The sequence below is a fragment of the Phoenix dactylifera genome, chromosome 15 (assembly GCF_009389715.1).
Source record: "Phoenix dactylifera cultivar Barhee BC4 chromosome 15, palm_55x_up_171113_PBpolish2nd_filt_p, whole genome shotgun sequence".
Classification (NCBI taxonomy): Eukaryota; Viridiplantae; Streptophyta; class Magnoliopsida; order Arecales; family Arecaceae; genus Phoenix; species Phoenix dactylifera.
The window spans coordinates 1,597,276-1,663,223 of record NC_052406.1 but is presented as its reverse complement, the minus strand read 5'-3'; the positions used below and the strand labels follow the sequence as shown (position 1 = coordinate 1,663,223).

Sequence of the window (65,948 nt, the reverse complement as noted above, 5' to 3'; positions counted from 1 at the left end):
ACAAGAAAGGATGAAATGCCAACCAAGTTCAGAAGATCATGGGTGCAGCGAGCTATATAAGGTGCAAGAATTCATGGATGAAGACACTAGCCTGTAGTTGATGATCATGGCTCTTCAGTTATGGAGAGGGTTGGGCCCGGTGGGGACGAGCCGCTTCTCATCACCGTACCTTGGATCGGTTTCCTTGAGTGGCGGTGGTTGTGGTGGTGGTTCGAACCGACTTCTTGCGTTATGAAGGCACCAGGAAGGCAGGCGGTGCGAAGAGGAGAGAGAATTCCCTTCATGATGTTGGTGGTGGTGGTAGTGGAAGAAGTGATAGTGCTTGCAGAGGTGGACCAAGGGAGCTTCATGTGGTGATGATGCCATGAAGAGAGGAATCCTAGATGTCAATAAGAAGAGGATGGCAGCATAGACGAGAAGTCGAGAAGTAGAGATCATGGTAGTAATGGTGGAGGGAGAATTCTCCATGCCTTCACTTGGAGTGGGCAAGAAGAGAACTCCAAGCGATGAAAGGGAGGGAGGGGGGAGGGGGAGGATGAAAGAAGTTGGTGGCGGCTTTTAAAGTCCAAGGCAAGAGACCCATGATAGCAACTGGTCCTTCTAGGCCTCAATGTACAAAAATTCTAAACTCTTTCACCTAGTGTACAATTGTGTTTCTTGCACCCAGTGGGATGGTGAAAACAGGTAGGTAGGTGTGGACCCAATGGACCAGTACTGATCACTGATCGTATGGCTGGGAGATGGGAACTTCTGCCTTATGGAAAAACAGGACTAGGAATGGGAAAAGTCCTTTTAGACTGGCCTTCTAAAAAGCTGGGCGCAAGGCCAAGTGCAGCAGTCAACAGATGATACTTGTGAAAGAGAGCCTGTCCAATAATATAGAAGGGGATACTAATTATACTGGGGTCTGAGGGGACCATTGAGAAGGTGCGGGTGCAGGTTACCAGTTCCAGAAGGAAGAACTCGGGGTTTTGTTTGGATTTAGAGGACGAGGGAGTGGTAAAGTTATTCATTACCTAGTTACTAGTATTTATCAGGAAACCGAAGCATGAAAGGGTGGCAAAAATGGAGGACCAAGAACGCACTCTATATTCCTTGTATTTTGCTGAGATCATGTAGTGTTGAGATATTCTGGGATGTTGGCCTTTCCCCGTTCATATTTTTGGTGACATGGTGCAAACTGTTGAAGGCATGTCGATCTGGACCCATAAGCGTGCACTCTTTGCTGTCATCCACTCCACTCAGATATGGATTTTTGATGACACCATTGAAGGTTTATAAATGGTATAAAAGCCCATGGAAGAGAAGAAATAGGGCCAGAGACAAGAAACTAGGAGAGCCAATGCAATCAAGTTGTCAGCCAGGCATGGCTTTGTTGCACCGTGGGGGTGTCTATGTACGTGCCTGTGCATGCATGGTTGCATGTGTACGTGAGAGAGACTGAATTTTAAACTCAAAAAAAACTATTTCTTCTTCATCACCCATGGTATAAGGCCCCCTCTCAAGTCGAGCATCAGGTTAATTTGGAAGCCTAACAATACTGGATGGTTCAATAACTACATGAAAATAGAGACATGCATCTTTAGGCGTCGGAATACAAAATATTTCTAGGAGTTAGTGGGAAATAAGCAGTGGAGTTCCACAAAGTGCTGCCTGTATGGTTGGCTATGCATGATGCAGCCACATGGCTAACTTGAAAGGCATATATATATATATATATATATACTGTATAAGAAGGAAGCTAGTAGAGCTTTTGCCTTTTTCCCGACTTGAGAGAAGTTGAATGCCTCCATTTTCTGCTCGCTTGAAAAAGGGACTGCCGGAAAGGAGACGGCGGGGTTACCGTCGAAGGTAAGGACAGAGACTTCTCCTTTTTGGAATGGCACTACTATATATATATAAGGTATGGTCCGGATGTCTGCTAGGAGACTCTCATTTTTTTCTCTCTCTCTCTCTCTTTTTTTCCCGCTACAATGGACTCATCCAAGCCTAATATTAATACATAAAAGTCAAAAAATAACGAGTCTCAAAGCTCTCTAAGCAACTCCCTCTCACCAATCCTTAGAACTTTTTCAAAATAATTTGCCACAAATGAGGCCATCCAATCTGCAGCTCCATTAGCATCTCTATAGACATGCTTGACCTAGAAGACGATGTCTCCAAATATCTCAGAGAAGTGGATGAAGGCCACCCATGGCACCTATACGTGCACCCATGGATCCAACTGATCACTATAGTTGAGCAGGATTACAATGGCCAGTACGTGCCGAACTTGACACAGACCAGCCCAAGCTGCTCTCAGCTCTATCCTAGAGATAGAAATATAAAAAATCTGACACCCACCAACTGCCACCACCTTAGAATCCGGGCCTCTGATCACAAAGTCTGCACCACTTTTTCTGCCACCATCCAACACACATCTGTCAAAGTTAGGGGATTGTTTACTTCAAAATAATATAATTGCACTAAACTAATTTAGAAGCGTATCTATGTTACAATGATCTTCCTCTCATACATGCATCGTATGTGTCATGCACTAAAAAAAAAGGTCTACACGAGATCCCTTCACAGACATCCCTTCCTTTCTTAGATAGTAAGAGAAAAGTCTACAAAGTGTAGCATCTAGTTTCATCATTTGCTAATTGAGAAGAGAACAGAAGACAATAGATATATAAACATATGCGATTTATGGTGAAAAGATATTTCAAATGTGTGCTCTACGTCCACATTTGTACATGTATCTCTCATTTGCCGAGCTTATAAAATTCTTCTCCTATTTAGACCCATAAAAGAGGATGCAAGTTTAGCACTTCTCAAAATCAAAAACCATGATCTCAAAATCATTCATTCTACTACACAATCATGTTCTATACCATTCACTTCTCTGCCTCTTTCCCAAGTGCAATGGTGGTTGTCCATGTTTTCCCTGGGTGGCACTCTACCTTTTCCATCCACAATTCTGAGTTTTCCGCTACTGTGTGTTTCCCAAGTGCTAGGTTGTACATGCATGGGGTGCATCGAATGCTTTTCTAGACTCTAGTTCTAATATAAAGTAGCCGTTCAGGAGACATCTAATACTGTCCTTGACTCTTCTCCGTTCTCTTTTCCATGTATAATATGGGATCTATGCGTGGAAGACGAAACTCTAATGAAGCACCATGGTTACCTCCTTTTTCTTTTTTTTCTTTGTTTTTTCCCATCTTGATCCAAGATTCTCAGCGTTTGGAATTGGAATTGATCTTATTCTTTTAGTAAAAATGCATACGGATGCTTTAGCCTAGATTCCATCAACGATTACAAGACAACATCTCCAAGATAAATGTTATAGCATCATACCCTGGCTAAAGAATCTTCAAGGCACAAGCAAAGTTGTTGACTTGCTATCTTTATACAGCATGAGGGGGCATCCATGTGGCTCCTAAGGTTCAAGCTAGCAATAAAATTCGCATTCCACGCCAAAAGGCTCCACCATGATGGCTACATAGTGAAAAATAATTTTGTTAGTGCACAATTAAGAATAAATAAACGGTCATAAAATAGAAAAAAAATTAAAAATGCTCTAAAATTTTTGTTTCTCTTTTTTGATACAAAAAGTGGGGAACACCTATCTTTATAAATGATAAAAATGATTTTCAGTGTATTAATCTGATGTTATGAACTTGCAGCCCAAAAGTTTAAGTTTTTGAATGGAGAACCACCCGTGCCTTAAAACCGATGGGGCACCCTCTATTTTGTTGATATGGGATTATGATATTCTTCTCTACCTAATCTCTTGACACCATGATACCTTTGTCATGAATTGGCTCCATTTGCTCCTTCGAGAGAAAGGATCGACTCACGCCCAGGTCCTCGTTGACCTTAATTTTTCTCAATAAGGGGTTCACTTGACTGCTAAGGCTCTGAAGCCCTAAGTTTGACTTTGATACCACTTATCATAGATTTGCAGTCCAAAAACTTAAGCCTATGTGGCATCCTCTATCCAGTTGATGCCTGACTATGACACAAAGCCCCTAAGTCTCAAGGGGTGGCAACATAGCGATGCCCGCGAGCATACTTGTTATTTAATTACCTTCATAGCAAGTAATGGAACAGAAACATATCAAGCATGATAGCCAAATCCTATATGTTTTTACTAATGAACTTCTAGTTTAGATGGTACGATCATTTGCAACTTTAGGGTAAAGGACCGGTGTTCAATTTCATAGGGTGATAACCCCTATTTTGGCCCATGCTAACCCACTTCTAATATCGTGAGTGCCAGGAGTTGGACTTTGGCTTAAGCAAGGGGTGGGAATAAGATGGTGGTGAGGTTTGAGCCCCTTCGCGTTCTCAAAAAGAAATCCCTTATGTTCCTCAAGCAACAATGATTAGCTGACTGTGTCCAATTGGTAACGATTTAAAGAATTTGTTAAATAAATTTTGCTCTTTGAAATATTTCTCAAAGTTTTCATTGCTTAACTACAAATATTTTCCAAAAATAATTAAGTGGAAAAAAGTTTAAATAAAATTTTAATATAAAACATTAGCTTGAATCAAAAAATAATTAATTTATTAAGCTTAGGTATAAATTTCAATCCAATTCGAACCAATTCAGCATAACTCAAGACTGTTAAATAATTGAGTTTTTTTTTTTGCATGAATACCCTCCTAAATATCAAATTTTATATGAATACCCTTCAAAAATTGATATTTGCATATATACCCTCGTAAAATACTTGTTTTGCTATTTTATTTTTTTTATTCTTATTTTTGCATATGTACCTATGGCATCTAACACCATTAAAAAATTAATGGTTTTAAATTAAAATAGCTAAAATATTTTTAATAGATAGATGTGCAAAAAAAATATATTTATAAGACGATCGCGATAGTAAAAAAAAATAATTTTAAATTTCTATTTTATTTTTAATTAAAATAAATATGATTTTTATGAATGGGTTAGAAGAACTGTTATATTAGGGATATTTGTACAAAAACAGTATTGTATGATGGTATAAAAATAAATATATATTTTTAAAAAATAGAGAATATTTACATAAATTTAATTTTTTAGGAGGATATTTATAAAAAAAAAAGCCTAAATAATTAAACACATTTTGCGTCAAAAACCCAATCTGTGGTCGGGGGAGCTCCCCTCTTTGTGGGACCCACATTACAATCCCAAAAATGAAACCAGCGGCACCGCCCCACGGAACGCATCAGACGGTCCATATTTCATCTGAGTCAACCGATAGGATGATCACAGCCAGGTCGTTCTCGTGTAGTAGACTAATACGGTACCCTCTTTCGCTTCGGAGGGAGAGAAGAAGATAGCGAGAAAAGAAGGAACTTCTGCGCTCCTCCTCCATCGAAAATCGCTTGGTCACTCTTGAATATCTCTCGATTTCATCGAATCCGTCTCGGTTTTTGATTCGATTTGTGAGCTTCTTGAATCCGAGGTAGGTTTGAAATCCCTAAAAGTTCGAAAAATTCTCAAATATTGGGTAAATCTCATAAATTCCAGAACATTTGTTTGGTGGTTTTATTATGTTTTAGGTGAGAGGGGAATCGGAGAAAGATGTTATATTTATCGCTTAGTGATCCGATTCTGTTATTCTTTTTTAAGTCTCTTTTCGCGGTCGATTTGATTCTTTATTTTTAGTGAATATAACATCTGGATTTAGGGGAGATTAGGGAGGATATTTGAGTGGAGTTCTTCTGGAGTTTGTGTGATTTTTTGTTTTTGGTTTTTGGTTCGATTTAGGTCTATTGATCGGTTAGGGTTGCTAAATTTTTGGGGAAATGGGTGTAGGTGAAAGGTGAAAGGGCGAGACTTGATTTGGATTTTGTTGGCGTGCTGTTGAAGGCATGGAATTTTATTTCAGGCTTCCATTTAATCAGGAATAAGTATCAATCTTTGTTACTTGATTGGGTTGTTATTATTGCCAAAAATACACCAGGTTGTATGTATGTCTTGTTGATAATGTCATGGCACGGAAATGCTAGATAACTTCGTCTTCATCATCTTTTGTTTTTTCTTTTTCTTTTCCTTTTTTTTAAGGGTAAAGATGGAGTGCTTATTGGAAATGTTAGACTGGTTTTTGATTGTGGATGTGGAATTGTACGGTACCTGGGTGTAGGTTGATTTATTCTGCAAAACTGCAGTGTTGTCTTTTGGGGATTTGAAAATGCGAAATTTGTTTTCTTTCCATAGATGGAATTTTATCATAAATATGATGTTATATAATATATTAAGTGGCTTGTAGGATATTTACTAAAAATATATTAGATGGTAGAATCATATTATGCCAGTAGCGATGATTTATGGGGTCGAGATTAAGGAAATCAATGGTTTTTGAGTACTGGGTAGTTCACAGGCTACTATTTGCAGCTTGAAAACCTTAACAGAGACTACAGATGAGTAATTCAGGTTCTTGGTTGCTCGTACCATGCCATAACCAACAAACCTTTAAAGGAAGTATTGGAAATATAAATACGTATATAGACACACGCACACACACATTAATTGCAGCATGAAATCCTTAACAGAGACTACAAATGAATAATTTAGATTCTCGGTTGCTCATGTTATGTCATAACAATCAAACCTTGTGTGGAAGCATTGGAATGTGTCTCCGTGTTTGTATATAGAGTTGGAGTTGGCTACATATGAGTAGATCTCCACTCAGGTCAGGTTAGATCTGCATTGGACAATAAAAAATTCACATTGATGATCTGAGCCATTGGATGTGATCTACTATCACTAAACTGCTTAAAAATTAAAAATCATATAATTTAGAAACGCCTAGTCTATGAATCAAGTAATAAAATATATAATTTAATATTATTTAGACTGCTTATTTTTTTGACTACTCGATGCATAGGCTAGAGGGCTCCAAATCATATGATTTTTTTAGTATGTAAGCAATTTAGAAGTAGTAGATCACATCCAACAGCTCGGGATTGATTGATGTGGGATTTCTATCATCCAATCTAGATATATCTAAATCCGAGTGGAGATTCACTTGATTGCAGCCAAATCTAGCTAATACACACACATATATTGTTGGGAGACACACTTTATGTTAATTCCTTGTAAAAAGAAATAATGATTTTAAAATCAATGATAGGGCATCCAAATTGAAGATCCAAACCACTAAATATGATATATACTATACATTTTTTTAGAAACCAAAATTTTTATATCATGGTGGTCTCTAATCTATGCATCAAGACGGTACAAAAATGAATTGCATCAATTGCATTGTTGTGGTAAAATATATGATACGGTGCATAAATTGAAAATCCACTTTATGGATTGATCTACATATCTTAAAACATTGGTAAATTTAAATTCAGTATATTTTAATTATTAGATCATAGTAAAATATAGCATCATGCTACTAAAACCATCCATCTAAATAACTACTGATGATTAGCCTAGAGACCATCGGAACACATGAAGTTTGATTTTTAGATATTTTTGTATATTAGATCATGTTCAATGATCTGGATCTTGAATTCGGATACTCCATCAATGATTTTGAACTGTTAACTTCTTTTTTAAGGAATTAATGGAAAGTGTGGACTCTATATATGGTAGCTGGCTTTTACTAGTTCTCTTGTTGGAAGCCATTGTATCATGATGATCGTGCTAGTGTCAAGGTGGTTTTCATTTGCATCATCTTTGATGTATGCTCCATGCACCTTTTGTATTATGACTTATCCACTCCTCACAAAGGAAGGCTCCCCATATCTTACTAATGTTCTTCATTCGACCAACCTCCTTTAGAGGGCTGTTATGACAGAAATTGCAATGGTTTCTTAACTAGTTTTCACATGCCAAAACTCTTGTTGGTGTTGGAAATGATATTGATATATCCAGTCGAGTTGGTCTGTTTCACCTCATCACCAACATTATATCTTGAGTGTTCATGAAATACATGAGACTTCTCCTCCTTTCCTCATTACTTTTCCATCTTCTGTTGAGTAATGTACTTACCTTCCATTGTTAAGATATCAAACCTAATGATTGATATTCCTCACTCAAGGTGAGGATGGTGCCTAGAGTAGTTTTTCTTTTTGGGGGGTCTTTTTCCTTTTAGTTTTTTCGCCATCACTTTCTCCTGCAGATTGATCTAGTGATTTCAAATTCTTGGATCTGTTCTCTTACAAATATGTGCCCTTATTTACTTTCTGAATTTATCTAGCATCTTTCTTTTCAACTACTTGTTGAAAATTCTGGCTAGTGGTTTGTGGTGTATTCTCCAAAATGATTTAGAACTCTACATGTTTTCTCCTGTTTTGATTTTCAAGAATTCCTTAGCTCTGAATTCATTGGTGACACATATGCATACCTAAGTTCTGCATGAGTTCTTCATTGTAACCATTTGTGTCACAACTTAGTCCATAACTTACTAGAAGTACCTTTCTATTTTCCTTTCTTTTGCAATGAATTTCCATGCAAAATCATGTCTTTTCTTATCATCATTTTTCCTTATGTTAAGATTCATTTTTGCAAATTTGATATATCCAATGCTTGTATATCTCAAACCTTGACTCTTCCGGGATATTGGTATTTGGCGTACATTTTTCATTTTTTATCAGTCTACCTGTTTTATAGAAATTGTTATGCACCTACCTTCAGTCACTCATTGCCCAGTACTGTTTGTTTTCTGAGTTCTCTTATGATTCTTTGAATTAGGGTCATTCTCACATCGTATTTTAGATCTCAATATTTTACCTCAAGAAGTATCAATTTGCTTCCTTCCTGGATTACAAGGCATTGGTTTCACTTTGTATGCAATGCACATTTGTTGTTTACTCACCTTAGTGCAGTTTTCTGTATCCATTTTCCCTTCATTTATCAACTCTGGTATATTGCAATGCTTCCCTTACAAGGACATTTTGCATCATTTTCTTTCTCTAGATCTTAGTATAAAAAATCGTTGCCACTTACCTCTTTTTCATTGCCAAACCTGTTACTATCATATTTATCTTCATCATTCACCTAAGCAATCTACTAATGAAAGCTGGTACATTCTGTCAAAACTCTAATGTTAATTCTAAATTTCCTTGGCTGCTGCCCTATTTTCAGGCCCAATTATTACATCGTCCTCATGTTCCATGTGCAATCCAAAGCTTCCTTTTATGTATTCCTCCAATTCTTCTTGTGGTATGTGCAGTAACTTCTGTAGTACTAAGCTCAAGTGCAACACTACTCAATGTCCTTGCTAGTGTCTTGCAAAACTATCTTTTACTTGTAACTGTGGTTATCAGTTGATGATGGAGAATATATAGAACTCAGGATATGCAATACCCTCACACTTAGATGGATTTCAGGTAAGTCCTTGTTCATGTGATATATGAAATTGGAGCCGTTTCATCCCAATGTTCCAGTTCAGTAGTTCCTTAAAAGGTAGTGATTTCTAGAATTAGCCTTTCATCTCATGGTATGAGAAATAATGGAACTGCAGTAGACTGGTAGAGTGATTGCTAACCTAAATGAGAAATGGAAAAAAGGAAATGTTGCATTTTCTGCTTGTTTGCTGTGTTAGGTTCAATTAATGCCGAGGCCTGATCTATCTTTAATTAATATTTTCTGGGAATCAATATTATATAATTCTTCTTTTTGTTGGATTTTTTTGGCTTTGTCATTCTTGAAGGTTAATGATGGTCTTGATGGGTAAATAGAAGGTCACAGTTTGTGAAAAATTTCATAGTGTTTATATTTTATCCTTCAATGTCTATTGCTATGTTTGTGTTCATTGTTTAGCAGCTACTATTTCATAATGTCAAGTTGTCCACCTTACTACATCTGAATTTATATTAGTAAGTGCAACTCTCCATTTAAATTAGTCTTATGGTCATGGTTATTACTTAAGTGGCATATCCTGTATTATGATACAGAGTACAGGTTTTTCTGTTTCTAATTTTGCATGGCTTGTGTTCAAACTAGTCCAATATATCATACAACCAGCATGTATTAACACTGATTATGCATTGCTGCCATACTTCAATGGATTTCCAGGATGAACATAGGTGTGATGGCATTCATATATACAATTAGGATTGTCTCCACGTTTAGTCAGCAGTTCTTTGCTGGGACTCCAAAACATTTTTTAGACATGCATGAGAACTTGAGGAGTTCAACATATCACCCTTAGAAGACCAATTTTGATAATATTTTTTCTATGTTACATAATATGGTGTTCATGGAGCTCTGAAACATCTATTGGATATGCATGAAAAATTAAATGTAACACATGTAGACCAACCGCGAAAAAAGTATCTTCCCATGCTAAATGGCTGCAGAGCCATAGTCATAGTTCTTTTACATCAGATCTGTAATTCTCAGATTTGCTGATATAGTTGAAACTTCCTTGCTTAATTGCTTATTAAGATGTCCTCCATTATTTGCAAAATCAGATTAGTTATAATAGCTGCTCTTTTGCTATCTTATGAACTTTATGAGTCATGCTGCATGTATGATCAGCAAGATTTTCCAGCTTTTCATTTCTGTATTTTTTGTATATTTCTTACCTGATGGCATGCCGTGCTTCTCTTTTTTTGCCTAAAGTTACTCCTCTCAGATTCTTATACATCTGTATGTGTAGGAAGCTTAAATGTCTCACGAATAGAAGGCAATGGCCAGTCCAAGTCCATCACCAAAGATTGCAAACCCAGAATCATCAAAATCTAATGGGGCAATATCCACTTCAAACATGGAGCAACCTCAAGCACCTAACCAGCAAAGTGGGGCATCGCATGGTCCTGTGGCTATCCTCTGGGACATCGAGAACTGTCCAGTTCCAGGTGGTGTTCGCCCTGAAGATGTTGCAGGCAACATCCGAATGGCATTACGGGTGCATCCAGTCATCAAAGGAGCTGTAACAATGTTCTCTGCTTATGGGGATTTCAATGCCTTTCCTCGAAGGCTGAGAGAGGGCTGTCAGAGAACTGGTGTTAAGCTCGTAGATGTTCCAAATGGTAGAAAAGATGCTGCTGACAAGGCTATCTTGGTCGACATGTTTCTGTTTGCTCTAGATAACCGACCACCCTCATCAATTATGTTGATATCAGGTGATGTGGACTTTGCTCCAGCCTTGCATATACTTGGTCAACGTGGGTACACTATCATCCTTGTCATCCCTTCTGGAGTGGGTGTTTCGTCCGCTTTGAGCAATGCAGGGCGGTTTGTATGGGACTGGCCCAGCGTAGCCCATGGTGAAGGTTTTGTTCCTCCAAAAAGTTTTATGCGCGGTGGGCCTGATCTTGCTGGCTATCTCATGAACTGTAGTATGGGGGACAACACTGACTGTCAGAATGAAGAAGAAGCCATTGTTTATAGAGGAATTTCTCAAAGTGAATATGCTGCCCGAGCTAACATCAACCAGCTATATGGCTACAACTCTCCCCATGTCTCGAGGGAACTTTCTAGAGTCCCCCATTCTTTCTCAGACTACAGCAGTAATAACCTAATAGCTGGGCCTTATTTAACTTCTTCAAAGTGTCAAAGTCTACCATCTGGTTTAAGTGAAGGTCCAGTAGGGGATCAGAATAGTTTGCAAGAAACGACATGGTGGGTTCGGCCAGGAGATGTTCAGGGTTTGAAGGGTCAGCTAGTGAGGCTGCTTGAAATGTCTGGTGGAAGTTTGCCTCTTGTACGTGTTCCTTCAGAGTATCTTAAAATCTTTGGACGGCCGCTGTACATGGCAGAGTATGGAGTGTATAAGCTGGTGCACCTCTTTAAGAAGATGACTGATGCTTTGGTCGTGGTAGGGAAGGGGCACAAGAAACTGCTCTGCCTCCGTAACTCGGCTGACAGGCATATGAAAAAGTGCCCGAGTACCCCAGTCATTTTGAAGAGGGATAAAAAGGGAAAAGGAGTTATGGAAGAAAATGTGGATGTTGGTGTATGTCCTCATATAGGTAGCTCCTCCGATGAATTCTCAGATGATGAGAGGAATGTTGACACTGTTTTCGGTGCCGCATATGACTTCAATTACCATCTTGAAAGTTTCAGACAGGAAGTGCAAGAGCTTCTTGTTTGTTACTCCTGTCCAGTTCCCCTTAGTAATTTTGAGGCTCTGTACGACCAGCGGTACAAGAAAGCTCTTGACTACCAGAGTTTTGGAGTGGATGGGCTGGAGGAACTGATTGAGAAGGTGAGAGATGTTGTACAATTGCGTGAAGATCAGGGTAGCAAAAGGAAGTTCCTTGTACTCAGCTGCATAACTGGATAAGGTCAGTTCTAGCAATGCTAACATCCGATATTCCCAAAGTTTTCATGAAGCATGCTTTTTTTTCTGAAGAGTCTTTATAGGTTAGGAAGCATTTATTTTCTCTTGACGTTAAATGTTTAGGCATGTTACTCATTAAGCATCCAACGCTGAGAAGGCACTTTTTTTTTTCTTTGAAGCGTCTGTATATTACTTATGACAGTGCAGGAACATGTATCCGTGCATTCATGCCTGTGCTCCATGTAAAAGTCAATCTGACCAATAGGTAATCATCGTTGGTAGATTGCAAAGCTGATGTAACACGCAAGCTTTTCTTCCTGTTCTTTGTTGCCCATTTTTCCTGCATTAGTACTGCTGATCTTTTGGTGTATGGCGTATGTAGGCATGCTGACATGAATCATTATAACTTATATTGGTTTACAAGAGAGGCGCCACTATGAGATTTGGATTGTATTTACTGTCAGTAATTGCTGCTCAATTAGATTGTCCAAAGTTGCAGACAACCAAACTTTAAAGATCAAAACTATGCTGGTGACATCACATGGTTTTTATTGTGTATTGGAACTGCAGATAATCATGAAGCACCAAATGTGTCCTCAAACTATGAAAATGTTTTGATGTTTTTGGGTTTACTCGCTTTTATTTAAAATTTTCAAAAATAAAAGAGGCTCCTTCGCCCCTGTTTCGAATGAAATAAAAGATCGGAGGCGGAACACCCCCCCTCCCCCTCATCCCCGGCCTCCGCCATCTCCATGCGGTACTAGTGCTCCATCGGTTCTCCGTCGGCCTTTTTCGGCCTCTCCTTTCTCTCTCTCGTTCTTCCTTTTTCCTGCCTCTATTGTGTCGGTATAGGGCTAGCATGGCACAACGTGAGGTTGTACCGATCCGTGCCACTGGGTAACCGATTCGGAGCTCAGTACTGGATGCTAAAATATCAGCATTGGATTCTGTGGCTTGTTCATTATGGGATATGATGTGCTGGATTACAAAATTGAATGCAAAGAAGTTGAAACTATTTTGCATCTTGGACAATATCATGATGTTATCACCATCCTTAGCACATATCAATGTGTTTATGGAAGCAAATACATATGACTCCTAGTTTTTGTCACCAAAAATGTAAATTAATATTAGATCCACAACAGTTTTTCAGGTTATGGTGTTGGAAGGAATTCATATGAAGGTATCTTCTTTTTGCTTGCAACAGAGTTTCAAGACTTATCAAGGTGATTCATTGCAATCACATTTCAAAATGTTGGGCAAGTGAGTTCTTAAATAGGTAATGCTTTCTTGGGGGAATGTTTCTTATAAGAGTTATAAGACAGTAAGGATGTTTGAGCTGCTTCTTTGCAATTATAAATCCTTTTTTTAAATACATTTTAATGCACTATATGAGACAGAATAGATGTTAGAGCTTCTTTCTTGCAATCTTGATCTTTTCTTATCAGAAAAATTGGTTGAATTCTCTGAACTAAATATTTGCTTATCAAAATCTTTTTCTCGCGAATCCATTGGCACATGTGAAGGCATGGTCGACCTAGGTATAAGATCTGCTGGCTACAGTCTGTGTCGCATCATTCCCCCTATATTTAAGAACTGGGTACTACATTCGAGGTTGAATAAACTTGGAAATCCAAGAAGGTAGATTTCCCTTTGGTTTAATTCGTCATCCAACTAATATTGACAGATCTTCTCTTGCCTTGTATTGATGAAACTAATTCACAAAGGATTGATGTCAGGTTGAACTAGATATAAAAGACTGTCGTCTCTGTCAGATCATTCTTAGATTTAATGATTTGGATCATATTTTTATTTTCAATAACCATGCACATATGCAGAACAAAGCCTGCTTCTAAATTACCTCGATATGCAAATGGCTATCTGGTAACCTACTCAATGATATCTTCAAAACAGATGAAGTTAGTCCAAGCAAATCCAGATCAAGGAGATGAATATATCAAAATTTGAAGATATGAAATCATTCAGCTAGTCCAAAGGACGAGGTTGGTAACAAGTGACAACAGAAAGTGGAAATCTCCAAAAGTATGCAGTTTATAACCTCACTCTTCCAGGAGCAGATAGGAACAAATTCCCATTCTGATTCTGGGAATTGCCACCCATTTCACATCCAATCCAATTCTCTAGATCATTCCTATTAGGGATCTCCTCATCATCGCTGACTTGATGTAATCCCCATAGATTTGATTCTACTTCAACTTCAAAAACCCTAGAGAAACCTCAATCCTGCAACTCCTCTAGCTTCCTCTTGGACAGGGCTCATTGGCATTAGCAAAACCCTAGATTTCATCTCATCCTCTCCAAAAACACATTCTTATCCAGCTTGGAATAAGGTACACGCCTTTTATTCCCACCCAAATCCACCTCCTCTTCCTCATCCTAAAAAACCTCCAACAAGAATCAACAATACCATGAAAGTAGACCTGATCATGGTTTTGGAACCGCCGGTTCCGGTTCCACAAAAACCTAAAACCTTAACCGTAACCGAAAATAGTCGGTTCGGTTCTGGTTCTAGAATTACCGGTTCCAGTTCTAGATGGTTCCGGTTCCGGTTCTAAACGGTTTCGATTCCGATTTTTCAACATAAATTATAAAATTTTGAAAAAAAATAGATTGTGTAATTAATTTGGAAAAAAATTATAAATACAAATAGATTGTGTAATTAATACAAAATAATAATTTGTACCTCAGTTTATTATTTACTATCAAAATAAATTTTAATAATACAACTAGATAACATTATTAAAAAAATAATAAGTTACATTAAATAAATCTGAAACTAATTTATTTTATTATAAATGAAAAAAAAGAAAAAAATTGGGCTTGAACTTAATTAAAATTAAGCTGTCGACGTATCCTCTTGAGGTTTAGAGGAATCAAAGCCCTCGTAGTTCCCTTACCTTCATGGTTGAGCAATTAACCCCCTTACCTTAATGATCAATCACTACCATTGCTGTCGGTTGTAGACGATTTGCTAGTTCCAATGTCAAATAAGTCTTCACTGTCCTCAAATGTGTTATCTTGTAATCTACGTTCTGTCTTTCTCCAATCGTCAACACATGCTTAGGCTTCCAAGTTATTCGGCCTTAAACAAGATCGTCGCTCATCAAAGATTTGATCTCCATCACTGAATGTTTGCTCAACAGCAACGGTTGAGCACGGACAAGCTAAAATCTCCTTAGCAATTGCTGAGAGGACTGGAAATTGGTTTAAATGCTCCTTCCACCACTTTAATATTGAAAATTGCTGATCTGAAATGCTATCCCAAAACTCAAAAGAAGTTGTTAGATAATAATCAAGTTTCACACTGAAACCTGATGAACTCCTCAGGCGCCTTTGGCGTTGCAAAATCATTTGCTGTGTAGCACTAATATTTGCAACATCTCCAATGCCTCCAATATTACTAAATTGTTGAGGGGTGACATTCTTACCATATTTTGCATTGTACTCATTATATAAATTAATAATATTATTTTTAACAGTAAAAATAATATTTAAAACATCAATATCTTCTTCAAAAGGACCTAAACAACTATAATATGCACGCAAATAATCTGTCAAACCATCTAATTTACTACGTGGATCAAAAATAGATGCAACAAGATTAAGAGGTAGAATATTTTTATAATAATTAAGCCATTTTACTTTCATCGTAGAAATAGAAGCTTGCAAATCAATATCTTTTTCAAAAGTTTTAATAGCATCAGCAATATTAACACATTCTAAAACAAGTAAATGAGCAGTAGGATAATAAATATCAGATAAATTATTAGTAGCATCATTAAAAACTTTTAAAACGGTCATAATTTTTTTGCAAACATCCCACTGCTGGAAAAATAAAACTACACTAGAAACATTATTTGCAATAAAAGTACATAATAATTTTTTGTAAGGAAAAATTTCATTTAAAAATTCATACGTGAAATTCCAACGATTTGGAACATTTTTAGAAAATTATTTTGGCCTCATATTATGAAGCCGACAAAAAGAAAACCACTCCTTCATAATTTGTGAATGAAACCATATGTACTCTAACGTATTTTTAATTGGCTGAAGATACTGACCAAGAAATTTTAAAGCATCTTGAACACATAAATTTAAAATATGACATGCACATCGTATATAAAAATATTTACCGCCAAATGAGGGTTTACAAAGTTTTTCAAGATGAGGAATTGAAGCAGTATTTGATGATGCATTATCATAAGAAATTGAAAAAACTTTATAAACTAAAATATACTCGTCCAAAACATACTTTATTAATTTTCAAATATTTTCAGCAGTTTGTCTTTCATCAAAACCTTTAAAAGCAATAAGTCTTTTTTGCATTTGCCATTCATCATCGATCCAATGACATGTGATACCCATGTATGAATGGACTTGTCAATGATCACTCCATTTATCAGAATACAAAGAAACATTTCCATTAAAAGATAAAAAAAAATCAGATAAATCATGCTTGCCTTTTTTATATAATTTAACTATGGCATGTACGAATGTAGTCCTAGGAATTCGTTTAGCAGCAGGTTGTAAAGCTTCTTGAGTCATAGCAACGTATTCAGGATGTTCAGAAAATACAAATGACAAATGCATTGCTGAAACCATTTTTGTTAATGAATCCCTATATTTTGCATCATTATATTGAAATAATTGAGGAGAAGGACTAGATGCAGTGTACCTGGTCATTTGTATTTGTGAGCGATCGATGCCTACTTCTACTGCATGTTTACTGTTAAGGTGATTGGTGAACGATCTATATCCACCACCGAGTTTAAATTTGAATGTGTGACTGCAGTAGTTGCAAATTACTTGCCATGAACCATCTGCAGTTGCACTTTCTTGAAATGCTTGACAAATATGTCGGATTTTGGAGCCATTCCTTTTGATTGTGGATTTGATGGCGAAACTGTAGAATGACTTTCTTGAGTAGCTGCATTTGGATGCAATTCTTGTGAATTTGCCTCAAAATTTGGATCAATATCTTCGGAAGATTGAGTTAAATCGAACTCATCAATAGAGGAGGGTCAGTAATTTGGATCGAAAGTATTGGGCATATTATAGCACTCAACGTTAAAGGAAAGATCTGATTCGGAAATTGATGGAGGAATATAATTTGGATCCTAAGAATTTGGGTTTGGAACATATTTTTTCTTGCCTTTATTTGAGCGAGAGGAAGACATTTTTTATAATTGGATTGAAAAAAATGAAAATATGGGAATAAATTTTATATGACAAAATTATGTGAAAGGTAATTATTTTTTTCTCAAAATTTGATTGAATTTTGAGAGAAAAACAATTAAGTTATGGAATGTGTAGGGAATTGGAATATATTGAATAATTGAGAGAGTGAAAAATTGAGAGAGAGAGATTGGAAGATTGAGTGGTATGGTGAAAAAATTGATTTGGAGAGGTATATATAGTATTGGGGGTAATTTTCGTTTCCTAAAATGCCCCTCAAACTAGCTGTTTTTTAGTTGTTAGGAAGGATAAAATTGTCTTTCGGATGAAAAAGTTAAAAAAAAAAATTTAGGAGCCATATGGAAATTTTTTCATATGGCCGTTGGCCATTTGGAAATTCAAATGGTCATGTGACCGTTTGAATTTTAAGGGAGATGGCGCCATTCTATTATTTTCTTTTCTTTTTTTTTCCCGCCGATTCCGGTTCCGGTTCGGTTCCATCAATTCTGGAACCTTAACCGAACCGTATTCCTCAAGATTCCGGTTCGGTTAAGAACCGTGAGACACCGTCCCAGTTCCGGTCTGATTCTTCCCGGTTCGGTTCCGGTCTGGTTCCCCGATTAGAATCTGACCGTGGTTAGGTCTGCATGGAAGCATGAGGGATTTACCCCCAACAAGAACATGTCAAGATTATGAATAGGGAATCAACATTGCTGTGGCAGCATGACAAAATATACACTTCAGGAGAAACAAGAGTAGCAATTGGAGCGTGTACAACTTATTGCCGATCATTGACAGGGAAATCAATGAGACCATTGTAATACAGGAAGAACTAACAGATTTGTGGTCCGTAGAAGTTGTTGAAAGCCATTGTCGCCTATCTTATATCTTTGCTATAAAGTTTGCAATGAGACCTACTTTCCGAGCAACTTCCGAGTTCGTTGGTTGGCTCCTTTAATTCTGTGATTCAGCTCTTCCACATCATCATGCAATCCATCAAGAGCCTTGTTTTGTCTACAAAACAACAAAGGGATGTGATTAAGCTGGAGGAATAAAGAAATTGTAAAATATAAATTAAAAAAAAATCTTGTACACAAGATATACTGAATAGCCGATTGGATGATCATTTTACTAACAATGATCATTTCATCCTTTAGGTAGCAAGATTTATAAAGATCAGTGTGAAAGGGAGGAATAGGAGCAGAGAAAAATTCTGGCAAAATGCGAAAAGCAACACAGATGTTGTGCTAAATTCAAATCAAAAGCAACAAAACACTTTCTCCACATAGACCAACTTTTGGTTGGAAGATTCGTAGCAACAAATACAATTACAACTGTGGCAGAACATTCACAAGAAATGCCACAATACCATTAATTACTTATCCTGATCAACATTGTGAATGTTAGACTACATACAATAAAATAGGAAAAGAAGATTACTGAATATGTAATCTATGGTCTATTAGATTCAGATTGCAAGGAAAAGGAAAAATAAAGATAACTGATCTGATAAAGAAAAGATATTGTTCAAAAATATCCTCTACCAATCATTTTTCTGGAAATTTATTCAATACTTCGACAATATAAGGATTTAGTATGTTGGGTATCTGTGACAAATAATTCCTCCACCAGTGTAAAGAACTCATGGATCTTGGAAGCCCCGGATGAAAGACAAATGAAGATTTTGCAACCTTTCATTTTTGTCACAAACAAGTTCATCCTAATCAAAAATTTTCTTAAGATCATAATGATTAATACATTACATGCTGGGATTTATTCAGATTAAACAGCCATCTTTCCTCTCTCTCTCTCTCTCTCTCTCTCTCTCTCTCTCTCACTCTGTGTGTGTGTGTGTGTGTGTGTTTGTGTGTTTGTGTGTGTCTGTCTCTGATGAATGTTGATATTTCAATGATATATGATTAAAATTTGGGATATCAATATTAGTTAAGGAAGTGTGGACCATGTAATTACTATAACAAGTCATATTCTATGGATGGTTTTTTTCACATACATGTAGAAAAATATATTCACTTGTTATCTTATCCAGCCGTACCTATCCTATTTTTCAAATTTACAATATCAGCAATCTGTCTATGTCTTATCAATATGTATTTGTTGATGCTCAAGATTTATCTGTTCATATAAAAAGAGTCATCTAACTCAAGGCCAGCATTTACCTAATCCTCCATAAAAAAAACAAGACTGCTTCAACATCCACTTCTATATTTATAGATAAGGGAACAAACATGTCTTAAGCCCATCAAAATCAACTCATGAAATAGCTCCAGGAGCAAATTATGTAACACAACTAGCTGAGATCTAATGCCAACCCTCCCACTCATTAATATTCCTGGCTTAACTGTTGACCAGCTTGGGGAAATCCTCCACTCCCCCTCCCCCCCTCCTCCACCCCAAAGTTTAAAAATAAAAATAAATGAACTTACCTATCAAGCTCTGTACTCATATCAAGAGCCATATCCTTTAACTGGCCCAGCACATCACTTAAATCTGAAAGGGAGTCATCTTGCTTTTGCTTCTCAACCTACAAGATAATTGTATATGTTAAATGATGATAAGAGAAATAATTTATTCACATTCATCCTCTGACTAACAATGCAAACCTGGACTTTCTCCATTGCAGTTGTGGATTCAGTATAAATTCGTGACCGTGCCTGAGGACTTGAAGATAATCCTAACTTTTCTCTTTGTTCCTTGTTTCCCTTTCTCTTGAATGAATCATCTGAGACCAGGTAGACAGAATCAACTGAAAAAATCAAGCCAATATAAGCCGACTTTTGTGAATTCTCTATATACCTCTTGTAACAACAGGAACAGGCCCTTTAATCTGGCGAGTTTTCTTTGGCTTCCAAGGCTTAGAAAAAAAACCTCCAAGACTGCTCAAAAGTGTCTCACTCTGAAAGGGACATTTATGAATCTAAATATCTCCACCATCATACAAATAACTTGCTTCCAACATACAGAAGATGAATGAATCAGGAAGATTTTGAACATCATGACCGATAATATACTGTGGGAGTTTAAGCTAAAAAAATGCAAGGAGTAGGGGAATGTTCTACTCCATAGGTGTGCTTTTTGTTCCTTTTCTAGTGTCATACTCCTTAGGTATCTTTAAAATTCAATGGCAAGAATTTATAGTTGGGGTAATCATGGGAATTCTGAAAAAAGAAGGTAGTTTTACTCCTATATGCACTCTTAAAAATGTGATTTTTTGATTTTAAGTAATCTGTTTATAAAAACTGACTAATATTTGAAATCCTTTCAGAACATTTAATGAAACGTAGTAGAAAAAGAGGAAATCCGGAAACCAAAGCATTTTGGGATTTTGATTTGTGAAAAAGAATGCGAACAATTGTACTGAATTTCGCCTATACAACCAATCATGGGATGATGGGACAGTCAGATTAAGACTTACAATCAAGGTTCACCATCTCGGTACTGGATCTCGTACCGGTGCCACACTAACACAATATTGGTACGCCATCCGTATCGAATATTGGTACCGAACTGGTACAGTATGGTATGCCCCGTATCGCTCAGTTGGGGCCAGTACAGCGTACCATACTTACAATTGTACTAAATTTCAAGGGCTGATTACTGAAAAGTCAAATTACTTCTTACAACATTTTTTGCCTCATCACAATATATGCAGCCTTACATGCTTTTGGTGCTACATAGTGTTCTTAGGCATCTGGTATTGATATTTCGTTATCCTGGACCAAAGGAAGAGGGGGCTCCCATATGAGGCCTTATTCTATGTGTGATTCTCTCTCTCTCTTTTCTCTCTTTTTGGAGAAATTGTTGACACTGCTACTTTTTGGAAAAAATTAGATATCTCATCATTAAATTTTACTGTTAGGCAATTTTGGTGAAAATTCTAGCATTCCTGAGTTATACTTTCTTGAAGGTCGTTTGACCCATTTTTTAATAGAATCAGACTCCCTTTTCTCTTTACGCCCATAAAAATATATAGTACATGCAAATGCATGTGGAAGTAAACAAAAAATAATAAGAAATTGAAGATACAGCATTGTTTGGAAATAAAGAAACTAATTGAAATATTCATCAGAAATTAATTAAAAATAGATTTCAAAATATTAAGAGATGTTGTACAAACAAACTTTTTGCACTACATAAAAGGTAGGATTAATCTTGCAATAACATAAATCACTTGAAACCATGATCCAAACTTCCTTGCTTCATCTTGGTACATTCATTTTATGTTGGAGAACTGGGGAATGCATCCAATTGGGAAACTCAATCTCAAATGGAATACTGGATTAGAAGTAGCATCTGTGCTTATGAAAATTATAGCAAAATGATGAGTTTGCATGCAATTGCAAGAAAAATATGAATAGGATTTGGTTGCTCCAAGAGGGCTGAGCTATTGTTACAAGAAAAGGAGTTGTGAAACCAGACCAAGCAGCATCCACTGTCTCTCAGTAATATTATTTGGAATGAGGTATACGAGGGGTTCTGAATACTAGTTAAATCAGGAACATGGCTGGTGGTTAAGATTAAATGACTAAGCTTGACAAAAGAAGATAAAAGTTTAAGATTGATTTAAGGAGATCAAAGGGCTGTAAATGCTTCTGGACAGAAACTCATTCATACTTTTGTATGTAATATAGATATATATGTACATGCATATGTACATAGATACGTATGTATGCACGTATATGAGTGCACATGTGTATACATGAAGAACTTCCATTTCTTAAAAAACCATCATCTTTAAGTAATATCATTTTGTTTGGTCATTAAACAATATCATTGTCAATGCCAGAGAGCAATCAAGATAAGGAAAAAAAAGGGAGCATACCTTGCTAAGGTCTTGATCAATATTAACAGCAGTTTGATGAGTCCGTGCAATCTGCTCCCCCTGCTGATGCAAGGTTTCAAGAGTTCTGGAAGCATCTTCTCTAATTACTTCGGCAATCTTCAGGCAGTCATTTACTTTCTGTGTAGTCTCCTTAGCCGTATGTACAGCATAGTTCTCTAGTTCTTGCACAGATTGGTTCTCTAACCCTCCTGAGTCACGGAAGTCATTCTTGTTCCTATTTTTTGCAGCAGAAGAATCATAACCAGGGGAACTTTTGAGGTTTGTCCTAACTGGGACTGAGGAAGTTCTTGCTGGTTTCGTATTCGTTTCAGAATCAGAATCAGAGTCAAAAAAATTGGACTTTGCAAAACCAGGGTCAGCTGAATGTTTCTTAGAAATCTTTGCTATGGGCATCTTTGCTGTTTCTGCTTCAGACAAGGCAGTGGCAACAACAGAATAAAGGAAATTAACAAAAAAAAAAAAAAAGTGAGATAGTAAAGCTGCAGTCAAAACAGAATTCCAATATTTGTACCTAAAAACAAATAGAAAAGCATTTCATGTCATGGGATTAGCAATTTACAGTGTCAATACTGGAGGAAAAAGATGTGAATGCCAGAGAAGAAAAGTAACAATAACCTATATTATCTGGGATTAGCATTTTATATTGTCAACATTGGGAGGGGGAACAGATATGAAGGCCCAAAAGAAATGCAGCAATGACTAATATTAATCTGGCATTAGCAATTTACAGTGTCAACACAGGGGGAAGAAACAGATATAAAGACAAATAAGAAAAATGTAACAATGACTGATATTATCGACATTGAAAATGTGACATGAACTACAGAAACGAAAATGAACTTCTATAGGGTAAAATGTATGAATGAGCCAAATATGACAAAAATGAAGATCTAAATAAAATATACAAGCAATCCAGTTACCTAAATAGGTAGATATGTCAAGAAACAGATAATGGAATTTACAAAATTAAATGCAGGAGAAAACAGAAAAGAGATTGGTGATAAAAAGGGAAAAACCTGAACACATGATTCCAGACTAAAATTTTTCCCATATATTTTCTTTAAAAGGTAACAGAAGCTTTATAGAATGATTATTAACAGATGGATACTTAAGAAAAATTGAAAGGAAAAGAAAACTAGTGACTTGAAGCATAATAGGTTGAAATAGATTGAAGAGATTAAAAAAATGGAAAAGATAGTCGCTATAGAAAAATCATAGAGATAATAGTTTGTACACCAGGTAACTGTGATTTAGTTCCTTTTTCTTGAAAAAAAAAAGAACAGAGATTTTAGAATTTTTATTTACATTTCTTCAATAATTGAGAGTCAAAAGAATGAATGTTAAAGATATTTCAGAAAGCTCGATGTTGCTGGTCAGTTTAGAACTTATTCAATAATTTAGATCACAACCTATAAAGAAGGGCATGATGAACAAAGAAAAATGCACAAAAATGTAGACTGAAAGGAAGGATATAATTAGAAAAGGATACTGATGTTCTCCGGTAACTACACTGAGAAATAACAGTAGATATGATAGGATTAAAGACCAAAATTTATTATTTTTTCCCCAAATGATAAAAAGTACATAAACAATGACAGTGAAAATCTAAAAATAGGAATAATAGACTTCTTTCTTTTTTTTTGAAGGTAGATAATGGCCTTCTTTCAGTCTGCATATGATGATCAATAACCCAAGGCTAACAAATCATTTGCAGCAAGCATGCAAAATTATTTCCTATAGAAATTTGGGTATTGTAAGAGAGTATGATAAAACAAAAGATACTAAGAGGATTGGATTATGGCATGAAGCCAGACAGACCCTATCCAAATAGCAAAATTACCAACAAAGACAGTTTCCTATAAGATTAAACATACACAACTAGAAGGCTTTGTTCTCAGAAAACAAAAGTTTAAATCAAGTGAATAAATATGTGCAACAAAAATAAGCTGCTATGCTAAACTACTATAAGAAATTAATCGCAACCAAATCAATGATCAAAAGACAGAACCATATAAATTTAGAAATACCAGATGTGCAATGATCCCAACAAAAGAATTAAGTTGTGGGATGATATAAACTGGAGGAAAAAACTTCTTTTCTTTGTGGTAAATATACTAATTATGAACACAATGAAGAGAGAACATCAAGAAAGAAAGGGTAAAGAATATAAAACCTATATATAAAAAAGATTACAACTGGCAAAGAAACTACTTTTTCCTTTAACTCATGAACGAAAAGATCAAATTTTCAAGGACATAACAAATTGACGTCGACAAATACCAAATTTATGTCACTCCAATGACCCCAAAACTCGAACGCAATGTTCGAACAATAACTTCCCTTTCTTTCTTCACCTCTTCCTCCCCACTAATCCCAAGAAGAGGAAAAGAGGACACTTATAATGATGATATACCTGGGAACCGAATTACGCGGGCTTTCAAGCACCAAATGTATCGAAGAAACGGTTGAAGAAGGTCGAGAAGAAGACTCTCCTCCCACGAAAGATCCCGTCAAAAGGAACTGCGATTAAAAGATGATAAGAAAACCAAAATGCGACCTTTATAGATAAATTTGAACAGATTTCTGCTATCAAAACTCCATCTTTGAACATATCAAAGGAGTGGGAGAGGAGAGGAGACTCACATGCGACGAGTCGGGGGGACGAGAGCCTCCTCCTCCTCCTCCTCCTCTTCTTGGCGTTCTCCGCGCTGAGAGAGAGAGGAGAGTAATGGGACCGTTTGGCTCTCCTTTGTCCTGTTCGATTCCTTCCATTCCGGAGGAGATACAGAGGCCTGGTTAACTATTTATAGGGGTTCGGCTTCCATTTGAGGTTTATCTTTCTTGGGTTTCGATAGCTTTTCCTCCCAGACTTTTATCTGAAATAGCATGTCCTTTGACTTTATCTCTCGCTCCTGTAAGAGGTTGCGTCGCGGAGTGGATTGAAAAGGTTTGACTCAAGAGGGACCAAGTTTCAATTTTCATAAATTGATTTTTTGGTACAAATTTTCATAAATTGATTGGAGGTCAGCATTAAGAGGATTTTTAGTTGTGCTTAGGTAGGGATTGCAAAACCTTATAGACAACAACATCTAATTCAATATTCTTGTGCATTGCACTGATATTGGCGAATTAAGTGGGGATCCATTGCAGTACCAATTCCACATTCTCGACTCGGCAGCTAAGACATTCATTCGAAATAATTTAAATTACAATAAAATGAGATGAATAGATTGAAACTTATCATCTTAAAGCTCTTAGCATGCAATGCAATGGTAATATAGAATAGTTAGGCTAGGTTGGATGACATGCACATTATTATAGTCATCTTGCCCTTCTTCCTTATAGTTTTATTCCAAAAATATGGCACAAATAATTTGTATTAATATTTCTGCGTTGTTAAAGTCCAAATCAAACTACATGGTTTTTAAAAAGTGCCGCATATGGTATGTTGGTTCTAAGTAAAATGTACTTTTTTGCTTTCCACTTTGCAGTAGAAACAAACCACATCCATGACTAAGATATCGTCGACCAATTCGATAAATTTAGGACTACAAAGAATCTTATGATGTCGGTTTTAGAATTTATGAATTACAGCATTTATTTAGGAAAGGGAAAAGGCGATGGTTCGACATGCTCATAATTTATCTACCGAGATAACATGGGATGAGATTTTATTAGTTGATAGCTTAACTAGTTGGCACCCCCCTCTTTATTTGAGAGGGCATAGGTTCAAATATGAGTGATGGTGAAGAAACACTACATTTCTCACAGATTTCTTTTTCATATATTATATCAATGGAGGGAGGAGGGTTCCAATACCAGTAAAAACTAAGAGCTCAGTCTTGATGTCAAAAGGGATTGAAACTTACTAGATATGCATCTGTTATTCTTCTTAATTTCTTGAGGTCATTTTAATAAATAACTTTATATAATTGCATCTATCTTGATTCAGCTATCTCCCTGTCTTTATAAGAGAGCCAAAAAAATAAAATAATAAAAAAAAAGAAGTGCACAACTAGACGGTAGCGGTAAATTTAAATCAAGATTGCAACTACTGATCAAACTCCTTAACATGGGCATCTCACATACTCAATTGGATGTAACATAAATGCTTCGATGTGGCTAAATGGTTTTTAAATCTCCAAACTCACCTTTGTAAATAGTCTTCTTCAGTAAATGCAGGTCACTTTTTTGGATACAATATTTTAGTGAGAGAGAGAGAGAGGAGAGGAGAGAGAAATCATATAAACAGAAATAAGAGAATGCTTGCTAATTTATGTAATGATAATTTTTTTTTAAAAAAAATTTACTTCATTGATTGATTGGATAGTAGACTTCCATTGGATACCCAGTCCCAGGGAATGCAAGGAGAAAAAGATGAGGTCTGAGAACAGCTCCAACTACGCGTCCGCTCCCAAAACCCGCATAAAAAACTCGAAAGTAAAACCAAAGAGAGAGAATTCAGTACTTAATTACACTGAAACAAAGGAGAAGAAGAGAGAAGAAGAGAGATAGAGTATTGTCTTGCAGTTATATCTATGTGCTTGATATTTATTAGGCAAGTCCAATTATAACAACCTAGGACCTTAAGATAGTATGGTTGACTTCTTTCTTTCATATAAATACTCAAAATTTATCCAATTCATAGCTAATATAGGACTAAATGCATACCTGTATAGGTCTTCACATGCTTCCTCTATTTAAATTTTAGAGTACTCGTTAGATTAAGGGTCCAAATCTATTCAAATTCGATCACAAGTACTATAAATCCTATTACAAAGGCTACGATTAGCCCATGGTTAATTCAAATGATCTTTTGTTGCAGTATCCCCTAGTCCACATGAGTTATGGACTAGGTCCGCTTTGATACCATTTATAATAAATCAAGATCTCATCCAAAAAAATTAGCTGGAATGTATTATTTGAGCCCCCCGATCCCATATAAGTACCCAAGAACTATCTGATGCATAGTTACTGGAGCAGAAGGAGGGAGGGAGGGAGAGAGAGATTTCTACCGGAGCCTAACTCAACCATCTTGAACATTTTGTAGGAGCTATTACCGGTGCGCAAACGGCAAATGCATGGTGAAAAAGCTAATCATCCAGTGCTCGTCTGAGGATCCAACGGTTGTCATCACCGCTTACGAAGGCCAGCACTGCCACCACAGTGCAAACTTCCCTCGCGGTGGTATGCAGGTTCACCAATCACTATGCTGCTCCCTTCATGGACCAGTTCATGCTAAAACTTGCATTTTCCAGCGATGCCACTCCATGGGGATCAACCAAATGGCTTCCGAGCAATTGGTCCAATCCAGGATCCATTGAACCAGGCTGAACTGCTCGATTCATCAATACCAAGCCGAATCGCTTGGTTCAGGCAGTCTGAGCCGGCCCGGTACGAAACCGGATCGATTCGGTATTTCAATTCGATTTCGGCCCCTACTGACCGGAACCAGCTGGTTCGATGCCGACTCAGTACCAGTACAGGACCGGCACACCCTACACGTAGTGGTTCCAGTTCGGTACTGAACCGTACCGGCCGCCGACCGGTCCGAGTCTCAGTACCGATTCAACGGTCTTTGATCAGTCCCTTCACAAAGAATATTATTATAATGAGGGTTTATTAGATGATATCATGCTATATATTAGAAGAAAAACACAAGGAAAATGATTTATTATTAGAAGAATCAGTATCACATTGATAATTTTCCTTTTATTATTTTCCTAATATAAATGACATCCTAATTACTTGTATGATTTTCTGGTTAGCATGTGAATACCGCTTATATGCTCCATCATGTGGAAGATTGTAGCAACGCATTAATTTTTTTAGCTTAGCAGGCCCCTTTAGGATCCTCAATGGATATCTTGATGCTTGGAGGACTTGAGGGTATTTCCTTTTTGTCTAAAAACATATATTTCTATGATTCTAACGGGAGTTGTAGCACACTACAAAATAGATGTGTAATAGCAATCAAAACCGTGTCTAAAAGCCAAGAAAATTGTCTGCAAATTCTTTACCAAACGGTATACTAAGTTACCGTCGTGATCGAAGCAGCAGTTGGTATAAGTCTGTAGTGGCGGTTCTAAGCTATCCTACAGCAGCAACTTACAATTATTAGTATAACCTATCGCAACAATTGCAACCATCACTATAATTGTATGTTAAAGTATAATGATAATGGACAATTTTGCTAGCGCTGGTCAGGCAACCTAGATTTGGTTTGTTGCGATGATTTTAACAATCACTATAAATAAGTAAAAAATTGTAGCGAAAGGGAATTTATATTTTGCAGTGATGTTCAAAGACTCTTGGTATTTTCATTATATCACAACAGTTATAGACACCACCATCAATATGGTTTGCTGCAGTGATTTTGACTATTGTTATGAATGAGTAATAAATTGTAGCTGAAGAATAACCCCTCGAAGGACCAGTTGGTGCTAAAAGAGACAATGCTCTACCTACAAATTTAACCATCTAGAACAGATCCATACTCCTAATCTTTTAAGTTAAGGAGATGTGTAAGTTAAATTTGATAAAACATGAACTCATACCCCATACTGAGTAAGATGAAATATATCGTAAAGAAAAGCTGAACAAATTTAATACCAAAAAATAATGGACAAATCTGAGCTCAAAAAACATACCGGTATGTGGTTTCTAATCTTTGTACGAAATATATAAAGAGAGCACAAAAGTATTTTGAAACCATCCATGTCATTGCTTGACTATGTCTGGTGCATCGGTCGCTTGATGTTCTTCCTGCAGCTTTTTCACTGCGGCAGTATGCTTTTGCCCTGCAATATGGTATTCAAACACCACCTGACTATTGACCACAACATTGCAAATAGAGCACACCTTAACACCCTCTGCAGCTGCCCCACCTTCCAAAACCCTCCTCTTTTTGGCCTCCAACTCCTCTGCCGTTGCTGGAGCTCCCTTCTTCTTTGTTTTCTCACCTCCAGCTTTGCTTTTATCAGCATCTGGGGTTTCTTTCCTCACCACTGTGGCTGTTGGAGCTTTAGTGGGTTTTGCTGTAATAGACTCCTGAAGCTTCTGCAACTTCTTCTTGTGTTTTTTGCCTTGCTTGTGGGTCTTCAGAACTTCTGGAGTGTTACACTCAATCTTACAGACCTCACAGTATGCTGATTGCACAATCTTAGTCGTCCTCCTCTTCGAGCCCTTCTTCATGGCTTTTTTTAAGGTTACACGTGATGCCCTGCTGTGCAAGTGTGGAGGAGGTCTTACCTGGGTTGGATCAGTTGGCTCCAATCCATTGGAAGAGCTTGCTTGGACCTGCAAGGTAAAATGTCATAGGGAGTTAATTCCATAGTAAAAATTGAAAATCAATCACATACCAAACTAGTGCAGAACATATCATGCCGGTGCCTCCCCACATCTCCCCTCCACCCTATCCTCAACTCCTTCCCCCAAGCACGAACACAAATGACAATAACAATAAGAACAAGAACAACAAGAACATTAATGATGACAATAATAATTCGAGCTTAAAGCACCTCATAGGCATCTGAAAATAAGACATTATTAAATGGCATTATGTAAAGTCCTTTTGCAGAAATGATTCTTCACCAAGAGTAGGACTTCCTCTTCCATGATAAAAATTGTGTCCAAACAAATCCACAACCAAGCCTGATATGGGTAGGAATAAGGAAAGGATTGCATAGGGCCTATCATTACATGAAGAGTAGCAGCCATACATTTCAACATCTTCATCAATTCCTCCCTATAAAGGGAACAAGGGAAGATGTCTGCTTGTTGCCCTTCAAATATTCAATCTATCCTAACAAAGGACACCAATATCTTAGTAAATTAGACAGTGAAATGCCTTTGCTGTTGATGCTAACATAAGAATTGCTTAAAAAAATCGAGGGATTTACCATTAACCTCCTAATCCACAACCAAGCATTGCTAAAAAATTGTGTTCAAATAAATCCACAACCAAGCCTGATATGGGTAGGAATCCGGATAGGATTGAGGCCTATCATTGCATGAAGAGTAGCAGCCATACATTTCAACATCTTCATCAACTCCTCCCTATGAAGGGATCGAGGGAAAATGTCCACCTGTTACCCTTCAAATATTCAATCTATCCCAACAAAGGACACCAATATCTTAGCAAATTAGCTGGCGAAATGCCTTTGCTGCTGATGCTAACATAAGAATTGCTAAAAAGAAATCAAGGGATATACCATTAACCTACTAATACCTACCATACAATGTTAAAGATGTAGAAAAAGAACGAATCCACTTTGGCATAACCCCAGGACTATTTAAAACACTCTCCAAGAAGCAAAGGAGAACCATAGCGACCGTCCGCTTTTCATCTTCTATGCACACCAAAAAGAAACTTCATATTTAGCCTTCCTGCATTAGTACCAAGATGATGCTTCCCTATTGTTCTTAGACACAAAAGCACATCAAAGTGAGTATTTGGAATCATAGAACTGGAACCAGTTCCAAAAACAATTTGATGCTTCTATTTCACAGAATGTAAGAGGTTGGTGGGCTACTTAGTTTATTTCCTTCCACTAAATGAAACACAAGACAAGCTTTCTTTTTCGAAGGACTAGAATCTATTTTTCAATAATTTATATCAAAAAAAAATCATAAATATAAATTGTAGATCAGGTGCAGACATAGAGGGAATAAAATTGAGTAGTAAAACGGGAAAACAAGCATATTTTTAGACATGAGAGGATACAAATAGATGTGTGAGAGCTAATAAAGGAATCAGTTTAGGTAATTTAATAAAGCTTAAGGCTAGCATAGGTAAAGGTTTTGGCAAGGAAAAAGAGTATGAGATGGCTTGGACATGTATGTGTAGCCATAGACAGTCCTGTTGGAGGGATTTCCACATGCCATGTAGTACTTAGAGGCTGTTTGGAGTCCTGTAACTGGAGCCACATGCAACTCAAGATGCAGGTGCAGGCCAACCCGCTTGTTTGGTTGCCTACAACTCAAAGTTGCACAGCAAGTCGAATTGCTTGCTAGAGTGCAACTCAAGACTATCTTGCAGCACGTCGACTTATGGTCAACATGGTTGCAGGACATGTTGCAAATACTCGAGTAGATATCTTAATTAAAAAAATTCTATCCTCCTTCACTTCCCCTCTCTTCCCCACCCCCACTCATGAGTCCCGTCCCTTGCCACCACCCTCAATGTCGTTGCCAGCCCCCGCAACCTCCAAAAGGGCCATGGCCACCTCCTTCGCCTCGAACTTCACTGCAGAAGACCTCTCCTGCTCCTCCTCATTCCATTCCTTTCTCCTCCCTGCCTCGCTCTCAAGCCCCTTCTTGCCGCCATCCTCAATGTTGCCACCTACCCCAATCACCTTCGGGAAGCCCATGGTCGCCTCGTTTGCCTCAGACTTCACCACACTACTCTCCTCTCCCACCGCCGCCCACCCCCTCCACCCCTCTCCTTCACCTTCTCCGACCTTGTCAAGGCTTCCACCACCGCTCACTCCCTCATCATAGGTGCTCAGGTCCGTGCCTAGGCTCTCTCCACCGATGACTTCGAGGATGACCTCATCGTCCAGGATACCCTTATATCCATGAATGACAAGTGCTCCAACCTAGCATCCACTTGCAAGTTAGTCGATGGAATGTCTATCATAGATACCCCTCTTTTCCCCAAACTCTCCTCCGAACACAAGTCGTAAGTCAACTGCTGCAACTGAAGTTGCAATGCAACTTCAACTATAGTGCTTTGCACAAGCCCTTAAGAGGGGCTAAAAATTAGGTTGAAGCATTGAGATGGATTTGATAACATTTCTTGTTCAACCTAGGTTGTCAGGCCTCGGCTTACAGAAACTTTATCGAGCTAGCGTTGGGCTCCAAATTTCAGGCCTGAGGTTGGGTTGGTCCAGGCTAGGGTTTGGCAGAATTCTACTGATATAAGACCTAGTCCTGGTGCGACTAGACATCTGCTCAAGAGTAGAAAAAATTCCATGAAAAGAAAAAAATCATAATGGAATTAAAATTTCCAATTAAAAAAGAAGGCAGGAACATGGATCATTTACTATAGGATAACGCAAATGACAGGGTTATCATACTTTGGACTTGATATCGTGTTATGTCAATTTCAGATGAAAGAACCTTCCCAATTTAACAAGAAACATAGCAATTCCTAAGGTATATAACTATTCCATAGTAGCTTGCAGACATATCTAACAATCAGCAGGCATGCATCCCATAAAATTAAAAATCCTGATTTCAATTAGCAACTATTTGAGTTCACACAAAAAGCATGCTATTTGAGTTCTTAAAGAAAGTTTCCTAACAATAGCAAATACTAAGAAGAATATTATAATCCCGATAGGAAGTACCATAAGACATTTATGTGCACATAAAAGAAGGAATATAAACAAAGAAAAACCACATACCATCAATGTACCAATGATACAGAAGCACTAAGAGCCACGTGTAGGAAATGAAGAATTAGAAACATATACATCATTAAACTAGTTTTTGTCAACTTACACCATGGTCTTAAGCTACTTGGAGAAGCATGTAAAGACATCTGGAACCATGACATGCAATGAGAGCTTTAATACGAAAATGAAAACATCATAACCATAACTGATGTTTTCATTTTCCCCTTTTTTAGGGGGGGGGGGGGGGGGGGGGGGGTGGTTGGGTCTCCTTCTACATGCGTAAGTGTCATGTAACCTTTAGAAATTCTTCATGCAAATTGCAACCATACCTAATTGTCATACATACACCCACTTCTAAGTATCAAGTAAAGGTAGTATGCAGTAATCTGAAGGGTATGGGTAAGAAAGGTGAAAAGGGTAGATGGTGATATCATGAATAGAAAACAAGGAATTTCAATAAGAATAAATATGGCCTTCAATAAAGTGATTACCTTCTTTACAAGACTAGCCACTCTTTCAGGCTCTCTACAAATGACATTCAATATCAGCAACAAATCAAAAAGTTAAAAGATGCGAGAAATAAAGTCTAAAGAGCAATCTTCTATAATCATATGTTAGACAAAATAAATTAGTCCATTACTTCCTCATAACGGTACAAAAGGAAATATCTAGTGTTTGACCACTTTGCAAAGAGACCAATTTCTAGGAAGTTAACAACCGGTTATTGAGTCTTCGATGAGTCAAATCTACACTTTGCAACCACCCAATAGAATGATTATGTTCCAAACAGCATTACAATGCCTTAATTTTGTTTATCAAAGCCTTTTCCACTATAACTATGTAATAAAAGACTTGAAAACTAGATAACGACATTACCCAAAACTCTAATTTGCGGACTTTCACTCAATTAACCACCGAATACAATGCCTAGATCCATCTAGAATATAGCAATTCAGTATAACCATTTGAATGGAAGGCAAACTCAACTCAATTCAACTTAGCCTTAATCCCAAACTAGTTGAGGTTGGTTACATAAATCTTTTCCTCCATTTCAGTAGGTTGAAGGCCATACTTTTTAAAAGATATTGAGATATCAAGTCATTCCTCATTACTTCATCCCATGTGATTTCCAATCTACCTACCCCTCTTCATTCCTTCTGCATGTATCCCTCGGCCTACGGTTTACATGTCCAAACCATCTAAGTCATCCTCTCAATTTATCCTTAATTGACACCACCTTTACCTTTCTACGAATAACTTTATTTCTTATTCCATTTTTTTATATTAACATATATAAATGTTAACATTTTAATTTCGACCATACTCATTTTGTGCATATGGTATTTTCTAACTGCCCAATATTCTGTAAGCATAATTGATTGTATGGCTGCTATCTACACCATATTCTGACGTTCGGAGATCACCATACATGTGATGGCTCTAAATATGACCAAATAGGAACCCCAAGCCTTGAGCCAAGGCCTAAAACTGGTGTGATCGCCCAAATGGCTGAAAAATGTTTGGACCGAAGTGAACAAATACGGTATAGAAGGAGATGACCAAACCGATCCAAAGACACCTTAAAGTGCAAAGGACCTTGATATAGATCGATTAGAGGGAGACGGCCAAAGCACACTATTATGCGTCAAGTCGAACGGAGGCTAATAACAAGTCGAGGCAGATTGGGCATGATTACTGGTTTAATGAGTGGTACAGAGCCTAGCCATTTTGACGAATATGAATAGTGGGAGGATAACTGGCGTCAATTACCATAATTGGCAGACATGGACTGTTACCAAGAGTAGCTAGTTACGCATGGATTGTCTTCCAGTACAAATAAGTGAATTGTACTCCGAGAAAGGATCCTTCAACTCATCAATGAATCCAGTTTATCTTTAATTGTCTTTGACCTTTACTTTATCTTGCTTGTAGATTACTAGTAGGATTTTATTTTATCTTTAGGAGTAGCAATAGTGGTATTCACCTCAATCATAGCCCCAGCTACACCCTATCCTACTATGTCCATCTTCCACAATAGACGGTGGGACAATAGCGAAAGTCTTTAAAAGTCAAGGCACCTGGACCCCGCTATTCTCATTATCTTCCTGTGATTATCCTATTTTCCGCTAATTCAATGCCGGTGGCATGCCCATGGATCCACTCAGCCTAGTCATCATGCTTGTTTATCCTTCGCCCACCCAAAAGCTTTTGTGGCATGCCTGTCTCCCTACAAATAGTCAAAGTGAGAGCAAGGAAAAACAAGTTTTTTGGCATGCCCGGTGGAACATCAATGCATAGCTACCATGATATCGTCGAGAAAGTTAATGGGCACTTGCCAGATGATGACGACCAACCTACCAATTTATCTTCTGCACGAGACGACCATGTAACTTCAACCCTAGAGTTGGTGTGGCTTGTTAGAGATGCTTTCATCCCAAGTAGCTGCCATGTTAAGGCTACTTGAAGAGTGCAACAAGCCAACTCTAGAGTTGGTGACAGAACCAGCTGAGAAGCTCGATTTTGTTATCAAGGATCAGGGTTGCCAGCCACAGCATGTTACGATGTATATTGTGGTAAATTGGAACACTCAAGTTATCGTGGAAAATAAATCGACCTATCAATCTTTGAAACAGTGTGACGGGATTCCCAAGAAAGTTGGCTACTTAGTTTTGGCCTATCGAGGAGACGAGACCGAAAGTTACCTGAAGTCCTTGAAGGCTTGAACTTTCTAAACCAAAACAAGTCAGTCCCACACAAGGGACCACAACAAGCCGAAGAAGAATATACTTTGATCAATGAAGTCAACTACCCTTTAGTAGACAGGAGGCAAAATCACAACCCTACAGTATTGGTCACCTTTGTCATGAAATCTAAGGGGAAACCAATTCGATGGATGCTAGTGCATCTAGCTTAGTCGGTGTAAGGATCAAAGCCATATGCCGAAGGGCATTATTACTTGTTTTGGAGTCGTGCAGTTTGGAGTCTAATCATCCGAGTTATCAAGGACCACCATGTGGATTATGGATAAAGTAGATCATGATACGAAAATATCCACTGGAAGATCAAGAGGGGTGTTAAATAAAATAATATATATTAGCTGGTAAGAAGACATTCCACCACACATGGCTATGTTTCGGCCAAAAGACCGATACAAATAATAACGCCCTACTTTAAAGATGATGGACTCCATTCCAGAGGCCTTTCACAATCATTTTCTTTCCCACTCGTCCTGAAGGGCTTGGGACATCAACTCAAAAACTACTACCCTATTGAAGAGGGATGAGAACTGAACCTTGCATGCTTCTAGCTGCTATCGAGCTGCATTCAAAGCTAGAAATTTTTCCTTGTTATTATGCTCCAACTCTGCTTGTTCTTCCTCCAAGAGTTGTACCTCTCAGCAAGCGTCAATCAATTGCTCTTCAAGAGATGCAATCAAGTCTTTCCAGGCACAAATTTGTCTTGGATCGACATGTATCCATCCAAGGCAGCTTGATTTCTTCTTCTAAGGAAGCGGCTTTGACATCCAATTCACTCGTACGTGATGTCAAAGTGCTACTTCCTTAGTCAGATTGGCCAACGGATGATGAATGTCGGAAATATTGGCCAGCCTGTCTTGGAGATTAGTGGGCTGGTCCATTGAGAGATAGGCCGAATGCAGTAAGGTTGAGATCGCGTTCAACAACTTGGTTATATTATCTGAGGAAACAAACTCATCAATCAGGGTGGTAAGATTGCGTTACAACAACTTCTTAGCCACCATCAATTCTATAATAGCATTAGTTGACGAATGGCCAATACAGGCGTTGGCCAATTGGTCCAACAACCTGGCTCTAGCCAATCATGTCCTAAAAGGATTCTAATTAATTGTGATACTTTATGAAGCAATCTAATCAAAGGGATGAATCATCTCATCAGGATACGTAAATAATCGTCAAAAAGAGGGAGCACATATTGGCAGGAGTTATGATCAAGAAATATCCCTAGATGCGCAGGAATTGTTAATGGTGTAAATGTTTCGAACTTCTGAATGCCATACTTATTGCAGCGGACGTAGTGTCTAATACATCCAATCCCCCTCCTAATCGATGGCTGATAAGATGTGGAGGGCATTCTTTACACATCCTAAAATCCAGAGATCACTGTACGTGTAGCAACTTTAAAGTAGGACCAGATAGAGACCCCAAATCTTGAGCCAAGACCTAAAGTTGGTGTGGTCGCCCAGATGGCTGAAAAAAGGATGGACTGAAGTGAACAAATATGATATAGGGGGAGCTGACTGAACTGATCAAAATACACCTCAAAATATAAAAGGTCGTGCTACAAACCAATTAGAGGGAGACAACAAAAGCAAGCTATTATAGGACAAGCCAAATAATAACAAGTAGAGGCTGATCGAGCACGATTATTGGTCTAACGGGTGGTACAGGGTCCGGCCGTTCAAACGAACATGAGTAGCAGGCCGACAGCTAATGTTAGTAGAACCACCAAAGATGGAGGTCAAACATGGGTTGTTACTGAGTGTAAGTAGTTACGCATGAATTGTCTTCTAGGATAAATAAATGAATTGTACTATCATAAAAGACCCTTTAACATATCAATGAATCTAGTTTATTTTTAATTATCTTCGCTTTACTTTTACGTTTACTTTATTTTGTTCGTAGATTACCGGTAGGATTCTACTTTATTGTTAGGAGTAGCAGTAGCGATAGATCACCTCTATCATAGCCCTAGCCGCAAGCTATCATGCCCTATCAATCTTCTTCCACAACAGGTGGTGTGATAGTAGCGAATGTCCTTGAAGATCAAAACATCTAGACAAGGTTCGCCGTACCGGTACCGAACCCCGTACCGGTGCCGCACTAGTATAGGCGTACCGAGTGTCGGTACGGTACCGTACGCTCGGTACCGACCGTACCGACATTGGTGTACCGATACCGGTACCCATCGGTACGGGTACGGTACCGACCGGTACAGCGAACCTTGCATCTAGACCTATGCTATTCTCATTATCTTCTTGTGATTATCCTATTTCTAGTTAATTCAACATCAGTGACACGCCTGCACATCCACCCAGCCTGGCCATTAGGCTTGTTTATCCTTTGCCTGCCAACAAGCTTTTCTGGCGTGCCCGTCTCCCTATAGATGCTCGAAGTAAGAGCAAGAGGAAACCATTGTCTTATAAATTTTTTCTTTAATTTGGAAAATAACATACGTTCACATAATATCTCAATTGCATTTCTCCCTTTCATCCAGCCTATTTTAGTCCTATGAATAACATACTCATCTATCTCCCCTTTCTTATGAATAATCAATCCTAAATATCAAAAATGATCTCTCTTAAAAACTTCATGATCCTCAATTTTTACTCCAACTTCATTCCTATTTCTAATTTTATCAAAATTACATTTCATATATTCCATCTTGGTCCTACTTAACCTAAAATCCTTAGATTTTAATATACTTGTTAGAGCAGAAAAAGGAGTTGCATCCCAGCGGAAGGTATTGTCCGCTTTGGGGAAGGACGCATGTGCACCGCCTTTGAAGGCAATATTTTTCTCACTGCTTTGCCCTTTAAAAGGCGTCTCTCTAGGAAAGGGGGCGTGCCCCTCCTCATAAGGCATAATCCTTTCCACTACTCAACCGATGTGGGACTAAGTCCGGGGCCCCCCTTCTCTCCAACACTAGCCCCCCTAGTGGGAAGGATTCATACTAACCCGAAGGTTTTACGGGGTTATGAGGGGGTCCACGCTCACCGCACCATCTATTAGAGCAGAAAAAGTGGTTGCGTCCCGGCGGAAGGTATTGTCCGCTTTGGAGGACGCATGTGCGCCGCCTTTGAAGGCAATATTTTTCTCACAGCTTTGTCCTTTAAAAAACGCCTCTCTAGGGAATGGGGTGTGCCCCTCCTTATAAGGCACAATCCTTTCCCCTACTCAACCGATGTGGAACTAAGTCCGGAGCCCCCTCTTCTCCCCAACAATACTCTTGCATAATTCCTCTATAATTCCAACTTGAAACCCTTAGATTCTAATATGCCCCTTCATCCTTTAATACTATATTATCCATAAATAACATACAGCAATAAATATCGTACTATATATGCCTAGCAAACTCATCCACAACTAGCACAAAAAAGTAAGGATCTAGAGCGGATCCTTAGTTGAAAATTTACTAATAGTACCATCAGTAGCTCTCATACTAGTTCCGCTCCATTGCACATGTCCTTAATTGTATTAGTATAGCTAACGTAATCCCCTTTCTTTTCTAATACCTATCATAAAACTTTTCTAAAAACTCTATCATATGCTCTCTAAATTAATAAAAGCTACATGATAATCTTGTCTCTTTTTTCTATGCTTCACCATTAACCTTTGAACGAGAAAAAGAACTTCCATTGTTGACCTTCTTGATATAAAATCAAATTAGTTCCCTAATACTTTTGTATCATAGCTCCACCTATACTCAGTCACCCTCTCCTAAAGTTTTATAGTATGGCTCATAAGTTCAATAAAATGATAGTTAAAGATCAAGATTTTAAGTCCCGGAAGGACAGGGGCGTTCCGACCATCCCATCCCGCTCCTATGACAAAACAGGACCGAGATTGAAACTCATCTATGCGGGGAAAGAAAAAGAAATATGAAAGAAAGAAAGGAAGGAGAGATTAAGAAAAAGAAAAAGTGAAAGGAAATAAGAAGTAGAAAAAGTAAAGAAGAAAAGGAAGGGAGAAGAAAAATAAAGAAAGGAAGGAAAGAAGGAAGAAAGAAAAGGAAAAGAAAAAAAAAGAAAAAAATAAAAAGAAATAAGAAAAATAAATAAAAAGAAAAGAATGGAAGGAAGGTAGAAGGAAAGAAAAAAGAAAAAGAAAGAAAGAAAAGAAGAATGCAAGAAATACGGAGGATATCTATTGGGACATATGATCAACATTGCTACCAGGATGGGGTGGGATGGTGAGGCGTCCCGTTTCATGAAGGAATGGGATCACCTATGTCCCACAGAATTTAATAGGACAAGCCAAATAGAGGCTAATAACAAGTAGAGGCTGATCGAGCACGATTATTGGTCTAACGGGTGGTACAGGGTCCGGCCGTTCAAACGAACATGAGTAGCAGGCCGACAGCTAATGTTAGTAGAACCACCAAAGATGGAGGTCAAACATGGGTTGTTACTGAGTGTAAGTAGTTACGCATGAATTGTCTTCTAGGATAAATAAATGAATTGTACTATCATAAAAGACCCTTTAACATATCAATGAATCTAGTTTATTTTTAATTATCTTCGCTTTACTTTTACGTTTACTTTATTTTGTTCGTAGATTACCGGTAGGATTCTACTTTATTGTTAGGAGTAGCAGTAGCGATAGATCACCTCTATCATAGCCCTAGCCGCAAGCTATCATGCCCTATCAATCTTCTTCCACAACAGGTGGTGTGATAGTAGCGAATGTCCTTGAAGATCAAAACATCTAGACAAGGTTCGCCGTACCGGTACCGAACCCCGTACCGGTGCCGCACTAGTATAGGCGTACCGAGTGTCGGTACGGTACCGTACGCTCGGTACCGACCGTACCGACATTGGTGTACCGATACCGGTACCCATCGGTACGGGTACGGTACCGACCGGTACAGCGAACCTTGCATCTAGACCTATGCTATTCTCATTATCTTCTTGTGATTATCCTATTTCTAGTTAATTCAACATCAGTGACACGCCTGCACATCCACCCAGCCTGGCCATTAGGCTTGTTTATCCTTTGCCTGCCAACAAGCTTTTCTGGCGTGCCCGTCTCCCTATAGATGCTCGAAGTAAGAGCAAGAGGAAACCATTGTCTTATAAATTTTTTCTTTAATTTGGAAAATAACATACGTTCACATAATATCTCAATTGCATTTCTCCCTTTCATCCAGCCTATTTTAGTCCTATGAATAACATACTCATCTATCTCCCCTTTCTTATGAATAATCAATCCTAAATATCAAAAATGATCTCTCTTAAAAACTTCATGATCCTCAATTTTTACTCCAACTTCATTCCTATTTCTAATTTTATCAAAATTACATTTCATATATTCCATCTTGGTCCTACTTAACCTAAAATCCTTAGATTTTAATATACTTGTTAGAGCAGAAAAAGGAGTTGCATCCCAGCGGAAGGTATTGTCCGCTTTGGGGAAGGACGCATGTGCACCGCCTTTGAAGGCAATATTTTTCTCACTGCTTTGCCCTTTAAAAGGCGTCTCTCTCGGAAAGGGGGCGTGCCCCTCCTCATAAGGCATAATCCTTTCCACTACTCAACCGATGTGGGACTAAGTCTGGGGCCCCCCTTCTCTCCAACACTAGCCCCCCTAGTGGGAAGGATTCATACTAACCCGAAGGTTTTACGGGGTTATGAGGGGGTCCACGCTCACCGCACCATCTATTAGAGCAGAAAAAGTGGTTGCGTCCCGGCGGAAGGTATTGTCCGCTTTGGGGAAGGACGCATGTGCGCCGCCTTTGAAGGCAATATTTTTCTCACAGCTTTGTCCTTTAAAAAACGCCTCTCTAGGGAATGGGGTGTGCCCCTCCTTATAAGGCACAATCCTTTCCCCTACTCAACCGATGTGGAACTAAGTCCGGAGCCCCCTCTTCTCCCCAACAATACTCTTGCATAATTCCTCTATAATTCCAACTTGAAACCCTTAGATTCTAATATGCCCCTTCATCCTTTAATACTATATTATCCATAAATAACATACAGCAATAAATATCGTACTATATATGCCTAGCAAACTCATCCACAACTAGCACAAAAAAGTAAGGATCTAGAGCGGATCCTTAGTTGAAAATTTACTAATAGTACCATCAGTAGCTCTCATACTATTTCCGCTCCATTGCACATGTCCTTAATTGTATTAGTATAGCTAACGTAATCCCCTTTCTTTTCTAATACCTATCATAAAACTTTTCTAAAAACTCTATCTTATGTTCTCTAAATTAATAAAAGCTACATGATAATCTTGTCTCTTTTTTCTATGCTTCACCATTAACCTTTGAACGAGAAAAAGAACTTCCATTGTTGACCTTCTTGATATAAAATCAAATTAGTTCCCTAATACTTTTGTATCATAGCTCCACCTATACTCAGTCACCCTCTCCTAAAGTTTTATAGTATGGCTCATAAGTTCAATAAAATGATAGTTAAAGATCAAGATTTTAAGTCCCGGAAGGACAGGGGCGTTCCGACCATCCCATCCCGCTCCTATGACAAAACAGGACCGAGATTGAAACTCATCTATGCGGGGAAAGAAAAAGAAATATGAAAGAAAGAAAGGAAGGAGAGATTAAGAAAAAGAAAAAGTGAAAGGAAATAAGAAGTAGAAAAAGTAAAGAAGAAAAGGAAGGGAGAAGAAAAATAAAGAAAGGAAGGAAAGAAGGAAGAAAGAAAAGGAAAAGAAAAAAAAAGAAAAAAATAAAAAGAAATAAGAAAAATAAATAAAAAGAAAAGAATGGAAGGAAGGTAGAAGGAAAGAAAAAAGAAAAAGAAAGAAAGAAAAGAAGAATGCAAGAAATACGGAGGATATCTATTGGGACATATGATCAACATTGCTACCAGGATGGGGTGGGATGGTGAGGCGTCCCGTTCCATGAAGGAATGGGATCACCTATGTCCCACAGAATTTAATACCTTAGTTAAAATAATGTTGAATATCATGAATGGTAAATGACAAAACTAAATCAAGATATGTCAATACTTTCTCAACTCTATAACTCATAACTTACAATCATTTTCTATAATTCATAAGAAATGGTAAGAGAACCCAAGCAAGACAAATGTCATGTATCTTTGTTTTTGTTCTATTTAAGATTATGTCGGATACTAATTATGTCAAATAATGGATCTTCCAAAACTATGGCAAATTACGACAGCCATTCTGGTTGAAATCCTAGACATCCAACTTCTGACAGCCAGAGGGCAGCATCAATCACTTTACCATCTATCCTTCTGAAAGCATCATACACCTCTCTCATCCACAATCTTATATTTGATCCCAACTAAAGCAATAGTCCCTGTTCTTACTCCCATCATAATCTAAAAATGATTCAAATGACATGACGCATAAAGCAATTTGCAACCAATCCTACTACATGCCAATATAATTGTTATCACGATTTCTGAAACAAAAACTAACCCTAAAACATGACCCAATAAAGAGTTCAATATTCTTCAGAAATAGGCAGTGTAGAGAGAGAGGGGGGAGAGGGAGAGAGGAAGAGAGATACTGACCGGTCCATAGCTCTGGGGATCGAACCCATACTGCCGAATGGCCGCCTTCGCCGCAAGGCTATGCGGATTCTCGCCTCCACCACCGTAGTAATACGGCGACGGGGCACCAACCCCCGCCGTCGCCGCTGGCGGAACGGCCCCAGGGTAAGAGTAAGGCACGGCATGGAGTCCATGGTAGCCCCCGTGAGGGGCGTAGGGGTTAGGGGGGTAGATGTCCGCCGCCGGGGGCCGGAGGGCTCCGGTTCCAACGACGGACGGGAGGTGAGCGTCGTGGGTGGGGGTGGGGCAACGGTTAGGGTTAGGGTTAGGGTTGGGGTAGTAATAGGCTGCGGCGGCAGCAGCGGAGGAGGAGGAGTGGGGAAGGGGCTGGGGTTGCTGGTGGTGGTGGATCATGTCAGGGTGGACGTGCGGCGGCGCGTAGTAGAGGTGGTGGTGCGGCGGCGGCGCCGCCTGCGGTTCCTCCCACCTACTGCCGTAATCCATCAGAGCGCATTCACACACAGAGAGAGATGGGGGATGAGTGGGGAAGAGAGATAGGAGGGAGGGAAGCAATATCCTTCGGAATGCGCTCTCCTTGGTTGTCTTCGTTTTCTACCATTCTCCTCCCTAAGTTATTTTTAACCGCTTTGGACTGAGGACTCTGTTCATGGCAGTGCAGATACCGAAAATACTAGACCCTGGAAGGAGGCTAGCGCGACAATCGTGGACCCACATAGTAAGGTTTCGATATTTTATTTTTTTAATTTTATTTTATTTTATTTTTTGGTACACCACTTAAAAAAAAAAAAATCCGCCTAATTCTATAAAAAAAATTTCCGAGTGATGTACCGCGTAGAAGATCATCCGGTCAACAGCTGTGTTGACCTCGATACATATGCATGGTCTTAAAGAAACCACAGTCCTCTGCTATCCGCCATATATCAAGAAGCAAAAACTGCCTCATTTAAAATTGTACTATTTATAATGATGGGTATAAAAATCTTTATACTTCAAAATTTATTTGGATTGGAATTATTCTGAATCCAAATAAAGACTGTTATAATGGGTAAAATTTCTTTTTGTAATGAAAAAAAAAAAAAACTACTATAGATGCTAAAGATTATCTAAGTCATTAGTTCCATGTAGCAGCAAGAGTTAGGCAGAATGGTAACTGTCATCCTACTTAATACTATCTATATCTTGCACCAATCTTTGATTGAATAATAAATGGACAAGTGATTAGAGCATGTAAGCACCAGGGATCTCATTCGTAGACCTCCTCCAAGAACAAGCTTGGAGGTACCAATATTTGAGCTATTAATGGTTGGTAGCGAAAGGTTATCTATTTTTTAAAAGGAATGTTGCTCTATTTTAAACCTTGTAGTAGGAACGTTGTGCAATTTTTTTTACCTTGTAGTTTAAGTTTTTAGAGAATAATGCTTCTTGGTCATGCTTGTAATTTGACCAAACCAAATTTAGTTTTGGTCATGAACGTGTCAACTGAAAGTTCATTGGATAAAATCCCATGGGTTTCCAACACATTGATTTGATTTTGGTGTTACAAAGAAAAAGTGATAGAAGTATCTAGATTACATCGAAGATGAAAAATATCAATGACTGGCCTCTTCCTCTTAACATCTAATCACAACAAAAGGCATCATTAAATTAAGTATGAGAGCTAAAATTTTGATTGCTTTGTTTGGATGACTTTTAATCACGCGTCTAGTAAACATGTTAGATTACGCAGGTTAAGCAAATTATATTGGATGGGGTTCATGTTAGATCATGCTGGTCTAATTGCTCGCCAAAAACCATGTTGGCTCCTTATGTATGAGAGTAGGAATCAACAAGTCATTTGTGTGCTAGGGCCAATTGAGTGTACATTGATTATTGTAGAAACCTAGCCTAACTAAACCAATCTAGTTGTAGGCTTTCCTTGGCCAAAACCAGCTTGCGACTAAAAGGTCAAGTTTTTTTTTTTTTTTTCATTCATCTGCCTTGGGGTTTAGGGGAGCTAAAAACAGCCATCCAATGAGGAATTCAACTTTAAGTAAGAAAGGAAGGTGGAGAGAGGGAGGCATTCAACGGGCAACAGGCCTTGTGAAATCTATCCATCTCAACTTGCATCTTGTTGCAAATATAGAGATGCCAACATGATTTGCAAGATCCACAGCCCCATTGTGCAGTTGTGTTTAGCTTTTGGATTGTTTAACACCACTTTGGACATGATGCTAATGTCAATTAGCAATGACGTAATTAATGGTAACGAGGTTTCCATATTCCAGTTTTTTGGACTTATTTGAAAGCTCGAAGTCAAAAGACCTCGGGGTCTATGGGATTGATTTTTCTTCTTAATTGTTAGACATTTTATTTTCTGATTCTCATAAATATATCTACTCTAAAATGGTTTAATGAATTATAGTTTACTAACATTTAAAAAAAAAAAAAAGGAAGGTTCTCAAGGTCAAAATATGATGAGTCCAAGATTACAAGGCAAAAATAATTCATACTTTTGAGCCTAAGAGTCCTAAACCATCAAAACACAAGCCAATAGGCTTGGTCACTCCTCTTTCTCTTTCCTTTCTTTCAGCTTAATGTTGTTCTCAATTCCACACCCTATGCCTCACTTTCCTCATTTTCTTGATGAAGCTGGTGGAGCTTCCTCTCCTCCTCAAATAAATTAACATGCGTTGCACGAGTTCATGCCCACTAACAAATTACACTGGTTTTAATTTCAAAGGAACAAAGTTGTGCAGTTTCGAGTTACTTGGTGATTTTTATGCTCTCCTTATGAACAATTCTTCTACCACAGTGGTACACTCTGCAACGCAAAATCTTCGAACATCATGAAGCCACCAACAAGAAAATGGGCCTGATCATGTATTTCCCCGATCCAAGTTTTGGATATATACTTTGACGGAACTATTGAAAAAAATGCAATCAAGAAATAATGGCGCCATAAAAATTTTTTCCCTCTTATGTAATTAAATAGGATATCACTCACCAAACAATAATAATCTCTAGAATCCACTGAAGCAATTAACAAGCAAAATAATCAAGCAATCCATACACAAGAGGCAACATAATTTTTTTAACGTTGAAAATCCTTCGATGTGAAGGTAAAAACTGCGGGACCTTATCTAGCCAAAAACTTTTACTATTTAGAATAATGGAATTACAATAGATCCTCTCTAGTTCAACTAGAAGCTGCACAAATATCAACAAGATTTAATATTGGCTTCCATAATAAGAATATTAAAACGGATTTCAATAATAAATAATAAAATAGAGAGTGGATTTTACCAAGTGTTGATACTTGAAATAATCAATAAAAATTTAGATACTGAAATTTCAGCCAAATCTAGATAAAATCAACCAACTGATCATCCGACAAAGTAGCGCATTTTTCTCTTCTTTCTTGTTTTTTCTTTTTTTTTTTCCACTGTTTTTCGTGGACCCGAAGACTCATGCTTTTCGCAATTATCTCACCCCAAGCCAACAAGAACCAAGTGGACCAATCTCTGGGCACTAATACATCAACCGGAAGGTAAAGCATCCTGAGATTCCTTGCCCATGCAACCACTTATACCCTTCTTTCTCAAACTCAATGACCTCAGGCGAAAGCAAAGTTGGGCTGTGGGGCCTAGCTTGTGATCAAAAATTCTAAACCTGAAATCAGAGTTGGCCAACTATAGGCATTGATGCAATAAATTTAATTGATCATTGATGATATCAACCTTATATCATATTGATATCGATGATCCCTATGTAAAAAAGTCTCCAAAGATGATATATCCACTTTTGTATTTTAAGTTTTTCTTGCATTTAGCAGCTCTTTTGTTCTCTTTGTGATGATATCTGAGTAAAACTATTGTCTGCTACCATGATTCTGAGGCACACCAAGCAATGTCAGTGCTGCGCCGGGTTGCATTTTATCACATGTAAGCCCAACTTTCTCTCATCAATGCAATGCTTGGGCTAAGGACAACTGATCAAAAAAATAATTTGGCCATAATTGACCAAAAAAATTAATTTGGCTGCATCATTGAGCAAGCTTCCTCAGATAAAATCACATGCTGCACCTCTAGCAACGAATAGTTCTAGCTCGAATGTTGGAGAAAAGGCCTAACTCAGAGATGGTTACCTAATTTAGAGATGGTTATCTACTTAAGCTTAGAAAAGGCCTAAACCAAGGTCTTTCTTGGATGATAAATTTTTATATCTCTAGTAATACAGAACATATAACCTGGGTTTGTTTTTCGAGATCTAAATACAAGTAAGCTTTAGCTATATTATGGTTACTCAGTATTAGATGCAGGCCTTTAATCACATATCAGCACAGAACCAAGTTACATGCTGCTTTACCAATGCTATGTTCAAAATTTCCTATAATCTATCCACAAATTTAGTGCTTCTCACAAGTGGAGGTAAATCCACTTTTTGGATTATAAAGCATTCGCTGTTGATATGCTTTCGAATTGAAACGACTGACTTAGCATTTTCTTTTCATTGGTCATGTCAGGAATGGCTCGCATGCTTTACATGAGCATTCAGTCATAGAAAATATTCCTCTAATGCGACATCGAATCCACATGAAAGAATCAAAGAAAGCGATGATAGAGAAGTGCGGAATGAGCTATACCATGCATTACCAAACAATATCTGTTGTCTGAACTTATCCAAGTATAGTTAAACACTAGACTGTGGAGGTTTCTGTAGGTTGAGAGAAGCAAATCAAGTTGGGAAGCTATTGGCCTGATTAATAAAGACATCCACTGCACTCAAAAGTGTAGAGTAGTACAGGAATTGTCCTTGTATATCATATTTGGTATTCTCATTAATTAGTAAGAAGAATATAAGCTCTCTAACTGATGTATTGCCTTAATCATAATATATAACCGAAAACTAAACATTTGTTTTCTTTATTTTTTTGATGGAAAAACATTTGTTTGCTTCAAACTAGTAAAAGACCTTCTTAAACTGCCTATAATATATACATTGACTAACCAAGCTATGTGCAGTGTGTAATATTGTTCAACATGGTCCCTAAATTTCGATCTTTGTTGGTTTATCTTACATGGTTCTAGAGTAATCTCTGTTAGACAACCAGATGGATCAGACTGTTTGTGAAAAAGAACTACTACTGCTATTTTTTTGGTAGAATCTTATAAATTAAACTTTGATGTGTAGATATCATATGCGCATGTTTTCGTATGAGAGAGGAAAACAGGAGTGAGAGAGAGGTCTCCTCATAAAGAATCCAACAAGTTCTAAGAAAAGTAGGCAAGAAAAAGGCATGAGCAACACAAGGATGATGGGCTGTCTGGACTCCAGACTCTAGAGAGGGAAGAGAGAGCATGAGAATAACCTTTCACAACATAGATAATAAGTACCATCCTATTTGTCTAAAGCAAGAAAGGACACCAACATGGGTGAATGAGATAGGTTGTCATATGTTATGGTAGACAGATGAACAACCAATCATTTCTAACCTAGCTTGCAGCATCCATGAACCCAGGTCAGTTCATGGTTTATTAGTTGAAGGCAGTTGGTTGGCATGCTTCTATATCTTCCCACAGTTTCACCTACACCCTGGAATTTATTATTTAAGCCTCAATGTCACACAAATCCAAGCAAGCAAAGAGCTAAAATACCCTAGTGTTATTAGTCCAGCCACTAAATAAAAATGTTTAATTTAAGACCAACAAATATAATATCAAGTAACCGTAAATGTACTTAAGGTGTTTCTTGGCATGCTCCTCCTCTTTTTTCTCTTTTGCTTCATGAAACCCAAGAGTGGTCACAAATGAAGGTGAAAACTTATCCAAAAAAAAAGAATATTAGTAAATGAGATCACAAAGACTATAAAGTATTGCCCAAGTTACCAACTGCTTTTAAGCACTGACTTCTCAGGTCAGTCTTAAACATTATTTACATTTGATCCAGAAGAGGCAAAGCAATATCCTAAGAGAAGATCCTAAATTTTTTTCTTCATAAGACTTCAGGTTGCTCCAAGTCACTGGAGTTACTGAATTCAGAAAGGGGGTTAGTTAAGAAAATCATCATAACAGCTCAAAAGTTAACAGAAAATAAAGGTGTATTGCTTGCTGACTTCTTCAAAACATTTCAAATCAAAAGTTTTTTAAAAAAAGAAGAAGTGGAAAAGGAAAGAAAGTCCGATGAGGATGTGAGAAACAGAAGACAAGAACAGAAGATCTCAAGTGGCATTCAGCTCGTCTAACACTTCCATTAGGCCATTAGTTATGAACCATGATTGCCCAAAATGATACCAATGAGACTTTGAGGACTATCAGCATACTGAAGGAAAAAAGAAAAGGAATGTGTTATAACATCGAAGTAATCTCAATTGCCGCAAAAAAAAAAAAAAAGCAGCCTGCTCTTTCAGCACTTCAGTTGGCTCATCAATCATTAGTAACTCAACAACGATTTATTCTGAGTCTATAGAAAATGAAACAAAAATTATTGAAAATTCTCAGAGATTTGGATTCTTCAATCAGGAAGGGAAAAAGGAACTTACCACTTCAACATTTGGAGCTGTAAAGGATAAATGCAGCCATGGCCTTGCAAGCATATCCAAGAGAATGAATTGAATATAACTGCAACAATTATCTGATGAATGTATACAGTATAAACTCCCTGCATCTTCTTCATCAATTGGAGATCAGGCCAGAAAGCGACCCGTGCTCGTGGTTTCTTCCAACCCACCAAGACCTGAACTTGAGATTCCCATTGGTATTACTAGAACCTTCATTGGTGGGAGTTGGGAGGTTGAGATCAAACGGCATCCCCAGGGGTTGCTGCTGAATTACAATAGTCTGATGAGTGAGGCCTCCACCATCGGAGCTGGCAACCAAGTGGGACTTCCTGTGACCCCTCAAAGATTGGCTTGATGAGAAAACTTTGCGACAGATTGGGCATTCATGACTCTTGACCTTTTTTGATGCTTCAGAGCTAGTATCGAGGCCAACCTTCTTTTCGACCAATTCTTCCAACCGTGCTGGCTTAATAGAAGCATCTATCTCCAAGCTGTTATTGCTGGCTTCAATCCTTGATGCAAACAAGACCTTCATCCTCTTGTGGCTAGCTCGGTGACCTCCAAGAGCTTGGTAAGAAGGAAAGAACTTGTTGCATGCAGTACATTCATATCGGCCTCTTTTCATAGAAACCTTACTGAAATCATCTTTGGAAACATCAAACTCGGACCTTGATCCTGATTTGCTATACTTCCCAACTCCAGAGTGCAACTGATCAAATCCAGTCTTCTTCTCCAATTTAGCAAGACAATAATTCAGATCCTTCTTCTTGAGAGAGCCTTTTCTTGATGCCTCATTGGAGTACTCGAATTCATCGATATCCGAAGCATAGGCCTTTGGCTTCTTGAACTTTTCATCCTTAACAAAGCCATCATCATAAGAAACATCAGATTCCACCTTCTTTAGCCCATCTCTCCTATTCCCATTTCTTGAAGAAATGAATTCAGATCTCTTCTTTCCCTTCCCAATCTCATCTCTCTCAGAGCTCAAATTCTCCAATACCACTGAATTCTTATCGGACTCGGCAGCTGAGCTAATGCCACTCCAAAAACTAGTGTCCCTCGACAGCATCATGAGGCTTCGTGCAACATCCTCCTGCTCCTTCTCAAGCTCCAACACAGGAGTCGATGAGGCTGAGATCGAAGCCACCCGTCTCGATCTTCTTCTCCTTCTCGGAATCATCACCTCATTGACGGATTGGCCTCCTGCACCACTCCATGACCTCTGCTGCTCCTCCAGTTCTTGCTCTTGCTTTCCCTCCTCCAAATTGTGGTGAGACTTATCTGGATGGCACCTCATATGCCCAAAGAGATACTTCCAAGAGAGGAAACCTTTCCCACACTTCCTGCAGAGCTTGTCATGCCTCGGGGAGCCCTGGCTGCCAGAGTCCCATAGCCTCCAAGTCTTCTTGGGGTTCTCCCTCAGGTCATAGCCAGCTTCGACCCAAATGGAGCTCCTGCTGCTCTGCAGCCTCGCCTCGACCTCGGTGGAGGAGTTCAATGCTAAGTGGGACCTCATGTGGCCTCCCAAAGATCTCCCATAGGGGAAGCTCTTCCCACAAATCTTGCAGCAATGCTTTAGCTTCCGATCTCTCTCCATCTCCTCTAGAAACAGGGGAGCTAGCAAGAAGAGATTTTTGATCCAGAAAACCAATTAAATAGATCCAAGTGAGAGCAAAATCCAATTAGATCTATGAAATCCTGATCTCTGGATTGATCTGAGGAGAAACGATTGTAGATTTCATCGCTAGTTTGGATCTGATCGCCAACTCTGCCCTGCTTCGAATCACGCCATTCTTCTTGTAGCGGGTGAGAAGAGAGGTAAGGTGCGATTTTTAGGCTGTGGGGAAGGGGAGGGAGGGTGGTGGTACTCTAATTCCCATTGTTTGTATTGTTTTATTTGGTGTCTTTTGGGAGGAGAAATCCATGCATGGAAGCAAAGTTGGAAGGAGAAAGGGAGGGGGGGTGGGAGCACGTGTCATCCTCGGCCGGATGATCAGACGGCCTTTGATCATGCCACGTGGCCCTTCTGGTGTCCCTTGGATGGTGGGCATCCCTTCAGCCTCGCTGCCTCCCTCGCCATTCCTTGTCCTGCCGTCATGGGGTGGAGAGTTGGGGCTTGGGAGAGATCCGTTATTCAGTCCAGAGCAGCAAACAGCAAATGGTTTTGTAACTACATTGTTAGGTGCCACGCGGGGTATTTGGGTTTTTGGGAGTTAGGTCCTGGCTGATCCTAATCCATGGGTTTTTTTGGTACAGCGGCTGCTCACCCTACTCTAGTGTAGGATCTGCCAACAGAATCAGAGACTAAAACCTGGCTCAAATGTGAGGTTTATTCATAATAGAGGAGAAATTATTCATAATGGACAAAGCACATATCTTTCTCTCTTCTTCCTCTCTTCCTCCTCCCTTCCTCTCTCATGGGATAATTTCGCCTTCTTGGGAGCTGAGATGTAGGAGGAGCGGCCTGAGATGCATTGATGGAGGGATGGGGGGTGCGAGTCGATCATGGAAATTAAGAGAGGAAGGAGGGAAGGATTGGTTGGAAGAAGAATAAGGAATTAGGAACTATGAGGTTGATGCCGCATGTATTTTGCAGAACTATTTGGATTATGACCATAAAAATATTGTGTTTGGCAACTTAAAACTTCGAGCATACTAATTATAAAACCTAGATTTAGCATGTTTTGTTTCAACTTATAAGTCACCCAATAATTTTGATGTATGAATAGCATTCACGTGGCAAATCAACGTTTATACAGTTAAAATACATCCCATATGAACATAACTGTTGCTGGAAATTGGACCCGGGGGCTGCCGCGAAGCCAGGGGAAGGAGGAGCTCCGCTGCCGGAAGGGCGGACGGCGGTGCGCCGGCCGGTGACGTCCTCCTGGAGGGGTGTAAGTCCTGCAAAAAGCCGGTGGCCGGGCTCCCCGGCGCCGGCCCTCCGATGCTTAAGTCAGAGGGGGCAGATATGTGGAGAGAGCAAGGAAGAGAGTATATGGAGAAGACCACCGGAATATTTTGATAAGATGAAGAAGATGAAGAGGATGATATCCCCCCCTGTGTCTGTGCTGTTTGCTTTTTTTCACCCGGTCCAGGAGGGTTCTGTCCGGGGGCCCCCTATCCTTTTCCCTCCAGGTTTTCTTTTATAGAAGGATTTTTGTTACCTGGGAGGTGACAGGAGGTTTGTCCTCTTTTGTAATAATTGGGCACGATTTGGCCCATTAATGGCGTAGTGGAGAACGGGACCGAATCGGACCGGAATCAGGGAGTTGTCACGGTCGATCGGACCTGTTGGAGTGGTTGAACCGCCGGCTGTGGTGGGCCTGGGGTCCGTGGATGGTAAGTGCATTTATTACCGAATGAACCGGCGGTCAGGGAGAGCCATACGCTCTGATGGTTCAGTGATCCGGAGATCGTCTTGGGCCGTGCTCATTAAATGACTGGGTGCATCGGAGACTTGAGGGAGTCTCATGCATTAATGGCAGGTCGTGCCGAATACCTGCAGAGATCTTATGCCTTGATGGCTTGGAGATAGTGGCAGGCTATAGTAGAGTCGCGTGTATAGCCGCTGGACCTTTCGAGAAGGCTTGGCGGGGAGGAGTATTAGTCAAGGCATCGGCCCGGCAAGGGTGCCGAGCCGAGCTGGTCGCCCAGAGGGGCGCCCTGTGGCGGGGTTGCTTCGAGTACTCCTGGTCGGCGCCCTTTGGGCGAGCACCTTCTAGCCGAGCGCCTCTATTTGGCGCTCTCTCTAGTCAGCGCTTTCTAGTTGAGCGCTTCTCTGGTCGGCGTCCGCTGGTCGGCTCTTCCTATCCGAGCATCTCTACTTGGTTATTTTGATTGGGCGCCTTTTGGCGCTCTCTCCGGTCGGCGCCCTTTAGTCTAGCGCCTTCCTGGTCGGCATTCTTTGGCCGAGCATCCTCCTGGTCGGCGCTCTTTGGCCGAGCGCCTCCGTGGCGGTATGACTTGGGATTTTTCCCCCAACACTACCCCCCGACTTCCGAGTTCCAGTTGGCTACCAGCTGGAGCGCGGGAAGTAGCTTTAGTTGGAGCATTACGAATTCCGAAAATTTTAATTTGTTGCGCGTTTTGAATTATCGAGCGCTTTGAGGTGCCTTTAATAGGCGGCGTCTCTCTTTTTCCGAAGAGTCTCATTATTGGGACACTTTTTGCGAAGCGTCCTCGCGTCGTGGGCTCATGATGGGGCTGCACGATCCGATGGGGCGCTTCGGTGTCCGAAGCGCTAGCCCTAATTAAATGCGTCGTTCTGTCTTTTGGACCGACACGCGTCGCCATCTAAACAGGATACAGCATTTTTCTCGCTGATCTGGGCCGTTGGGGAGGTCTATTTAAACTCTCCCCTGGCCCCTTATCCTCTTTCTATTGCCTTCTGTTTCCAGCTTTTCTTCCAGTCTTCCTCAGACCGAAGTTCCTTCTCTCCGGCGTTTCCCTCAGGTCCCTCTTCTTTTTGATTTCTTTTTCTCGCAATGGGTTCTCTCCCTAGCGAAGTCGAGTCCACCATGAGCATCCTGGAGGTCGAAATGACCGAAGAGTGGTTCTTCCCTCTTCACGGGTTCCGTTTGGAGCCCGCCAGGCGGAGGGATCAGATAACCGATCCTCCGGTAGGCCGGATTGGAGTGCACCTGGAATCACTCTGGGCCGGCCTCCGATTTCCTCTTCACGGCTTCGTGAATGAGTTGCTGACGGTATGCCAGTTGGTTCCGGCACAACTTACTCCGAATGCCTGGAGGACAGTGATGGGCTTCCTGTCACTGTGTTTACTGCAGGGGATTCCGACCTCTGTCAATGTTTTCCGGCGACTTTTTATCTTTAAGTCGAATCCGGGAGACGGGGAGTGGCTTTACATCGCCCTTCGGGCGGGTCGGCCACTCTTTCATGGTGCCCCTTCGTCCATTCATGGCTGGAAGAAGAAATTCTTCTTCCTTGGTTCTGCACAGTCCTGGGGGTTTGACCCCCGGTGGGGACCGGCTCAGCTCAAGTCCATCAACAAACCCCCCAGACTTTCTCCGCGTGAGCAGGGGATCTTCGACGCCATCCGCAGCCTCGGGGATGGCATCTTACTGAACGGCCTCATATGTGAGGACGCTTTGGTGAACGTGGGCTTGAGCTCGGCACGTCCCCACGGTAAGGGTAGTTATAGTCTCTTTTTATTTCCTTACTGTTCTAATGTTCTAATCCTTTTTGCCTTTGCAGATATCGCAAGGATGGTGACGAAAAGCGAAGTCCTCTACGCCCGCTTCCAAAAGAGGGCAGCCGAGCTCTCGGGCGAGCCCACCGAGCCGAGGAAGAAACAGAAGGTCTCGGCGACCTTAGCGCCCCCGGCGCCAGCAGTGACCGAGGCGGGTCCTTCTCGCCCCGCTCACTCCGAGGCGGGCCCTTCTCAGCCCGCGCGCCCCGAAGCTGGTCGGAGGGAGGGCGCGGATTCCGGAGGCTCGGGCTCCAGAGGAGCCTCGGTGGCGCCCCCATGCCCAGCGCCCTTGACGCAGATTCCTGGTCGGCAGGACGCTTCAATTGCCGACCAGGGGAGGAGTTCTGCGGGTCCCGTGCTTGCACGCCCCGCCATAGTTGTGCGGCGGTCAGATCGGCCGCTTGTGCGACCCCAGCCCCCTAGCTCCGAGCCGGGGAGCAGTCAGGGAGCCTCGGGGTCGGCTCCGCCTAGGCCAGCCGATGCTGGCCTCCCGGGCCCATCGGGCTCGGCGGAACGGGTGCCCCTTGCACCCACCTGGTCGGTGTTCGAGGGTGATTCAGCCCTCGAAAACCCTTGAGTAGCGCTTGAGATATTCCGGGTCGCGCTGCTCCCAGCCGACCGGGCCATGATGCAGTCCATGAGCTATAATGCTTTCATGGACTTTACCCGCTGCAACGCCGTCCGGGTAAGTAAAATTCTCCACCTGTGTAATCTGTATAGATTTTCTACTAGTGGCGCCTTATGTTTTTCTTTTTGTCTCTTTTACAGCATTTGCACGAGACGGAGATGTTGATGCACCTAGTACAAGAATACCGGGAGAAGGCCCAGAGGTGCCAGCGCGGGTATGACGAGGCCCAGACGAGGTACACGGCCGCCGAGGTGAAGTACCAGGCCTCCGAAGCGAAGTACCAGGCCTCTGAGGCCGAACGACAGGTGCTCCAAGAAAAGGTCGGAGCATCCGAGGGAAGAATTCGAGCTCTTACCGCCGAGCTCGATGAGGAAAAAGGCGCGCATGCGTTGGCGAGGTCCGAGCTGCGCGCTGCTGAGGCTCGATTGGCCGAAGTCGAGCAGGCGCTGGCCTCCCGCGAGCAGGAGGTGGGGAATGCCCGCCTCCGACATTCGGAGCTCGAGCGGAAAATAAAAACCCTCGAGAAGAAGGCCACCTACCACGAGGCTCTGGAGCTCGAGGCTCGGGAGCAAGCTCAGAGCGCGGTGGCGCTCTTTCGCGAGTCGAAGGAGTTCCGCAACCTCCTGGAAGAGGAGGGCGTGAATGGGCTGATCCAGGGCTTCTGGGATTTCCGCAATCAATTGCGGCGGCTCCTCCCGGATTTTGACGTGAACTTGCTCCAACCGGGAGCAGGGGTCGAAAGGCCGGATGCGGAGGCGGATGCTCCGGAGGCCGAGGCGACCGAAGCCGCCCCCGAGGCTACTCCCATCGCTGCCGAGGCCGAGGAGGTCCCGACTGCTGAGCCCGCCGCTCCCGACACTGCCGAAGCCGAAGTGGTCGGGCTCGGGCCTTAGAGTGTAATTTTGTTTTGTTTTGTAAAGTCGGGATGGCCTCCCGTACTTGTAAGGGCCGAACCCGAATTTTGTACTTAGCCTACGGGCCTTTTTGAAATGAATATACATTTTTTTTTTCCGGAAACTCGTCTATCGTAGTCCAAGTTTCTCTGCTCGGATCTGTTTTAGGTTCCGAGGATATGGGCTCTAGGGCCTGAGCTTTACCCGCCACAGGGTTTGAGTTTAAGTTTGGCTTGCCGAGCTCCATTGCTCGGTCCTTCAACCAGTGGTATAGCAACGCTTATGCTTATACCAAGGATTTGGGCTCGGAGAGTCTTCTCGAGCTCAGTCCAGAATTCGACCGAGCCCTAAGGCGGTCTCTAGGACTTAAAATTTTTGCGAAGTTAGCGAACTTCGATCCTCGCGTTGCCGGGGCGGACCAGATTCGTTTCCAACGAATGGGTCGAATGCTCGTCAGCTCGTGACGGGAATTCACCGGACTTAGTATAATAATGTGCTGGTGTCATGAGCACTCCTTCGCCGAGGCGATTGAAGACGCTCCTCTGCTCGGTGTCCGTTCTTTGAGGACATCGGCAGAGAAAAATCCAAGAACAGAATAGATAATGTAGAAACATTAAATAAATGGGTACCTTGTACCGTGTGCGTCCTTGCGCCTAGGCGACTGAAGACGCTTCTCTGCTCGGACTCCGTTCTTTGGGGACGTCGGCAGAGAAATCCAAAAATAGAATAGACAATATAGACATTAATGTAGAAACATTTAAGCAAATGGGTACCTTGTACCGTGTGCCTCCTGGCGCCGAGGCGACTGAAGACGCTTCTCTGCTCGGACTCCGTTCTTTGGAGACGTCGGCAGAGAAATCCAAAAATAGAATAGACAATATAGACATTAATGTAGAAACATTAAGCAAATGGGTACCTTGTACCGTGTGCGTCCTGGCGCCGAGGCGACTAAAGACGCTTCTCTGCTCGGACTCCATTCTTTGGGGATGTCGGCAGAGAAATCCAAAAATAGAATAGACAATATAGACATTAATGTAGAAACATTAAATGAATGGGTACCTTGTACCGTATGCGTCCTTGCGCCGAGGCGACTGAAGACGCTTCTCTGCTCGGACTTCGTTCTTTGGGGACGTCGGCAGAGAAATCCAAAAGCAGAATAGATAATGTAAAAACATTAAATAAATGGGTACCTTGTACCGTGTGCGTCCTTGCGCCAAGGCGACTGAAGACGCTTCTCTGCTCGGACTCCGTTCTTTGGGGACGTCGGCAGAAAAATCCAAAAGCAGAATAGATAATGTAAAAATATTAAATAAATGGGTACCTTGTACCGTGTGCGTCCTTGCGCCGAGGCGACTGAAGACGCTTCTCTGCTCGGACTCCGTTCTTTGGGGACGTCGGCAGAGAAATCCAAAAGCAGAATAGATAATGTAAAAACATTAAATAAATGGGTACCTTGTACCATGTGCGTCCTTGCACCGAGGCGACTGAAGACGCTTCTCTGCTCGGACTCCGTTCTTGGAGGACGTCGGCAGAGAAATCCGGCGATGGAGAACGAGCCGAGCTCATTGGCTGAAGCTGGTAGAGCCTCAAAAAATTAGAACATAACATTCTAACATAACTATAAGAGTACGAGCTCGAGTGATCAAGTCATGACGTTATTTGATCTGATATACCAAATATCCACAGATTCAAGAGACTTTTGCTTCTCTATAATCTGTTGGTCGATCAATGGATGAATACCCCACCGGGGAACCAGACGGAGATTCGAGATTGAAAAAATGTTCGACGAGCCGAGCTCGTTTGGCCAATAAAGACCACATCCCAACGTATCGGGGCATCCCGATGAACCGGGGCATCTCGACGTCTCGAGGCATCCCGGCCGAGGTCGGAGTAGGAGCACGAGCCGAGCTCGTCCGGTCAGAGAGGACCGCTACTCAATAGTCGATGGAGCACGAGCCGAGCTCGTCCGGTCAGAGAGGACCGCTACTCAATAATCGATGGAGCACGAGCCGAGCTCGTCCGGTCAGAGAGGACCGCTACTCATAGTCGATGGAGCACGAGCCGAGCTCGTCCGGTCAGAGAGGACCGCTACTCAATAATCGATGGAGCACGAGCCGAGCTCGTCCGGTCAGAGAGGACCGCTACTCAATAGTCGATGGAGCACGAGCCGAGCTCGTCCGGTCAGAGAGGACCGCTACTCATAGTCGATGGAGCACGAGCCGAGCTCGTCCGGTCAGAGAGGACCGCTACTCAATAGTCGATGGAGCACGAGCCGAGCTCGTCTGGTCAGAGAGGACCGCTACTCAATGATCGATAGAGCACGAGCCGAGCTCGTCCGGTCAGAGAGGACCGCTACTCAGTAGATGGAGCACGAGCCGAGCTCGTCCGGTCAGAGAGGACCGCTACTCAATAGTCGATGGAGCACGAGCCGAGCTCGTCCGGTCAGAGAGGACCGCTACTCAATAGTCAATGGAGCACGAGCCGAGCTCGTCCGGTCAGAGAGGACCGCTACTCAATGATCGATGGAGCACGAGCCGAGCTCGTCCGGTCAGAGAGGACCGCTACTCAGTAGATGGAGCACGAGCCGAGCTCGTCCGGTCAGAGAGGACCGCTACTCAATAGTCGATGGAGCACGAGCCGAGCTCGTCCGGTCAGAGAGGACCGCTACTCATAGTCGATGGAGCACGAGCCGAGCTCGTCCGGTGAGAGAGGACCGCTACTCATAGTCGATGGAGCACGAGCCGAGCTCGTCCGGTCAGAGAGGACCGCTACTCATAGTCGATGGAGCACGAGCCGAGCTCGTCCGGTCAGAGAGGACCGCTACTCATATCTCGACGTCTCGAGCTTCCCGGTAACCGGGGCATCCCGACGTCTCGGGGCATCCTGACCGTGGCCAGGGTAGGAGAACGAGCCGAGCTCGTTGGTTGATGGAGAGCGCACCACGAACTCACGGATATCTTCAGGGAGTCCACGCAGGTACTCCATCCCGAGGCATCGGGGCATCCCAACCGTGGTCAGGGAAGAAGAATAAACCTGATGCCATGAGATAATCAAGAAAATTGGTGAGCTCGGAATAAGTTCGCAAACCATCAGTTTATTGTGAAATGAAATTCATAGAATGAAATTCAATGGTTGAATAATGGGGAACCCCTTAGGGTTCTACTGGTGGTACACGCGGAGATTTTCAGAGCTCCAGCTCCGCAGAATGGGAGTCCCATCTAGAGACTCCAATTGATAAGTTCCGGGTCGGCGAATGTGCGTGACTCGGTATGGTCCTTCCTAATTCGGGGCCAGCTTCCCTCGCTCAGTTGGTCGGGAGGTTTCAGCTCTTCTTAGGACAAGGTCCCCTGGTCTGAAAGATTTGACTTTGACCCTGGCGTTGTAGTACTGAGCTGTCTTTTGCTGGTACCTCGCCATACGCACTCGGGCGACCTCCCTTATTTTCTCGATCAGGTCGAGGTTGCCTCTGAGCTGCGAAGAGTTGGAGCTGGCATCGTGGTGCTCGACTCTTGGAGAGGGGAGCCCAATCTCTAGTGGAATGACGGCCTCCGTCCCATATGTTAGATTGAAGGGAGTCTCGCCGGTGGGGACGCGGAACGTAGTCCGGTAAGCCCACAGGACATTGTATAGGTCTTCGACCCATTGTCCTTTAGATTTGTCGAGCCTGGTTTTGAGACCCTGCAAAATAGTACGATTTGTTACCTCGGTTTCTCCGTTCGTTTGAGGGTGCGCGACCGAGGTGAAGCGATGGTCAATGCCAAGCTCGGAGCAGAACTCTCTGAAATGGATGTTGTCGAACTGGCGATCGTTGTCAGAGATAAGGATGCGGGGAAGCCCGAATCTGCAAATGATGGACTTTCAGACAAAATTCCGCATCTTCTGCTCGGTGATCCGGGCGAGGGGCTCGGCTTCTACCCACTTTGTGAAGTAGTCGATGGAGACGACCAGGAACTTCCTTTGCCCGGTGGCCAGTGGAAATGGCCCTAAAATGTCAATTCTCCACTGGGCAAAGGGCCAAGGGAAGCTGATAGAAGTCAAAGGAGCCGAGGGCCGGCGCTGAACATTGGCGTTCCTTTGGCACCGGTCGCATCTTTGGACGAAATCCATAGCATCCTTCTGGAGTGTCGGCCAATAATATCCTTGGCGCAGAATTTTATGGGCCAATGCTCGCCCTCCCAGATGGTTTCCACAAATCTCTTCGTGGACTTCGCGCAGGGCATAATTAGCTTCCGTTGGGCGAAGGCATCTGAGGAGGGGAGAGGTGAAGGATCTCCGATAGAGCTTTCCCTCGTATAGTATGTACCGGGTGGCGAGGCGCTTGATTCGGCGAGCCTCTCGTTCATCAGCGGGGAGGGTTTCGTCTTGCAGATAGCCGATGAGTTCATCCATCTAGCTTGGCTCGAGCTCGGTGCAGAGGGTCCGCTCGGGCTCGTCTGTGCTGGGCTTTTGGAGATATTCCAGTACTGCCTCTTTGGGAAGTTCGCTCATGCGAGAGGACGCCAGCTTTGATAGCTGGTCGGCCCTGAGATTCTCCGACCTGGCAATATGTTGAATATGAAAGGATTCTAAGGTCGAGACGAGATCCCGTACCTTCTGAAGATACTTCTGCATGGTCGGGTCTCTGGCTTCGAAGTCGCCCATAATTTGGTTGACGACGAGCTGAGAATCACTGAAGGCCTTCAAGTCCTTCACTCCTAGCTCTTTGGCTAGCTTAAGCCCGGCGACAAGCGCTTCATACTCCGCCATGTTATTGGAAGCAGGAAACTCGAGGCGCAGGGCCTGCTCGGCGACCACCCCCTCCGGACTGGTGAGAATAAATCCTGCTCCGCTACCCCCCGAGTTTGAAGAGCCATCGACATGTAGAGTCCATGTCAAACTCGGGGTCTGCTCCAGCGGTGGCTCAGGTTCAGGCTCGACCTCATCCGGTATGGTGCACTCGACTATAAAGTCTGCGAGTGCTTGTGCTTTGATCGCCGGTCTGGGCCGGTACTCGATGTCGAATTCCCCGAGCTCAATGGCCCATTTAGTGATCCGACCCGCACGATCTGATCTCTGCAGGATCTGCTTGACCGGCTGGTCAGTCAGCACAGCCACTGTATGAGCTTGGAAGTAGGGTCGGAGCCTCCGAGCCGAGATGACCAAAGCATAGGCGGTCTTCTCAAGCTTGGAGTATCGGGTCTCAGCATCCCTTAAGACCCGGCTGGTGTAATACACTGGTTTCTGAAGTTTTCCCTCCTCTCGGACCAGGACCGAGCTTACTGCTACAAGGGAGACAGCTAGATACAAGTAGAGGAGCTCACCCTGTTGAGGCTTCGTGAGCAGGGGAGGGGAAGCCAGCAGGTGCTTGAGCTCTTCAAAAGATTGCTGACACTCGTCCGACCACAAAAAGTTCTTCGGCTTCTTGAGGGCTGCAAAGAATGGAAGGCAGCGCTCGACCGAGCGGGAGATAAATCTCCCGAGGGCTGCCACTCGGTCCGTGAGCCGCTGTACCTCCTTGACCGTCCTGGGAGGCGTCATCCCTTGGAGGGCTCGGATCTTCTCTGGATTGGCCTCAATTCCTCGTTGTGTAATGATGAAGCCGAGGAATTTGCCGGAGGTGACCCCGAATGCACATTTAGCTGGGTTGAGCTTCATCTGGTACTTTCGGAGTGTGGAGAATGCTTCATTGAGGTCGGCTATGTGGTCTTGCGCCGCCTTGCTTTTCACCAGCATGTCATCCACGTAGACCTCCATGTTTCGGCCTATTTGGTCTTTGAAGATCCGGCTGACCAGCCTTTGATAAGTTGCCCCGGCATTTTTTAGACCGAACGGCATCACTTTGTAGCAGTAGGTTCCCCCGTCGGTGATGAAGGCTGTCTTTTCCTCATCTTCTGGTGCCATGCGGATCTGGTTATATCCGGAAAAGGCGTCCATGAATGCCAGCAGCTCGTGACCCGAGGTGGAGTCCACGAGCTGGTCGATGCTGGGAAGTGGAAAGCTGTCCTTCGGGCAGGCTTTATTCAGGTCGGTGTAGTCCACGCACATACGCCACTTTCCGCTGGCTTTCTTGACGAGGACCACATTGGCGAGCCATTCCGGGTAGGATATCTCCCGGATGAAGCCGGCTTCAAGGAGCTTGCCGACCTCCTCGGCTACTGCTCGTTGTCGTTCAGGGGCGGCGCCTCGCTTCTTTTGTCGCACGGGCTTGCAGGTCGGCTTCACCTGAAGCCGGTGGACCATGACCTCCGGATCTATCCCTGGCATGTCTGCAGGCGACCATGCGAAGACATCCATATTGTTCCGTAGGAAGTTGACGAGGCGACTCCTCTCGTGTTCGCCAAGGCCAGAGCCGACCTGCACGGTTAGCTCGGGAAAGTTCTCTCGTAAGGAAACTTGAATTAACAACTCACCAGGCTCTACCCGCTCTTTCTGGGGGTTGACCCGTGCCTCCATAACTTCAGTTGAGGGCTGGTCAGTCGTTGGGGCAGGCACCTCGGCTGGTCGTCTTGCCTCGTGGGTCGCTAGGTAGCATCGCCTTGCCACCATTTGGTCCCCTCGGACTTCACCGACTCCCTGGCTGGTGGGGAATCGCATCAGCAGGTGGTGAGTCGAGACCACTGCTCGGAGGGCGTTGAGTCCTAGCCTTCCGAGGATGGCGTTGTAAACCGAGGGCAGGCGTATTACAAGGAAGCTCATACCCACGGTACTTTCACGTGGGGCGAGCCCGGCTGTGACCAGAAGGTCGATCTCGCCCTCTACTGGAACTGAATCCCCAGTGAATCCAACTAGCGGAGCATTCATCCTCCGTAGCTGTTCTTTTGTCATCCCCATTTTACAATAAGCACCAAAATACAAAACATTCGCCGAGCTTCCATTATCAACCAGGATGCGTTTTACATCAAATTTATTTATAATCATGGAGATGACCACGGCATCATCATGGGGAGTTTCGACTCCCTCTAGATCATTATCTGAGAAGGAGATGGCTTCAGAGGTGCGCGGGCGCTTCGAGGAGGCTTCTTCCCCTGAGGCTTCCCCAGCCGAGGTCCCGCCCCGGATAGTGTTGATGACGCCGGCGATGGGCCTGTTGGCATTTGAACCTTCAGGCTGTGCTGCTCCTTCGGCTGGCTTCTTTCCTTCACGCCGGCCTTGCACAAACCGATCGAGCACCCCTCGGCGAATGAGTGCTTCGATCTCATTTCGGAGCTGATAACAATCCTCGGTATCATGGTCGTGATCCCGGTGGAAACGGCAATACTTCCGGACATCACGCCGGATTCTGGTGTCTGGCTTCGGAGGTGGGAGCCGGATGCAATCCCGACTCTCAATCTCCATGAGGATTTCAGCCCGAGGAGCATTGAGGGGAGTATACTTTTCATACCTCCCTTCGAGTGCGCGGGCCTGCAGTGGGAACCTCGGGCGGAGTGGTGACCTCTGCTGTGGCGGTCCTCTCAACCGGGGTGGACTCTTCGGGCGGGGTGGATTCTTAGCTCGTCGCGGAGACGGGCTTCTGGGCCGGCCGCGCTCCTCGCGACGTCTCTTCTTGGGGTTCTGCTCGGTCCCGCCCCGCCTAACCGCCACGGCCTCTTCTGCCTTGGCATACTTCCGCGCCCGAGCGAACATCTCAGTGAGGTCCGCAGAAAATTCTTCTCGATCGAGAAGAGGAATCTGTAGGACCGGGCTCCAGTCTTTAGTGCTGACATTGCGATGGACTGGTCAAGCTCCCGGACCTCCCATGTTGCGGCGGTGAATCGGTCCAAGTACTCTTTGAAGGATTCTCCCTCCTTTTGTTTAATGTCTAGGAGGGAGTCGGATGTCCGCCGCTAGGGTTGGCTGGCAGCAAAGTTGCCAGCAAATTGTCTGCCAAGCTGCTCAAAGGAAGAGACAGTACTCGGCTTCAGCCCGGTAAACCAAAGCCGGGCTGGTCCTCGGAGTGTCGCCGGGAAAGCTTTGCACATCATGGCCTCCGAGGCTCCTTGTAGGGCCATTAAGACCCGGTAACTCTCCAGGTGGTCAAGGGGATCAGCCTTGCCGTTGTAGGGCTCCACCTGGGGCATCTTGAACCGTAGCAGAACCGGTTCATCTTCAATCTCCGGGGAGAAGGGCGACTTCGTAGTAAACTCAAAGTCGTCATCACGCCCTGATTTCCTGCCATGGAGTGCCTGGATTTGGCGCTCCAGCTTCTCGACCTTCTTGTCGAGTTCATCATTCTGGAGGATCGCTGCAGCGGTTCGTTCGAGCGCAGGTTGCCCTGGAACCGACTCAGCTTCTGAAGGCTGTGGCCAGCCTCCGTAGCCTCTGGCTGGGTGCTCTCTCCAGAGGGAGGCCTGGACTTGGGAGTCCTGACCTCGAAGGGGAAGTCCGCTTGTAGGAGGCTCCGGTTGAACTGGAGCCGGAGGAGGCGGTGTCGTTGGGATGCCCCTGGGTTGCAAGCTTTGGACAGCGATAGCTAAGGCTTGCACTTGTTGCACCAGGGCATCAAACTGCTCCGGCCGAACTTGAGGGGTTGACTCGGCCGGAGGTGGTGAGTTCCGGACGGAATGCTCAGGACTGGGTGGAGGACGTCGAGAGGCGCTGAAAGCCCCTTTGCTTCTTAGCTTCATGGCAGCGAACTCGGGCCCTTCCTCTAGCGCCAACTGTTGCTGGAAATTGGACCTGGGGGCCGCCGCGAAGCCAGGGGAAGGAGGAGCTCCGCTGCCGGAAGGGCGGACGGCGGTGCGCCGGCCGGTGACGTCCTCCTGGAGGGGTGTAAGTCTTGCAAAAAGCCGGTGGCCGGGCTCTCCGGCGCCGGCCCTCCGATGCTTAAGTCAGAGGGGGCAGATATGTGGAGAGAGCAAGGAAGAGAGTATATGGAGAAGACCGCCAGAATATTTTGATAAGATGAAGAAGATGAAGAGGATGATATCCCCCCCTATGTCTGTGCTGTTTGCTTTTTTTCACCCGGTCCAGGAGGGTTCTGTCCGGGGCCCCCCTATCCTTTTCCCTCCAGGTTTCCTTTTATAGAAGGATTTTTGTTACCTGGGAGGTGACAGGAGGTTTGTCCTCTTTTGTAATAATTGGGCACGATTTGGCCCATTAATGGCGTAGTGGAGAACGGGACCGAATCGGACCGGAATCAGGGAGTTGTCACGGTCGATCGGACCTGTTGGAGTGGTTGAACCGCCGGCTGTGGTGGGCCTGGGGTCCGTGGATGGTAAGTGCATTTATTACCGAATGAACCGGCGGTCAGGGAGAGCCATACGCTCTGATGGTTCAGTGATCTGGAGATCGTCTTGGGCCGTGCTCATTAAATGACTGGGTGCATCGGAGACTTGAGGGAGTCTCATGCATTAATGGCAGGTCGTGCCGAATACCTGCAGAGATCTTATGCCTTGATGGCTTGGAGATAGTGGCAGGCTATAGTAGAGTCGCGTGTATAGCCGCCGGACCTTTCGAGAAGGCTTGGCGGGGAGGAGTATTAGTCAAGGCATCGGCCCGGCAAGGGTGCCGAGCCGAGCTGGTCGCCCAGAGGGGCGCCCTGTGGCGGGGTTGCTTCGAGTACTCCTGGTCGGCGCCCTTTGGGCGAGCACCTTCTAGCCGAGCGCCTCTATTTGGCGCTCTCTCTAGTCAGCGCTTTCTAGTTGAGCGCTTCTCTGGTCGGCGTCCGCTGGTCGGCTCTTCCTATCCGAGCATCTCTACTTGGTTATTTTGATTGGGCGCCTCTTGGCGCTCTCTCCGGTCGGCGCCCTTTAGTCGAGCGCCTTCCTGGTCGGCATTCTTTGGCCG

At 41.9% G+C, this 65,948-nt stretch overlaps 4 protein-coding genes across 11 annotated transcripts; 1 reads left to right on the top strand and 3 right to left on the bottom strand.

Annotated features, from left to right (window-relative positions):
- The first annotated feature begins 5,266 nt into the window (after positions 1-5,266).
- On the top strand, positions 5,267-13,605 carry LOC103718176. Of its 8 annotated transcripts, none has more exons than XM_026808888.2 (3): positions 5,267-5,438; positions 5,792-5,845; positions 10,596-12,555. In XM_026808888.2, the coding sequence occupies exon 3, from the start codon at positions 10,626-10,628 to the stop codon at positions 12,222-12,224; it is 1,599 nt and encodes a 532-aa protein (XP_026664689.2). In that variant the 5' UTR covers positions 5,267-5,438; positions 5,792-5,845; positions 10,596-10,625; the 3' UTR covers positions 12,225-12,555. The 8 variants fall into 8 exon arrangements, with proteins under 8 accessions (XP_026664689.2, XP_026664688.2, XP_017700980.2 ...); XM_026808887.2 differs by having other exon boundaries at positions 5,792-5,886; XM_017845491.3 differs by having other exon boundaries at positions 5,792-5,939.
- Positions 13,606-18,106: 4,501 nt separating this feature from the next.
- On the bottom strand, positions 18,107-25,127 carry LOC103718177 (SNAP25 homologous protein SNAP33-like). The gene is made up of 7 exons (XM_008806880.3): positions 24,922-25,127; positions 24,692-24,798; positions 22,258-22,682; positions 20,232-20,331; positions 20,039-20,157; positions 19,862-19,959; positions 18,107-18,431 (listed from the first exon to the last, which is right to left on the bottom strand). The coding sequence occupies exons 3-7, from the start codon at positions 22,669-22,671 to the stop codon at positions 18,332-18,334; spliced, it is 831 nt and encodes a 276-aa protein (XP_008805102.1). The 5' UTR covers positions 22,672-22,682; positions 24,692-24,798; positions 24,922-25,127; the 3' UTR covers positions 18,107-18,331.
- Positions 25,128-28,820: 3,693 nt separating this feature from the next.
- Positions 28,821-43,588, bottom strand: LOC103718178 (zinc finger RNA-binding protein-like). Its single transcript, XM_008806881.4, has 2 exons — positions 42,940-43,588; positions 28,821-29,577 (listed from the first exon to the last, which is right to left on the bottom strand). The coding sequence occupies exons 1-2, from the start codon at positions 43,420-43,422 to the stop codon at positions 28,999-29,001; spliced, it is 1,062 nt and encodes a 353-aa protein (XP_008805103.2). The 5' UTR covers positions 43,423-43,588; the 3' UTR covers positions 28,821-28,998.
- Positions 43,589-48,800: 5,212 nt separating this feature from the next.
- Positions 48,801-51,362, bottom strand: LOC103718179 (zinc finger protein ZAT1-like). The gene has a single exon (XM_026808892.2). The coding sequence runs from the start codon at positions 51,069-51,071 to the stop codon at positions 49,590-49,592; it is 1,482 nt and encodes a 493-aa protein (XP_026664693.2). The 5' UTR covers positions 51,072-51,362; the 3' UTR covers positions 48,801-49,589.
- Between the last annotated feature and the right edge of the window lie 14,586 nt (positions 51,363-65,948).

Coding starts and splice junctions, on each gene's coding strand:
- LOC103718176 (XM_039134052.1), top strand. CDS start 10,626: ATGGCCAGTCCAAGTCCATCACCAAAGATTGCAAACCCAGAATCATCA.
- LOC103718177 (XM_008806880.3), bottom strand. CDS start 22,671: ATGCCCATAGCAAAGATTTCTAAGAAACATTCAGCTGACCCTGGTTTT. Junction 20,158..20,231: donor TGTTCCTGTTGTTACAAGAG/GTATATAGAGAA, acceptor ACCTGGTCTCAG/ATGATTCATTCAAGAGAAAG. Junction 19,960..20,038: donor CTGCAATGGAGAAAGTCCAG/GTTTGCATTGTT, acceptor ATTATCTTGTAG/GTTGAGAAGCAAAAGCAAGA.
- LOC103718178 (XM_008806881.4), bottom strand. CDS start 43,422: ATGGATTACGGCAGTAGGTGGGAGGAACCGCAGGCGGCGCCGCCGCCG. Junction 29,578..42,939: donor ATCCCCAGAGCTATGGACCG/GTCAGTATCTCT, acceptor TTTACCTTGCAG/GTCCAAGCAAGCTCTTCCAA.
- LOC103718179 (XM_026808892.2), bottom strand. CDS start 51,071: ATGGAGAGAGATCGGAAGCTAAAGCATTGCTGCAAGATTTGTGGGAAG.